The following is a 72,089-nucleotide window of genomic DNA, read 5'->3' as shown; positions in this document are numbered from 1 at the left end:
TCTTAGAATTAGCATCACAGTAGAATCAATGAATAGAACAAAACGAATGAGCTAAAATAAAAATAAAATCAGAAACCTGGAAACACAGTTCATTGCATTATCTGAAGTTTGAAAATAAAGCTACATGTCTAAACATATGATCTCATAATCAATTAAAATATTTACACATAACAAAATATACAGAATAGAAACAAATAGAAGTTTGGTGCTAAAGACAATCTCAGAATTAATCAATATGCAGTTGTTTTGCATAGTAGTATGGGACTCTAAAAATGACTGTGAAAGCTAAAATTATGGAAAATGATCTAATTAATAAGTGTGAAAAATTATAATTGTTCCATAATCCATTAAAATTTTCAAAATAATAATAAGTGTAAAAGAAAATGAAAAATAGAATTAATATTTATTTGATACACTGTTATCTAAAACATTAAAGTTACTTATTTAAAAATATATACATCAAGAATTATTTGAACAATGCTTGCCTTCTTTTTATCATGTAACTTTTAACATGGAGTGACCATCTTTTCAATGACTCAGCAGATTGTCTTACTCCTTTCTAAATGTGGATTGGCTACCCATATTATAATCCTTTGTACTTTCAATGTCGTGAAGTATCATCTCTGACACTTTGATGTAAAATAGTTTGCTGGCGTCACTTTCTCTAGGGCATCTTCATCTTTTTTGTTGCAATCACTTTCCTCATTTTTGTTGGTAAGTCTACTTTCACTATGTTCCTCTAGGGTCTCTAGAAAGGCAACCCTATCAACATTTCCAAGGTCAGGTATTCTCTCTATAACTCCATTTATGTTTTAATTATAATTTCTCATTCATGTTATCACTTTTCTTTTCTTGACCACAGTTTCAATTTTGTCAATTACCACTTGAATTATCTATTTTGTAATGTATTTACATTGTCAAGTAAGAAACCAGCAAAACTACACACTTCTTGTCTGTGCATGAACTGAATAATGGCTGAATAAGGAGCAATCTTTGACAGACTTGAAAGGAGTGACATGATTTGTTACTGACCATAGTGTACATCTATTATTTATGTAGTTAGTGATTCATTTGTAGACTGACATAGCAAAGTTTATACTTTATATAATTACTGACCAATAATACACCATGGTAAGTGAAATATGAACCATGTTACTGGGGACTGGTGTTACTTAACTAAACTATGGTAGCTAAAACCTGTGAATATAGCACTGTAGCAATGTGAGGATGATACTGGACTTCACGTGAGAATTCATTAAAAATTCAGAATATTAGATCCCAGACAGGACTTACTAAATCAGAACAATTTAAAAAAGATAACTAGGTTATAAATATGTATGTTGAATAAACTTTGAGAATCAGTAATCTAGATTAACAACTATTACTCACTAATTGACTTTCATTTATAGAATTTTTTATTAGAAATTATCCACCTACAAAAGAACTTAATAGAAAATTAGTAATATTTATAAAATTACAAGAACTCTTATGATCCCATGCTCCTCTCTCACCTCAAATGTAACCACTATTTTGAAATTTTTATTTAGCCTTTTCATGTTTTTATTTATGTATTTTAACAAATATATGTCCTTAAAGTATTTTTCAGTAGTCTATTTTCAATTTTATATGAATGAAATCACACTGTTGGTATTTTCATTCACTCGCTTTTTTATTCACCAGTATGTTCCTGAGATTCATGCATATTAATTGTATTGCTTTACCTCAGCTCATTTATTTTCACTGTGGGATAAAATTCAATGATATGAATATACCAAAATTTATTTATTAATTCTCTAGCTAATGCATACTTAAACTCGGTTCAGTTTGGAGCTAGAACAACATTACTGCTGTGAAACTTCTTGTATGCATCTCTGGAATGTATGTCTAGAAATTGAAATTGCTATGTCATAAATTATATACATTATATGGCTATAAAAGTTTCTAAATATTTACTCTTACCTTATGTATTAACTTCATAATGAACTGGTAACAGTTCACAGAGTAGTACAAATCTCCACCTATAATTTAAATAGTACTGAATTATAGTGAATTGATTACATTGAATTCACTGGGGAAAAATAAATACAAAATATAGTCAATTACAGATTTTTTTTTCATGCTAGCATTTTATGATTCTTTTCAGCCCAGCCAGCCAATTAGATGGATAATGCATTCACAGGCTAGGTTATTTCTATTTATTAATTTATTATTTTGCAATTTCAACATTTTTTAGTTGTATGACTATTGCATATCACAAACTGATAAATGCTGAATGTGTGTGTATATGTATATGGCATGGTTTTCATCTCCTCCTAAAATACCAAAGAACAACTAGAGCCATTTACTTAGAAGTTGCCAGCCTGTCTTAAATTAACAACAAGGAAAAAGCCTAACAGACTGAAAAATCAACAACTCCTTGGATCCACAAGAAAGGTAAGAACACAAGGCAAACTGTTGCCTCCAATGTTAGAGAGACAAGCATTTTCTAATTAATTAGATAATTAATTAGGTAGTAGCAAAATTTCTGAAGTTAAATCTTGAAATTGAATTGAATAATGTCTCACTTAGTCCATAAAGACAGTGAACAGAGAAAATCTGTTATTTTACCATATGCTATATATATAGTTAACCACAAGCATCTAACTCTCATTGGCCAACAAAAGAATGAGCAAGACTAGGCAGAGTCCACTTCCATTCATCTTCAATGTGTAAAGCAAAGGCTTATTCAGGCCAGGGTACTACCCATGCAGTGAACAGATAGGTGCATATCTTTATCTCCCTGGCAGAGAAGACTCAGAGTAGCACGGTGTAGTAGCTTTGTTTAGGACCACGCTGTTTATTTTGGGATACAAAAAGTACCCTGCTTACTTCTCGCTTCTCACTGAGCAAAGCACAGCATGGCTTCCCACAGGGTCTTACTTTTATGCTGCAAAAGCAAATTCAAAGATGCCTTCTACAAAGCCCACAAGCACTGAGTCAGGGAACTTGGAAAGAGGCTCAGAGAGAATGGCAGCTGCTCAGGAGGGAGAGCACATCACTGGTTACATGTGAGCTGTCCAGATGTGGAGTTGATATTGCCAATCTGAAAGAGACTAGATGACTGGAGTACCTGGGAAAAAAGTCCCAAGTTACCTTTACTTCTGGGACAGTCTTCTGAACTCACAGTGACAGCAGAATTCAGCTTTGCGTGTCACTTGTTATCAGTCCCTCGCACATAGTTAGATGACAGCAATCACCCCACAGTAACCCCTGCAACCCTATGCATAGTTACTTAAATCAGCATACTCAGTGATACCATGACAAGCACCGAAACTCTCTTTACTGCGATGCAATGCTGTTCTCTGATTTTATGGTGTAATACTATGCACAGAGGGGTCCTGTGGTATTTGGATAACATCATTCCCTTCAATTTGTTGCCAGAGTCACTTCAAATACTGAACACCTTAAAAGTCACAATACTGGTTACATAGTGAGCAGTTCCTCACTGGCTAAGCCCTGTACTAAATATTTTTCAAATATTATTCATGAAATCTTCACAACTTCTCTATGAGGTAGTATTATCATTACCTTTTACAAAGAAGGAAACCAATTGTTTAGAGTTTGGAGGGAATAAAATCCAAGCCTATTAGTGATATAGCCTGAGGTTTAATCAAATTTCTTAAACTTTAAGGTTTATTCTCAATAATCAACATGTAATATTGCTTCCTTATATCAACACTGTTACTTTAACTTTAAATGAATGCCTACTTTATTGAAAATTACGTAAAGAGTCTGCCCAGACTACTAATACTGGATAGACAACCATGGACAACCTCAGTGAATATACTAATAATGAGATATGATGAAGAAATTAGTAAGATTAGAAAAAGCACCCAGGCAATCAAGCAATAATGATATATAAAATATTTGTAATGAAATATTCTAAGGGCTCAAAAATAAACACTAGTAAATATAGTAAGTTCTACACATAGGTATCACTAATCATTAGCTATATGCAATCAATTTCTTCTTTGCAGATGGGAAAAGAAAAACCAGAAATCACAATTTCAATGGAACATTAAAACAGAAGGGAAGTTCAGATCATTATCTCTCATACATAAAATTATAAATTTGGAATTTTTAGTAAATATACTCGGTGCACAGGTATATAAATGCACATTTAACCATTTATTTTTTTCTGGAACCTAATAACTTCATCATTATTTTAAACATATCTTGCACTCATAAGTAGACTATGATGTTTTCTTGATTCCTTTTTGTTTCTTATGCCATTTCTTGAAAAATTCTAGATTTTCTTGCTTCCTATTTCTCTTCTTATTAGTAGCAGGGAAGGAGCAAGTAAAATACACATTAATAACCAAGATGAAGTTATAAGCATACTGGGATTTATCAACAGAGACCATATTTCCAACAAGTTGCAAAGCACCTTTTCTGGTATATTTCCTCTAAAACTACTCCTCCCCTAACTCCATCTCTTCTTTCTTCTCTGTCAAATTTCTTAAAGCCTTTAAAATTCTTATTTTTTCTCTAAGTACCATTCCAAATACCAGCCTCTTCCTACTTAAAAAATAAAATCTCTCATTATGTATTATTTACCAGCATGTATTTTTCTGTTGTGGCATTGATCGATCTTACGCCACTTTGTCATATATACGTATACACACACACACACACACACACACACACACACACACACACACACATTTTAGTCTTGCTCTTGCCATCACCTTTAATAAATTGCAAATGGTAAAATATTTTTCTAGGTATCTTATATTCTTAGCAGCATTGAGTAGAAAAAGAGTATGGGTATATGACAAAGAATAAATTTATAATTTAATTAGGCATTAAAAATTAAAAATGGAAAACACTAACTTTTGGCTATGATATATAGTAATATAAAAATAAATTATTTCTCAAATTTAATTTGAACGAACTCCCTTTTTGAGGGTTTTAGCAATTCAATAAACTTTCTTATATTAAAATTTAAAAGTTCTCAAAGCTGATAATGTACTACTATTAATAGATTGGTCATATAGACTGACTGTAACTCATTATTAATAGCAATGACCACTGTTAAAATGTAACTTTCTGTTCCAAGTATGCTGATCTACATGATACAATAATAGTTTAAGGTTGTCCAATTGTAAGTATAGATTATTTTTATAGGAAACTATGAATAGTGTTTATTCATCATCAATATTTCCGATTTTTATACCTTTCAAGATGGTGAACCTCTTGACATTCTACATGTCTTCTGAAAAATAGTAAGAAACCTCCGTAACACACTGAAAATTCAGGAAGAAAAGAAAAAAACAAGTCTCTTTTGATAATGGACAACCAAGAGTGAAGCTGCTATAACATAGATGCAGAGTGCAAATTTATAAAATTTGTAAAATGTGACTTGTAAACTAAGAAATCAAAGTGGCACTAGGTTGATAGCTCTACCTTAAATTTAATAGAACCAAGTTCAAAACTTCTCTAATGAAAAGCACATCCCACCATTTATGACAACACGGGCGAAACTTCAGGGCAATATGCTAGGTGAAATAAGTCAAAGACAAATGCTATATAATCTCATATGTGGACTCTGAAGACAAACAAAAAACAAAAACCAGACTCGTGGAAAAAAGAAATCAGATTTGTGTTGAGAGGTGGGAAGTAGCTGGGGAAGTTGAAGGTGTCAAAAGGTGCAAACTTTCAGTTATAAGATGAGTAGGCACTGGGGGTGTAATCTACCACATGGTGAATGTAGTTAACACTGCTGTATGGTTCATGTTAAAGTCAGCAAGAGAGTAGACCTCAAAGTTCTCATTCCAAGGAAAAAAAAAAAGGTGTTGTTTTTTTTTTTTTGCTCTTTTTATACCTATATGAGATGATGGATGCTAACTAAACTTATTTTGGTAATCATTTTACAATACATGTAAATCAAGTCATTATGATATATACCTTAAACTTATACAGTGCTATATGTCAATTATATCTCAAAAAATTTGAAAGAGAAAAAAAGCATTATCTAGTTGTATCTTCAGAATCCCACAGATAATATTGAATAAAAATTATTCTTTAAAAAATTAAACAAATGAGGAAAGACACCATCATAAGTAGAAGTCAATAAAGACACAGAAAAGAGTCCAGTAAAATCAATTCTTAGGTTTAACTGTTACAGATATAAAATATCTCCACATATTAGTTTTTAAAATAAAAAACATAAAAATAAGCAGGAAATAAAATATCAAAAGGAAGAAAGTAGATTTTAAAAGTTCCAGTAAGTACTTTTAGAAATAAAAAATGATGACTTATTAACAACTAAATAGATATGTTCATAGCATAATAGGCAAAACTGAAGAATTACTAAACCAGAAAACATAACTAAAGACATTACGCAGAATTTAGCTCAGAAATATGAGATAAAAAATAGGAAACAGAGATTAAGAGAAACAGAGAACAGAATTAGAAGTGTAACATAAGTTACCATGATTCCACAAGCACAAAAGAGAGCTATTGAGCCAGAGAAAGTATTTGTTATAATTTATAATGTTATCTCTTAAAACAATATTTAGATCCTCTCAGTAATGTGTATTAATAGTATCAAATATTATTCATGTTGCTTCTACACTTATCTCTCTGTGAATATCCCTGTCTCTATCTTTGTCTCTATTCATCCGTCATCTACAAAAGTGATTGACATGAATTATTTAATATTGCAAAACATGCATCTGTTGTGAATTCAACACTAATTCCTGTATACTACTGAATTGACTCAAAGAGGATTAAAAAAAAGAATGTTAAGCACTCTGGAAAATTACACTTTCTTCTAGAAGAATGTATGCTATTTATGCTATTTGATATATTAATTAAATTGTGTTTTCCCTTACCTAAGTGTTTCAGTCATTCAAGACATTCTCACCCTCAGAAGTAATCTCTGTGTTCTGTTTAAGTGGAGGCACATGACAATCTGATTAGGTACATTTTTTTGTGTTTTTTTTTTTCAAGGATTTAAGACAAGTGATGTGGAAAGTAGCTTAAACAGGGCTAGTTACAAGAGTGGCTGTTGAGAGTTATGGGTCATAGGTGCCATCAGTGAGTCTGGAGAGAAAAAGCTACTCATTCTTAAAGAATGTCTTGTTTGTATAATTGTGATACTGTAGCACTTTCTAAGTGTAGTGCCCAGGGCAAGGGCCTTTCCTGACTGGTCTAAGAGTGGTACCAAGCACGACTTGGAAGAATAATATACCGAAATGAAGATCAAGTTTATTTCTAGTAGGGAAAGAGTGTATGCTTCATCTATATTGGTGTCTTAGATCACTTAGACTGCTAAAACAGAATACTAGGTTGCTTATAAAAACAGAAATTTACTTCTGATAGTTCTGGAGGCTGGGACGTCCAAGATCAAGGAATCTTCTAACTCTGACCTCTGAGGGGCAAGGGAGCTCTCTGGGTCTATTTTATAAGGCACTATTCCCATTCAAGAAGGTTCCATCTTCATGACCTATATCTTTCCCAAAGGCCCTCCTCCCAATACTATCACATTGGGGATTAGATTTCAACATAAGAATTTTGGGGGTAAAAACATTCAATCTACAGCAATTGATAATGCTCTACTTCATAAACTGTGGTTTATTCACAGGTGTTTCTTTTGCCATTATGCTTTATAACTTTCAAAGATAATTATTTGTATAAATATTTCATTTCCCAATCCCCAAATCCTCTCATGGTCTTTATAATTGCTGTTTGAAATCATTTAAGATATTTTACTGATATACAGCTTGTATTTTGCATTATAATGAATATTAAATATTAAAATAGTAAACTTCCACATTGATCATAAAATCACAAAAGCACAAAATACTTTTAACGCATGAATCTCTTCTTTGTCATCACTGAACACACTGTCACTCAGTCTCTCAGTGTTCATATCTGTAAGTGGAATGTCATTATCACAAGAAGCCATCTGTTCAAAGTTGGACAGCATGAGTTGTTAGGCAAGTCCTGTGGCATATGTACCAGAACCTCCTTGTCTGTCAGATTATACATGCATTTTATTCAAAACTTATTCTAGTTTTGCTCTCTAAAGTCACACAGAACAAATATATTTTCAAAATAACAGAAATACAAATATTTCATTTTATCATCATATATGAACAATTAGAAAAATGTTAACAATTGGATTCCCCTCTCATCACAGAATGTTATGTGATTGGTGTTCATTCCTCAAATTTACTACCCCTAGACTCAACCTAATATTCCAGAGATGAAACAAATTATTCCAAAAAATTATGTTTCTTACAACATTTCAAAAGTTATCAACTTTTGATAGGAGGACATTTCCATTCATCTTTAACTAGATAAATGATAGAAAGATAGATAAAAAATAGATAGAACTGTAAAAACTCCAATTATCAACTATGCTGTACCAGAAACTGAGTAAAATAATGATTACAGAATTTTAAATGTGTTAAGTTTTATTTTGAGGGTTGTATTCAGAACTTTTAAACTATTAAAATGGTCTTGAATGTTAAAATTACAATTTAATATTACCTTCTCTTTAGCCTAATTCATGTATACATTTAGAAAATATGCTTTTTGCTCATCTTAGTGTCTTTAAAAATAATTTGAATATTTCATAGCAAAGGAAAGACTCACATTGTATTTAACTACAGTGTGATAGAAAAGCTAATGTTTTCAGTGTGGGCGCTCGGGAACGGCAGAGGTACATGACAGATGTAACTGGCATTCAGTACACGTTATTTTTCTTATTTCACCCAACCACTGATAAAAATCAGCCAGAGGGACACATTTTGGCAGATTGATATTTGGGGTCAAAATGACCAAATGACGTTTAGAATATGAAGATAGGAATTCCTACCTGTGTATTTAAATTTATATTCAGACTGTAACTTCTCTTTTTATGACCACAGCTTTTCTAAGGCCTGGTTTTACATTCATTTTAAAATAACTCTGAAATACGGAACAAGTTAAAATTGTATTTTAATTAAGATCATGAGTCACATGACTTTTTTCTTTCCACTATAAATATATTCTTATATTTGGTTGTTTTATGCAATGTGATTATAATTGAATAGTAAATTAAAATAAAAATTAATGTGGAATTGAACATGTTATATACAATTGTATATGAAATACATGACATGAATTATATGTTACATAGAAATAAGTATCTCTGGAATTGCTTCACCTATAATAAACCAGATATTTAAACATGTGAACAGACTAGTCTAGATCAATATTGAAGTTTGACTTTTTCTATCACAAAAGTAAATCTCTCCCATTCTAGGCCAAGGAAATGGCTATCATATATTAACATATGATTGTTAAGTTTATAGTGATAAAATTTCTTCCTAATAATAATTACCCTTTCAAGAATTTAATCATCTACATTAAGTCTGTTGGGTTAAATATAAGTAAGTTTCACAAAAACTTAGTAGTAAAATTCATCTTTGTGTAGGATACTGGCATTCAGAGTTACAGTCTTCAGATACTGATCTATCAGTAACCAGTAGGATTGTGGATTGCCAAATTGTTCTGTTCCTCAGTATACTCACCCGTTTAAAAAAACCGTGGTTAACTAAGCACCCTTTATGATTAATTGTGGCTCTAAATCTCTTCAACTTTATTTAAATACCTTGAGTGTCTCAATACTCAGAGTAAAACTTCATTTGTTTTACTATTTTTACATATGTCACTTTGGCTATAAATAAGACTGTCAACATTTGAGTTTACCAAGTTCTTAAAACACATAGCAAAGAATTAGAACTCCATTCTTTCCATAAACATAAGAGTAAATATAGTATGCAAAATTAATGAAAATACATATTTATAAATTGTTTGCAGTAATTTTATAGGTTAAGCTACATTGTGGATTTACGGGAAGATTATTTCAGGAAAACATTCATTTATATGAAGAATAAAATTCATAACAGTTAAATTAAGTGCATCCACTGAAAAATTTTTAAAGGTTTTTTTTTTTAATGTAGTAACTAGAATATTGCCTAATCTCTATAAAATATATTTGTAAATAAATCATGACTGTTTGCATATTCACTAATACTTTTAAAATGAATTTTAGGAGCTTTGTACTTTGTACTCACATGTCTTCTTAAGATGACTTTATTAAAATTAGGCTTATAAAATATAGCTAATTATCATCATTTCCATCATTGGACAGCGCACAATTGTTATCATTAGTTTTACATGTGAACAGTTTGTCCAAGATATCATCTCTTTGCTTTGTCATCCAATCCACTAGGTTTGGCAAAATGCATTTCGTGGGAAAACAAGAAGATAGCTCAGTGATTGCCTTGCAACAGCATTGTTACTTCACAGTTGAGTAACCTCAGACTCTGCTTTTTGTGTTTCAGGTGGGTATGAAGGGAGCTTAACTTGATCACATCTTTGAGTTAAGATTTTTATATTTTTCTAGAGCTAAGGTTTTCTTAGCAGGGCTCTAAGCTGTCATGGAGTAAGTATATTCTTATCTTGCTGTCCTTTGAAGCATGACATCATGACTAAAGATGAGAAGCATATACTGGATTGCAGACACCTGAGCTGAATTTTGATGGGCTTTCTGTACATTTTGTAATCCCTGGGGACAGAAAATCACGCCCCCTGATTCACCAAAGCACCAGTTGATGCTTTAAAGAGAACGAAGAATTTCCTAAAAGACAAATGCTAAAAGTATATAATGAGTTACTTAGATGAATGACTTTAGTCTTGATAAAAATTACCTAATTGCAATATTAGATGCATTCTTTGCTACAGTAAAGTTTATAAACTCCAAATGTTCATTTAGACTAAAAAAAGTCACCTTTTAGGTAATAATTATACAAGTAAGCATAAATATTTACATTGTGTCTTGCAGTTTAAAAATGTCACTCATCACATGAGTTTCTTTTTAATTAATTGTGTTATAAAAAGTTAATAAAAAGTGATTTTCTAGTTAAATAATTTATATCCTGGTTCCTATTAGTCATATTTTTATTTCTGTGCAGCTGTACTATTTCAGAGAACATATAAATGGACTTAATGGTTGGCATTTTTAAGAAAAATTTTTGTCATTTTAAAAATGTTGATTTTTATTTAGAGTGTTTCAACCTATGTTAACAGTAATAAATTCTGAATTATATAATATGCCTTTTAAGCATGACGGGAGCTATCATGATAATTTATTGCTGACATAATAACCTAATACAATAATAAGCTCTCTGATTGTAAAATACCCTCAAATTGCTGGCATCAAACTTTTCCTGCTCTACATCCTGCAAAATCTTAGAATAAATTAGTTGATTTGAATACTTTTTGTCTTTGTCTTCCAAGTTCTTTTATTAGAATGTTGAGGGAAAGAAAATCAATTAATACAGGGTTGACAGCCTTTATTCAAACATTACTCATACAAAATGCTTTTTTTTGTTTGTTTGCTTTGAGTGCCTACTATTTACTAGACTCTACTATACGTTGGAAATAAAATATCAAGGAAATGAAAAGCAGAAACTGAACTCTTAACTTGCAATTCAGTATAGGAGGAAGGCATTAAACAATTAAATGCATAAATGAATCATCTCAACCTCGGCAAATGCTACAAAGTACATGCTGATGTGAGTACTTATAATGGGAAATGTAATTTAATTTAGGGGTTAGATAACAACTTCCTGAGGAAATAACAACCTGGCTGAGTTCTGAAGGATAAGCAGTAATTTTATAAGAGATGAGGCCGGGGAAAGAAGGGAAGGAGGAACTCTCTGTTGCCTGTGCAAAGTTCAAAAGAAGCATGGCATGTTTTAAAAGCATAATCAACTTAAACATGAAACCGAGGATGTTTTTTGAAAGCAGGTTGTCACACTATATAATAATTTATTCAGTTAAAATTGTTTATCCCTTATTTATATTTCCACTTTACAGATGAGTTAACTAAGACCCTAAATTATGTAAATTCACCAAAGCAAATACATAATGTACAGCAAAGCAGGGATTTGAAACCAGTTAGACTGACTCCAAAGTTTCTATGCTTCCCAATATTGTATCCAGCATCTTATATGAAAAAAAAAAAAAGACTCTATAAGAAATTGGGATAGAATAGATCAATTTCTTAGATAATTGAGGGATGCATGACTTTGGTAGTTAAGATCAGCAATGTTGCCTAGATGTGCCATACTGAAGCCTGAGACAAAAGGAAAAATACCAATCCTACTTTCCTTATGGTGGATTTTTTATACTAATTTAAAAAAATGCACTAAAATATTATCTCGATGATGAGTTTTTGGTGCCTCTTTACATGTTGTGCCCAAGGCTACTACCCCAATCACCTCCTCTTGTTCTACACGTGTAGGAGGGGAAAAGGAGCAGGGGTTAGAGCATATATGCAAAGGCATGGTGATGAACCAGTATCGAAATGGCTGAAGAGGAAAATAAGCACATAAAAGGAATGATGAAGAAGGAACGACAGACAGTCAAAGCTAGAGATCCTGGGGATGTGAAATACATTTCTGAAGACGAAGTGGAAAGAGCCCTAGAAGGTCAGGGAGTGTTGGTCAGAGTTTGAATTCCTTGGAATTGAGGTTTCGGAGAAGGCGAAGTTATTATTGGCCATAATAAAGAAAATGACTGAACAAAAATTAACACGATGCCAATTAAAATAGAGAATCTCTTACAGACGTTGCTACAATTGTACTTAAGGCTAATTAGCTCCCCAGTAAGTTTTATTGATATATATATATAAGTTTTAAAAGAGTTTATTTGTATGATATAAAATATTTTGAGATGACTTAAGTACTATATGATATAGGATCATATTGCTTGTCAACTGGCCAAAATATTTTTGATGCATTTGATGCCAAAACTGAATAAAGTGGATGAAATAAGAGCCAGAAAACAGAGCCTGCACTCAGCTTCTGTATTTATTTTGAACCAGAACTCATATTCACATAATGAATTTCTATAAATCATGATTTTTCAAACCTTAAAATATAATTACAAGTGATAATTTATAATTATTGTCTCTGGCTTTTCCTAGAGTCCTTAACAGCTTCTATGATAAATGATGGTTATGTGCAATATGGTATGTTAACAACTGAATTAGAACATCCTGACCATATGTCTATCACTGCAGGCAAAGTCCAGAAGGATGATGTGAAGATAAAAACATAGGATAAGTTCCCCTCCTAATTACGTGAAACTAGAAACTGATGGTTGACAGATAATAAATGAGATGTAAAATTATTGCTTCAAATGTTTGGATATTAATAAATGGGGACATTTATGAAAATATATGCAATGCCCAGGAGTTAGGGCAGAGTTTCCACTCAGAGAAATATATATACTTAACTAAATTCTTCTTAATATGAGATCAAAAGCAGAATTTATTAATTTAAACACAAGAACTTCAAACCATAAATCTCAGTGAGGTTACACCTTTTTAAAGCTGCAAATTGAAGTTAACAGGTCAAAATCAATTAGGTTTGCTAATCTGTTCACAAAGGTGTAAATTCTTAATCATAATTTATTACAAGGCTGACAATGTAATTTAACAGCAGTACTTAAATCCTGATCAGACAATTCAACTTTCCAACTCAGGTTCATTTTTTTCCTTGAAGGAAATAAAAAGACTATTTTAATGTTAGCATCATAAGCCAACTGTAATATTATACATATACAATACATACAAGGTGTTGCACATAAATATATCATTTATGGGTTAGAAATGATATTACTCAGTACTAGGATTTTGGACATATTTTATGAGGGTTGGCATTTGACATTTATATTATTGGCACATTCTTTTATGTTGGAATGGATCAGGTGGTAACTTTTCTTAAAATTCCTATGTTGAAGTCATCTCAAGAATGTTCTCAATTTTCTATTATAAGGACTACTTCAGAGCAGTGTAGTTCCTTTTGAAATGAAGTCAGTTCTACTCTCACCACTGCCACTGGTGACAAGAGATTCCATTTGTTTCAAATTGTTCAGCAAAATTGGTCCCCTTAGATATCTTGCAAATTTTGCCGTGCCCAGTGCCTTCAGAGAGTGACATGTGGAATATCTGTGGTAGTTGAGTCTGGAGATTAAACTTTTAATTTTTGCTTCAACTGAATGGATGTCTATTGGGAAGCCAAAACAAGTCATTTGGAGCGGATATTGATAGATACTACAGAGAGTTCAAATCTCCTTTTGCTCTGGAGACTCAGTTCTGTCTTGGCTTACATAAGAGCACATACCCCTCCATGATGAGAATAAGCTCATGGAAAGTTAACTGTATTACATTTCTGAGAGCTTAATTTTAAAAGAAATACCTCACACTAGAATTTGGTTTCATGTGCTTTGTGTGTTATTTGGAGTACAGGCCTACCTGAGAAATAGTGTGAGTTGGATTCCAGACCACTGCAATAAACAAAATATCACAGTAAAGCCAGTCACACAAATTTTTTGGTTTCCCAGTGCATATAAAACTTATGTTTACACTTTAGTCTATTAATTGTTCAATAGCATTATATCTATAAAATAATATACATACCTTAATTTTAAAATAATACTTTATTGCTAAAAAATGCTAAATGTCATCTGAACCTTCTTTGAGTCCTAATCTTTTTGCTGGTGGAGAGTTTTGGTTTAATGTTCTGGCTGCTGACTGATCAGGCGGTGGTTGCTGAAGGTCTGAGTGGCTACGGCAAGACAACAGTGAAGTCTGCTGCATCCACTGACTCTTCCTTTCATGAGCTATTTCTATGTGGCCTGTAATGCTCTTTAACAGCATTTCACCCACAAAAGAAATTCTTTCAAAACTGGAGTCAATTTTCTCAAACCCCGCTACTGCTTTATCAACTAAGTTTAGGTAATATTCTAAACTCTTTGCTATCATTTCAACAGTCTTCACAGTGTCTTCACCAGGAGTAAATTCCATCGCAAGAAACCACTTAGTTTGCTCATCCATAAGAAGCAAATTCTCATTTGTTAAAGTGTTATTATGAGACTGCAGCAATTCTGTCACATCTTCAGGCTCCACTTCCAAATCTAGTTCTCTTGTTGTTTTCACCTTGTCTGCAGTTCCTTCCGCCACTGGAGTCTTGAGCTCTTCAAAGTTTTTCACAAGGTTTGGAATCAGTTTCTTCCTAATTCCTGTTCATGTTGACCTCCTCTCATGAATCAAGAATGTTCTTAATGGCATGTTCTGGAATGGTGAATCCTTTCCAGAAGGTTTTCAATTTAATTTGCCTAGATCCATCAGAAGAATTACCAACTATGCCAGCTATAGCCTTAGGAAATGTAATTCTTAAATAGTAAGATTTGAAAGTCGAAATGACTCCTTGATCCCTGGGCTGCAGAATAGATGTTGTGTTAGCAGACATGAAAACATTAATCTCATTGTGTATCTGCTTTGGAGCTCTTGGGTGACAGATGCATTGTCAATGAAAAGTAATATTCTGAAAGAAAACTTCTCTTTTTCCTGAGAAGTAGGTCTCAATAGTGGACTTTAAATATTAAATAAATCATGTTGTCAATACCTGTCCTGTCACACAGGCTTTGTTGTTCCTTTGATAGGACATACGCAGAGTAGATTTAGCATGATTCCTAAGGGCCCTAGGGATTTCAGAATGGTAAATGAACATTGGCTTCAACTTAAAGTCACCAGCTACATTAACCCTTAACAAAAAAGTCAGCCTGTCCTTTGAAGCCAGGTATTGACTTCTCCTCTCTAGCTATGGAAATCCTAAAATGTCATGTTCTTCCAATATAAGACTGCTTTATCTATGTTGAAAGTCAGTTATTTACCGTGGCCACCTCCATTCATTATCTCAGCTAGATCATCTGGGTAACTTGCTGCAGCTTCTACATTGCTGCTTCATCTTGCACTTTCATATTATACAGACACATTCTTTCCTTAAATTCCGTGAACCAACCTGATAGCTAGCTTCCAATTTTTCATCTGCAGTGTCCTCACCTCTCTCATCCTTCATAGAACTGAAGTGAATTAGGGCTTTGCCCTGGACTAGGCTTTGGCTTAAGGGAATGTTGTGGCTGGTTTGATCTTCTATCCAGACCACTAAAACTTTCTCCATATCAGCAATAAGACTGTTTCACTCTCTTATCATTCATTTGTTCAAAAGAGTAGCACTTTTCCTTCAAGAACTTTTCTTTAGCAGTTTGCATTTACAACTTGGCTAACTGTCTGGCACAAGAGACCCAGCTTTTGGCCTATCTTGGATTTCAACACCCCTTCCTCACTAAGCTTAATCATTTCTAGCTCTTGATTTAAAGTGAGAGATGTGCAAGTCTTCTTTCAAATTGCACACTTAGCAGCCATTGCAGGGTTATTAATTGGCCTAATTTTAATATTGTTGTGTCTTAGGGAATAAGGGACACACAAGGAGATGAAGAGAGATGGGGAAAGACAGGTCGGTAGAGCAAGTCAGAAATCACAAAACATATACCAATAAATTTGCCATCTTACATTGGCATGATTCATGGAGTCCCAAAACAATCATAATAGTAACATCAAAGATCACTGATCACAAACCATCATAACAAATATAATAATAATGAAATAGTTTGAAGTATTGTGACAATTGCCAAATGTAACACAGACACACAAAATGAGCAAATATTGTTGGAAAAATGGGGCCGATTGGCTTGCTTTATGCAGGCCACCAACATTCAATTTGCAAAAAAACCCCAAATATTTGCAAAGTGCAATAAAACAAAGCTCAATAAAATGAAATATGCTTGTATATTGTTGTGTCTCTTGATTTTGAAAATTTGTACTCAGAACTACATCAAAATAATACAAGAAAATTGCATCATTTTTATATTAGTATTTATTGGACATCTACTTTTGATGATGGATTTCTAGATATTGGTTGATATAGCAATGAATGAGATAAACACAATACCTGCTTTATAAAAAGTCCACCTAATTGATTACACAAATAGTCACATATCTCAGAAATGTATTTTATAGAGTTATAAAGATAAAACAATCTAAATCATTTATTATTCAGTGAAGAAAACTGCAGTCCAGAGAGTTTGAATGGCTTGTCAATATTAATAAGCTAATTACTAACAGATTGATCTGAGACTCAAGTCTTCTAATTGTGTCCAACGTGGCATAATTGTATCCATGTTTTAAATTTCCAATTATTATTCACTCCTCCTACAACTGCTGAGGATAAAGGACTATTGTAAGATTTTTTTCTTTACTTTGAAGGTTTTTTGTCTAAAAATACTATGTGTTTTATATATATTTTATGTAATATATATAAATGAATCATTTTGCTGTGTACCCGAAACTAATATTGTAAATCAACTACATTTCAATAAAAAAAATAAGAATTAAAAATACTATGTGTTTGTGTGAGTGTGTATGTGTGTATATGCAGAGAGAGAGAGATCTTAAGAAGATGGCCTAGTAATTTTCAAAGAAAAAGTCACTGCTTATATTAACCTAACGCTAATTAGAAATAAGAATTTTCAGGAAAAAGCAGAGTTTGTGGAAAATCTGTCCTGAAGTATTAATTTTTAGTACTCATTTTGTAGAGCTGAGATGACAGAGGTTCACAATGTCAAAGACGCATTATTCAGACATCAGTTTTCTAATAGATGTCTGAGTAGAAAATGTTTTAGTTAATCTGATTGATTTTCAAGCTATTTTGAAATCATCAGTGGACCCTAGAAAGCCTTCTAAAGAGGATTTACTTTCAACAACCCCTCAGGTTAAAATGGTTAACAGCTAGATTAAGTGCTGTACCTTCAGTGACCTGAAAGGCAAAGGGAAAGAGCACAAATGAATAATTTGTAGCAATGTTGTACTTTATTCCCATTAAATACAGACAGAAAAAAAAAAATGAAGAGAAACTTGGTTACTAAATAGTAGAATTTTAGAACTGAAATGATCTTAGATAAAATTGGGACACTTCCTATGTGTCAAGCATTTTGCTAAATATTTCATAGTCACTATTTAATTGTAATGCTCACAATGCATGATAAGTAATAATATTTTCATTTGACTAATGTAGAAATGAGAGGAGTATCCTAATTTTGCTTTCTTTTTCAACTAAGATAGCCGAAATTCAGAAAGAGATTTGACATCCTTAGCAGGGCTTAGCAGTCCAGTGAATTAGAACCTCTGACTCTGGTGATCTCTTACTCCTAGCTCAGAATGTAATTATCTCTATTAATACTGTATGTATGTGTATGACAACAGATGGGTACGTAGATAGGTAGATAGATAGATAGATAGATAGATAGATAGATAGATAGATAGATAGATAGATGGATGTAGGTAAAATAGGTGTAAAATTATGTATCTTGAAAATATGAGTAGGAAATTTGTAGAATTCTAATAATAATAAAGCTAAGTCTAATATATTGCATAAACATACTTTGAAGATATGCAATAGAAATATTAACATTTAATTTTTATGTCAATGAAATCAGATTTATATAAATTTTCAATTAAGAAAGTCCAACTATGTATTCTCTTATTGCTTTTTTAAGTACAAATATGGTCACATCCTATTACATAATGAACATTTTAAAAGGCTTGTAATTAAGTAATGATTCTGTTTGACTTGGTTTTTGTTTTTCATGCACATTTGAATTTTACTTCAGTGAAATATTACAATAAATGCACACTTGTTTTAAAAGACAGGAAAGTATCCTATATGTATTTTCCATAAAAAAAAAGTCTGCAAGTACAAAGGGAAAAAACTATTTTTGAATAATATTTGTATCTTGCCTTAAAAATCCTTTCCACATAAATAAAGATGAAATTGAAACAAGATAATTTAACTTTTAATTTCTGGCCATTGTAGTAATTCATATTCAGCTTGAAAAAATATAGTATGAAGAGAAAAAATAATCTGCAATTATTCATTCCATGATAATTACTGACATTTTTATTTTGCCTGTAAAAGTACATATGATTGTACGTGTTTGTGTATAAATACATAGTATATTTACTTCTAGGACACTGGTTTCACATATCAATATATGATAAAAGTCTCATGTATGAATAATTTTTTTCAGAAAAGCACAGGTAATAATGACTTCATCTTATGAAATAAAATTATAACTAAGCTCAGCTGAAACTTGAGAAATTTTACTTATTGGTCTTATCCTACACATAAAAGACAAATGTAGAATGTTAATCTTTGCCATTATCTGTTTTTACTAATATTTTATGTGAAAGCATATTTTCCTGATTTCTTTGGTTTTGGAGCTTGTAATATGAAAAGTTAGCAGTTTATAATATCAAATTAAAATATTAATTATAATGTTAAATGTGAAATATGCCTGGGAAAATGCATGATTTTTAATTTCTGCCTCATACATTTTTCCATCTTCCAAATTCTTTGTGGTCAATACACAGTACTTTTATAATTAGAGAAACTAAACATAATATTTAAGAAAATGGTAAAACTTAGCAGTATCAAAAACATAGGATGAATTATTTGAATTAAGTTTTTTAGAGAATAAAAGTTATTTTAAAACAAAATGATTTAGATAGAGCATTTAGAAGTTGTTTAATCCAAAAGGGTTTCATTAAATAGCTTTTTAAATAAAAGAAATTAACAAGCAAGATTTAAAGTAATTCTCCAGTTTCAGATTCAGTGTGACATAAATCAGCGGAGGTTGATCACATTCACAAGAGCCAATAAATTGTATATTAACACTGAGATGTACAAAAAAAATGAAATTTACATGAAGACCCTCTACAAAGTGTCTTACAGAGTCAAAAAGAAACAAAGGATCTGTAATTCTGAATCTGCCATGCACTAGGCCAGGGATTCTCAAATTTTAATGTGCCGGTGACTCACTTAGGAAATTTGTTAATAGGTAGATTCTCAAGAATTCTGCATTTCTAACAACATTCAAGTGATGTCTGTATTGCTGGTCTGTGGACCACTCTCTGAATTGCAGAATTCTGGGTACTCTGTTAGTTCCTTCATGTGTATTGGCTATTAGCTTATGGTACTATGCCAAATTTGTAAATTATAAATTTGAGGAAGGAAGTAGGTAAGTAATTTATTAAAACTCTCAATGATTTGCTATTTTCCTATTGCTGCTAACACATTACCACAAATTCATTTGCTTAAGATAACATGAATTTATTATCTTTAAGTTCCACAGGTCAGAAGTCTGATGTGGCCTAAAATCAAGGTGTTGGAAGGGATGAATTCCTTCTGGAAACTCCAGGGGAGAACCTGTTTCCTTTCCGTTTCCTAGAGGCCACCCTCATTTGCTGGCTTTGGCCTCATTCCTCCATCATGGAAGCCGGCAAAATGACTGAGTCCCTCCCATGATGCTATCTTCCAGCTCCTCTGTTTCAATTGTCACATCTCCATCTCCAAGTCTGGCTCCTTTCTGCCTCACTCTTCTACTTTTAATTCCAAGTGATCACTTTGGACCCAACTGGATAATCCAGGATTATCTCCTTATTTTAAGGATGCTTAATTAGCAACCTTAATTTAACCAGCAACTTTAATTCCCCTTTGGCATGGGTTATGGATTAAATTTTGTTACCCCAAAGATATGTTGAAGTCCTAACCCCTGATATCTTTGAACGTGACTTTATTTGGAAGTGGGGTCTTTGCAGACGTAATTAAGTTGAGGTCATTAAGGTGTTCCCTAATCCAACATGACTGGTGTTCTTATATGAAGAAGGGAAATATGAAAAAAAAACATAGAAAGAACAACATGCAATAAAAAAAGACAGAAATTGGAGTGATGAAGCTGCAATCAAGAAATGCTAAGTATCACTGTCCACAGCCAGACCTAGGAAAAGACAATGAAGAATTCTACTCAAAGTCTCCAAGGTAACATGATCATGCTGTGTGGGAGCCCATGATTGGGTTAACAAATTGTAATAGACCCCAGCCGCTTATCTCCTTAAAAAAGAGCAAATGTGCTTAGTAATCACCTTGCTTGCATAGTTGAGGTTTTAGCAATGACCCAGGCCCTCCCCTATAAATGCTGGGCATGCCTGCTGTTACATAGTCTTCTCTCCCCAAAATAGCCTTGGGCTGGAATGGTAAACAAGTTATAAAAAGCTGCAGACTCAGAGATGCGAAGGCTGGTTAGCCAATGATGGGTATGATCCCCTGTTTCTCATTCGTTCCACCCTGATAAGCTGAAAGGCTCAACACGATTATGATTCACCAAAAAGGGTCTTCTGACCTTGAGCCAAACACCAACAATAAACAAAGCCTTTGTACTCATTGTGATCCCACTCTTACCTTCCCTGAATTCCTGCATTCCTCCTTTGGCTGTACACAATAAATATGTGAGCATTTGAGAGGCTCGAGGAGTTGGCTCCCGACTCCCTCTCACTCTGTTGACTTTTTCCACAGAGTCTTGAGTAATTCATTCTGTCTCTGTGGGACTTCTGCCGGCCAGAACCCACAATGCTGATATTGTGATTTTGTCTGTTAGCCTCCAACACTATAAGTAAATAAATTTCTGTTGTTTTAAACCATCAAGTTTGTGTTATTTTGTTACCAGAGCCAAAAAAATTAATACATATTCATAAATTTATGGGAATAGGACATGGACATCTTTGGAGAGTCATGAGTCCACTTACCACAGATAGAAAGTGATTTTGTAGTTGATTTAAAAGTGGTAGTGATTTGAATGATATTTTGAGCAAAATATGTTGCCCTTAAGCCATCATTGGTGGATCCCCAAAGGCACAGTAGTTCGTATTGAGAATATAGCCTTAAATTTCTATAGTTCAAACAGAAGTTGTCCTGAACAGGGTGCTAATATCTTACCAAAAAGGTTGCCCTCAACCTTGATTCACACGAAATTAATGATTACGGTCAGTTATTTAAGATACTGCAACTCTCTGGCATATTAGCTGGTGTGGTTTTTTTCACTCCTGATTATTGTTTCCACGAGGAAGAATCTCTAATGGTCCATTTTCCCATTACTGCCAGGGACTGTGTCATGGGCTACAAGTTTATGTCCCTCCAAAATTCAGATGTTGAAGCTCTAGCCTCCAGTGCTATGGTAATAGGAGGTAGAGGTTTTGGGAGGTAAAGAGATTTAAATTAGGTATTGAGTGTAGAACTCTCATGATGGAATTAGTGCCCTTCTAAGAAGAAGAACAAGAGAGAGAGAGACGAAAGGCCATGTGAGCACGCAGGGAGAAGGTGGCTGTCTACAAGCCAGAGGTGAGCTCTCCCCAGACACAGAATCTACTAGCATCTTGATCTTTGACTCCCTAGCCTCCAAAATTATGAGAAACAAATTTCTGCTGTTTAAACCAGCCAGTCTATGGCATTTTATTATAGAAGTCCTAGGAGACTAAGACAAGACCGGGAGAATCTATTTCACATTTCTGGTTTCCTGTAGAGGTAGGATAGATTCTACAATATTCTCTTTACCAGTAGTAAAGGTAATACTTAATTTATGTTAAACTCACTCTGGTTTCTTACCCTTCAATTGGTTCAAAGCTCAGGGAAGTATAAGAAGCAGTGGTTACTGGACCACCTCAACCCCTATCTACATTTACTAAAGGTTTTGGTACCTGATAGCCTTTCTTCATGATTTCATTTTTCTACCATTTCCCTGCCTGAATGCAATGCCCACATTATGCAAAATCAAAACAATTTCCCATTACAGCTCAATTCCAGTGACTTATTTTTAACTTTAGGCAACCTTTCCTGTGGTCCCATCTTGAATCTTGTTCTATGTCACTGCTAAGAGATCTTGTCATGAAGTTTCTAAAACATCACTATTAACAATAGATGAAAGGTAACATGTTACAACATGAAAATTCAACAACTCCTTTTCACCTAGAATGTCTATCTTCCCACCCACTTCATGTCCTCACTTTCACTTTACTTGCTTTTATGTTTCATGAACCCTTCTAATTAAGTCATTCTTAAACTCCAGTGTGCATACAACCCATCTGGGGAATTTGTTACAAAAAATATGAATTCCACACCTTTCTTAGGGATTTACTGTCATGCGGTCTGTATTGATAATTCAAAATGATATGAAACACCCAAAGAACAAATGGATATCTACATGCAAAAGAATGAAGTCATATTCTTTCCTTACAGCACAGAAAAATTAACTCAAAATGGATCATAAATCTAAATGTAAAAGTTAAATCTATAAGAACTTTTAGAAAAAACATAGGAGAAAATCTTTGATGTTTTCTCTGATATGATATCAAAAGCAGAAATGATGAAATAAAAAAATATGTAAGTTGGATTTCATCAAAATTTAAAAAAAATTGTCTTAAAAGTGTTATCATGAAGAAAGTAAAAACAATCCACAGTATTTGGGGAAATATTGCAATTTGTATGTTTGATAAAGAATTGTATCCATAATATATAAATAACACTTACAATTCAATAAAAAACATAAACCAAATAAAAAGTAAGCCAAGTTGCTCAGTAGATAGTTCCCCAAAGAAAATATGTTTGACATCATTAGCCATTAGGGAAATAAAATTCAAAACCACTATGAGATACTATTTTAAACAAGGAGGATGACTATAACAACAACACAACAAAAAAAATCAGTAATAAGAAGCGTTGGTGAGAATATGGTATAATTAGAATGCTTGTTGAATCCTTTCTGCTGTTGGGACTGTGAAATAGTATAGAGCCTTTGAAAAATAGTTTAGCAACTCCTCAAAATGTCAAACCGAGTTTCCGTGTGACCCAGAGTTTCTGCTTCTAGGGTATACCCAAGGGAAATGAAAATATGTCAAGCAAAAACTTGTACATAGTGTGAATAGAATTGCTGTTCACACTAGTTAAAAAGTGGAAACAACCTAAATGTCCACAACTGATGAATGGATAAGTGTGATATATCCATACAATCAAATATTAGCAATAAAGATGAAGCACTGTTATATGGCACAGCATGGAAGAATGTGGATAACAACATTCTAAGTAAAAGAAACAACTATGTGAATTATATTTTCATAAAGTTCTTTAAAAATAAAATCATAATCACACTCTATAAGACAGATGCAGGTGTTTGTGGAAAACACTGAGGAACATTGACCAAATTCTTCGATTGTCTCCGTCTTCCCTTAGCCTTAGATACATTTCTCCTGGACTTGGAAGAGATGCACTATACTGTCACCACTCAGGTCACACAGGTCTTTGTCCTCTATCAGCAGAGTTTTTCCAGAAAAATCTCAATAGTGGACCAATCTTCCAATTCTCAGGCTTTGCTTCCATTTTTTGACTACATAGTATTGCTGGCAAACAAACAAACAAAAAACCCACTATAGGTTACTGATACTAAAAAAAAAAAAAAAAAAATCCTCAGACATTCATAAACCTAAAGCCACTTAAAGCTTTAAACTTTTCCTTAAATATCCTTGTTTCATATTTTATTTAGTAATGATTGAAAAATTCTACTAGCTCCTCAAATTCAAATCTTTATCACTTTCAGCATAATGCCTCACCCCCTGCCTAATTTGATAATTGCAGTGATTAGGCACCCACTTCTCACCTCCACCTCTATCCCCTATCTACTGGCATAACTGAAAACAGTTATAACCTTTTTGTTCAGTCTCAGGGCATGGTCCTTCCCTTCTCTGGTTTTAATTTAACTCAATGCATTCTCTTACATATTCCCCTTTTTATATTAACCTCTCCAGACCCATTCTCTTGGCATACGGTCAAATGAATTTTAAAATGCCCCTTTATCCTTATATTAGTGATGGTTATGTTTGATACCAGTCATTGACATATCAACTGCCAGTAGCTTAAACACAGAAGTATAGGTTTTCTCACATGATCAGGAGACTAGAAATAGTCATTCCAATCTTGTTTCATGAAACATGAAATACCATGTCTCATTTATCTATCAGCTGTCCAGTTTTTAATATTTTTTAAAAATTCCATTATCTCTATTATGTTGGATTTTATTCTCAAGTTTGTTGCCTCATGGTTACAAGATGGCTTGCATACAACTGGTTTGTCCCTTTTTGTGTCAAGGATAAAAAAACAAGAAAAAAGTAATGAAGCAGAAACATTTCCAGAACTCTGAGGAAGATGTCTACTTACATATCAAAAAATAATCAGAATATTATAAATAAATAAATAAAACCACCTTTAAAAAAAAATTCAGGGAAGGATAAAAATTTTAGCTGGGAACATTACTGATACATTAGTTTACAATGCTGCATAACAGGTTACCATAACTGTAGTGACTTAAAACAATACCCATTTATTAGCTCATAGTTCTATGTGTCAGAATTCTGAGTTCTCTATTTAGAGGATCACAAGGCCACCTTAATGTATCACCCAGGTTGGGCTCATATCTAGAGATTCTATGGAAGAATGGCTGCCAGGCTCATTTAAGTTGTTGGCAGAATCCAGTTCCTTGCAATTGCAGGTCTGGGTCTCCAGTTCCTTTCTGGCTGTCCACTGGTAACATCTCTCAGTTCCATAGGGCAACACACATTTCTTCTCATAAGTCTCCCTCTATCTTAAAACCAGCAATGGACCAGCAAGTCCTCCACACACTTGGAATTCCTGACTTATTTTACTTCTATCAGCTGGAGATTATTCTCCACTATTATATGGCTCATGTGATTTCTTTAGGCCCATATGGATAATCTCTCTGTTTGAAGGGTGACTACTCCAAATAACATAATTAATCAAGGGAGGGATGGCTCATCATATTTACAGGTTCCATCCACATTGACAGGAAAAGAAATTATGCAAGTTTGAGCGTGTGAGGTCATTCTTAAAATTTTTTATATCACAGCAGCTTTAAACAAAATCAGGGCTTTGTTAGAAGAAGGTGAAAATAGATACTAGATAAGGTACAAACAATATCCACTATACTCTCTAGCTCTATACTTAAGTCACTCTTTCTCATTCAGTCAGTCTCTTGAAAACAACATGCACCCTTGCTCACTTGACATCCTCAGTAATCTTTACTATTATCTTCATGAACTACTCCCATCACATCACTTAATGGAAGAAGTCACTATGGATCTCCAGATTAAAAATCCAGGGTGTGGTTTCTAAGCCTCTATTTTTTGATGATTTCTCAAAAATGTTGGCAGTAGTAACCTTTCTCTTTTGTGAAACTCTAATCCTAATAACTTACATGACATTTTTTACTTCTACAAACGTTTGTACATTTCTGCTACATAGTGTATAATCACGTGGTAACTGCAGGGTTATCACATCAGGAGAAGCTTAGAGTGGCTGATTTATGCATATCCTTCTGCACGTTTCCCTTGAGATAGGCAGCAGAAATGGGATGGAAGAGGAGTTTTCTTCCAATCAGAACAGAAGATACGGCACTTTGGGTTAGAGCTTCAAAAATTGTTGAGCTACTGGCAATGTCCATACATAGGCAGAAGTATCCCATTCAGTTACATGTCATGACTCTCCCCCATTTAAATAGCAATCAGTTAGTGGTTATGTGGATCCTGCACTACCTCAGACTGACTATGCAGATTCAATAGAAACATTAACCAGGGAAACTCAATTACAAAGTAAGCATATAACTAAGAATTACCAGATATTGGAAGAAAGCCATCATCATAAAAGATTGAAAATAGAAAAGGGCTGGGATATAGAATTAACAGATAAATTGAAGAGGATGTTACAGCAAGTATAACTGATATCAACAGAGTGATTCAAAAGTATATTGGATACATTAAAATACAATAAAAATAAAAAATGATTATGGGGAAATAAGTCAATAGACAGGATGAATATATAATAGAGGCAGTTAAGGAACACATTAGTGAGCTTGAAGATAAAGCTAAGAAGTAGTCTAAAAGTATATCACAAAATCATATGGGTATGGAGTTTATGAAAAATAAGTTATACATCAGAAAATAATTCAGGAATTCAACTGCCTAATAGAAAAAGAGACAAGAAAGAAAGGTGTGAACTCAATACTCAAGATGCTATGAGAATGGTTCAGAAAAGGGAAAAACTAGACTCCTAGATACTTTCTTGATAGGTTTGTACATTTAGGAAAAGAGAAAATTCCATAAAACTTCAAAGGTGGAGAATTATAGTTAGTCTACAAAGAGACAATAGTAAAAGTTACATATACATGTTAGTATCTACCTATATATATTATTAACAACACTGGATGCAATATTAGAAGACAATACAACAGTAATCATGAGGAAAAATAATTTAAAGTGTACATTTTAATAGGCAGCCAAAAATATATAATTATTGTATAAAAATTAAATAAAGATATATTCATATATATGAAAGCACTGCCTGAAATAGTTTTGCAAGGTATACTCCAAACAATTAGAAAAGTTATGCTAGAAAAATTATATTTTTCCCTGAATTATTTTTTTAGAATTCAAAGATGAAAATTATTTTCCTGTGTTGAACAGAAACATTAATAGTAAAACATTTTAATTTACCTTTTTATATATCCCTTTGAATAAAGCAGATACCTCTGACCATTTTTCTAAGTATATATATAACATATACCAGAATGGAATATATAAAATGTTTAAACAATGTTAAAAATTCAAAAGTTAAAATATTCAGAATTTTTAATATCTTACTACTTTTACAGCATATGTTATTAAATATAGTGTTGTTTTCTACATATTTTCAGTATTAATTACCATTTTTTCTAAGCACACAGTAATATATATATACATATATATATATATATGTATATATACACACATACACACACATTTTGCTGGTAATTTTAGAGGTAAAATAATTTCACCATTAAAAAAATTACACCTGAAAGATGTTAAGAGATTCCAGAGAAAATGCAAAACGTATGACTATCATTTGCTGAACAGGCCCTATGAGCTATGAAAACAAAGATTAATCAAAGTAAAATCAATATTCAATTACCTGTGTGAGACTGTATGTGATAACTGGGATCCATCACCATCTACTCTGTGTAAAACTGGATCCTAAGTCGTATATACCCATGTGAAAAATTGTATCTGCTTCTTATTTTCTCTCACTGCCCTTCATATATCACAGCATTAATAAAGGACTGATCTTGTTTTTCAAGTGTGAATAACCTATGCAAACCAACAAGGAACGTGTTAGCTCAGCACCTGGAAATTCTAAAGGAAGAGAGTTTTTAGGCTCATCTAGTCAAACATCACCAGGAAGCTTCCAATATGGCTTTAAAGGCAGATTCTCTTCGCAGATGTGCCAGGTTGATATTCTCCCAGTTTAACATTCCCAGTGGTAACAGGGGGACTTTCCTCTGTTAGAACTAATAGAACTCTTGATATGAATCTCTTGACTAGTTTGGGTCAAATGCCCAACCTCAGACCAAGAATCTTAGCCAAAACAACAGAGTGCCTTCACTAGACACATTTTAGTCCTCTGAGGATCCAAGTCAGCATCATATAAAGCATAGGGGCCGGGAAGCAAATAAGACAAAGCTGAAAACATAAACTCACTAGCAATAGCCTAACCTTTGTCTCTATATGACTTTCCTTTGAAGATGAACATATGGTGCTAAATTAATGCATACAAATTATTCTGAAAATATACATACACTCTCTGCGAGGAAATCTTATTGCATTATCTGTAAGAGAAACAAATGGAAGGGCAACTATTTTATATGTATTTCAATTGAAGTATATCAAATTAAAGTGCTTATAAACTATGCTGAAAGTTATACATTATTAAATCTAAAACATTTGTAATAATTTCCCTTAATTTACATAGAAATCAGTCATCAGTGCTACAAAAAGCAGTAACCTGAAAATTTCCATTAATATTAGTTCACTGATGCATATTTGACTGTGCTTTGAAGAGTGACATTTAAACATAATAACCACATTTAGGTTTCTCAATATGTCTACCCACGTTGTAAGACATATACCTTGATGAAAATTTAATAGATTTTGTTTCACATGTCATGACTCATATTCTGCCTCTTTCAAAATATCTCAGTATTGTTAATATCAGTGGTAGTTTCCTAGTTTCTTCCCCGCTTCCACTATACTAGCCTTCAGGCAGATTATGAGGCTTTTCTATTTGATTATTTTCTCTCCTAAATGTCTTATTTTACTTCAAATATGTGAGAGGGAATGAGGTGGTATCTCAAAAATCAAAATCTAATAGAAAGACAGTATCACTTTTGTGATATTAGAGCTAGCTTAAGATGATTTTATAATTCCCTCACAAATAGCAGACACCATAATCCTACCTATGTGTTTGTCTTCAGCATATGCTGGGAGGTAAGAAATCAATGAAAATCAATGAGAAATAATGAAAATTACTCATAGTCACTTCAAGTCTATCTTCTTCAGTTTCCTTGACAATTTTTTGGGGGGAGCTTTTTGCTTTCACTCTTTACTATTATTAGAATTTGAGTGAAAGAGAACAAAGGCATCACATATAGAGAGATCAGAAAGAAGTGTAACCCACTTGTGTTCCCAAACTTTGACAATTCTTAATTTAGTTGGGCTATAGACTCTTCTGTCATGTTGAAATACCCTACCTCATTGGATTTGTCTTATATCTCAAGCTCCTACTAACCTGGATTTGAGCAACTGATTTTTTTTTCCTTTAATCTATAACAGTAATCTTCAGTGTTCTCTAAGGATAATGCTAGGATTCTCTCATTTGGCTTTCCCTACTCTTGGCTGATATGAGTAACCACCTCACTTTAGTGATGGGTCCACTGGCCTTTCTCATGGTCTTGGCAACCTACTTAGCTCTAGGACTGGGCATGCTCATATGATAGATGCCAGGGCACTTGACAGTAATGTTAAGGAACAACAACTGGGTTTAAATTTAGCAATTAAAAAATGTATAAACAGGCTGCAATCATCTTCAATACAATTCTTTAAAGCAGTTTGCACTTTAAACAAATGTCTAAAAAAAAAAAACTTGCAAAAGGTTGGCTCACGACCAAGATTTCACAATATTATATCATTTTTGTTACAAGTCAATCATGTTGAATAAATATTTTTTTAACATTTGCTCTTAATGAATGTGGTTGAATAAATTTAATGAGATAGATCGCAATCAGTAAACACTGAGGTGTTACTTTTACATCTTACTGATTTATCTTGGAGTGGATACTGTGGTGTGCCACCCAGAACTCTAGTGGGTACATTTTCAGTCATCCTGCTGCTGAGAGTACCACTTGTTGATGGCTCACTAATGAGTCCTCCTTCTAAGCAATGCCCTCAACTGAAGAGAGATAATTTACCAAGTATTATTCTCCTTCCTGAAAGTAGCCTACATTTAACAGTCCGCATGGAATATAAAGGCTTGTCTCTCTTGACTTCATTTGAGACATTTTGGAAGGGTCATTCCAGCTTCAGGGATTCTTAAAGAGCTGGATAAAAGATTTTGTTATAACTGCATGACAGTTAAACTTCTACTTCTGCCAAATCCTGCTTCCCTCACTCATGGACAAAAGTTATTCCTAAAATATTCTCAATAATCCACCTGGAGGCAAATCTTGATCTCCCAACCTGTTCCACAGGGAGGAAAAAAATAATATATTGCTTTTGGGTATTTATCACAAGAGGCAAGAAATTGGATTCATTTAATTCAGTTACATTTATCTTGATTTCAAACTCAGGTGATGTTGAAAGTTACTACACTTAATGCAATATAAAGTTTTATTGCTTGTTTCACAAAAAAATGATTCAGAATATTTTCTTTGCAATAGAAAAAAGGATGAAACATACATATTGGATAAATTTTCAAGATATAAGTGATCATACACTGATATGAAAAATAAAAATCTTTAAGCAGTAAGTTTTTCTTTACTCTTGTGGACTTCAATTGAATGCCTCTCAGGAATATACACTTTTATGAAATAAATTAAGATTTGTTTGGCTTTAATTGTGCTGTTTTAGTGCTGCCACAGAAGTGCCTAATGAGACTACCTCATATAATACGATCAGAGCACTTCAGAGAGTCATCTTTCTTCCTCTTTCTAGGCAGGCAATTTTCTTGTGAACCATGAGTTTATGTTTCTTTGTGGCTCTATTAACGTCAACCATATCATAAATAACAAAATCTCAAATCAGTCGAAGGCTTTTGGTAGGAAGGTAACAATTAGTAATTTTCTAAGGTACACAATTTTTTTCTGATTACTTTCAATTTCCTAGTTACGTATCTTTAATTATTTGAGATGTGTATAATTATGTATTATATTTATCATCAAAGTAAAATGCATATATTATAAAATGTGCACTTTCTTGGTGTGGAGGATTGAAAAGCATTTTAAAAATCATAAATATAAATTCAGAGGCAAAACCGTTGTTAAGACAAAACCTACCATAGCACATGTTTGTTGCTGCTTATTTTACTCCTTTCTAGAAGCACCATTCTTCCACTAGGGCCTAGCACAGTGCCAACCAATTACATGCAGTCCTAAACATTTGGTAAAGTATTGATTTAATGAATCAATTAAAAGATGAATAAATAATATATTTCCTTAAAGTGAAGAAATATTGGTGATTGAATTTGATAGATGAGTGCTTTGAGAGAGAGAGAAGGAAAAAGAGTGAATTCCACGATTCTGACTTGAAGTGGATAGATACCCTGGTGCCCTTTACAGAGAATGTAAGAGTATAGGGCTTTAATTTAATATTAGAGTGTTGGGGATAAAATTTGGGAATTGGGAATTGTTTGGTATATATTGAATATGAGATGCTGAAATCTTTATTCTTCAGCATCTTGATAATTCCCTTGCAAATATATACATAATAAGTTGTATTAAATAACATGCTCTGTATGAACTATTTAGGAATCCCAATAATCATGAACTTTATATGCTTTCAAACTAATTAATGGTGTTATATATTTTTAAATGTTAACTATTCATGTTGACAATAATAGTGTTAAATAATGATGTTAGAAATTACCAGATAGCATCAACCATAAAAGTCAGAGTTTTCTGAAAGCAGTATTTTCCTTCATATCAAAATACACAAGTATATTAAATAATTTGTTGTTTTTTTGTCTCTGGAGATCTCTCCTGCTATCTGTGAGTTTACACTTTGCTGCTCTGAACAAATTTTAGGTATTTGTTAGTGGGGAAAAAAAAAGTAGAAGAGAAAGGAAACAGGTAGATAATCATCTATGTCTTCCAAAACAAAGCAAAAAATGCTCTATCTAGACACAATGAGTCTTTTTTGGTAACCTATGTTGAAACTCATATTACTGTTACATTTTTATTATAAACACCTTAACTTGGAATTTCTTCTCTATTACCTACTTGACAAAACAGATGGGAGGAAGAAATTATGTAGCTCTGCTCCTCTCTGTTTCTCTTAACATTATATTATCTCCCCAGACACTGGCCTTGTCCATGTCTTGTTCTTTCTGCCATTAATATTTTGTCTTATACCTTAGCTCATGTTAAATGAGTTGTATTTTACATATTACAATATCTCACTTCTTATTTACTCTCTAGATCCAGCTCAAATTCCATCTTGAAAGTTTTCCAGCATCCTTCAGGTAGAGGCAGCCACTCACTCACTTATGTATTCTTCCATCCATTTGACAAATGTTTATTAACTGTGGACCAGTCACTCCATTAAGTGGCAAAAATACAACACAGAGACAGAGGCAATATGTTCATGGAATTTATATTCCAAAAGAATAAACTCACATTAAAAGAAAATTATAAATTGGAATTTGTTGTATGTATGAAATAAAGATTTTGTGGTAATAGTAATGAACAGAAGTGATTAATTTAGATATGTTTATGAAAATCTTTTTTCTTCTTTTTTTAATTGAGTGAAAGATTCTTTAAATTCTACAGTGCTTTACAATTTTCAAAGTTTCATGTACATGATTTCATATAATCCAATAATAACCCTTTTTCCCTTATCCCTATATTTCCCCTCCCTTTCTCTCCTCTCTATTGGTAACCACTAGTTTGTTCTCTGTATCTGTGAGTCTGCTTCTTTTTTGTTTTATTAATTACTAGTTTTTCATATTTTTCAGATTGCACAAATCAGTGATATCATACAGTATTCATGTTTCTCCATCTCACTTACTTCACTTAGCATAATTCCCTCCAAGTCCACTCATGTTGCTGCAAATGGGAAGATTTCATTCTTTTTTATGGATGAGTAGTATTCCATTGTGTGTGTGTGTGTGTGTGTGTGTGTGTGTGTGTGTGTGTGTGTGTGTATATACACTACAACTTCTTTATCCATTCATCTGTTGATGGACATGTAGCTTGTTTCCATATCTTGGCAACGATTAATAATGCTGCTATGAACATTGGGAGATGTATGCATTTTTTTCAAGTGTTTATGGAAATCTTTGTTTCCCTTTCCAGTGTGCATTTTTGACATTTTTGGTGTATGCTTTTTCTTTATTTCTTCTGTTAGTTTAGCAGCATCCTTCCAATTTCCCTCCCCTTCTGCCTGAATATAAGTCCTAAGAATCATTATAAATATACAGTGCAATTATATTAGTAACAGATGGCCTGTGATTAGATAAGGAAAACAATTTTCAATCAGTGCTGGAAATTACTTATTTCAAATTAATACTATTTCTACTTGAGATGCTTAGAGCTCAAGCATATGTTTACTGTCATACTCACAGATCTGTGGACTGTGAAAATAATCCCCAGTACCATATGTTAAAAGGAATATTTTAGCTGATATATAAAATCTACTAATTTTTATTTTCTTCTGTTTTCTTCCTTAAACAATATCATAAAAATTTTTATTGTTCAATACACTTTTTATTGTTAGTCAAAATCAAGAGGCCTTATTATAATTATTTTTTAAATATTTTGTTTATTTATTATGTCAGAATCCTCTGAAATACCTCACTGAATATATGAAATAAATTGAAATGCTTAATAAAAGGAGTAATTTATTTTTATTGTAAAACAAATCAAATAAAGAAGTGTTTAGAGATGGTTTAAGATGCTTACTTTAAAAAAATCTTCTGTATTAAAAATTCAGATGTGAGATTAAAATCTTTGATCATACACATAAAAGGTATCAATTATTATATTCTATTTTAGGATCAAATTTTGATGGCAAGAATAGCCTACTATTCATAGGATACAAATACAGAAACACAACAGCAAAATGTAAGCTATGGTCTTAAGGCAGAGATAAGGCTTCTTAATATAGTAACATATATAGTTTTACACATTTTTAAAAGCTCTTTTACATGCCTATCACTTAAAAAAACTTAATTTTTAAAATTTTCTTCATAAAAGATACAGAATGATGTATATGAAAGATAAATTATTATGAATAATAAATAACTTTTTCCTGTATCTGGTATTCTACTGCCATTAGTTGAAAAATATGCATACTAAAGTCAGTTTTGTTTGCATTAAATATTAGTGCCATCATGTCATCATCAAATTTGTTTTGCTGAAGTATTTTATGAACCAATTAAATATGAATGCAAACTATTATTTTTTCACTATGGGAACAAAGTTAAATACTTTGGAATTATTAGATAAAAATGATTCATTTTGAAAAATTGAGTCAGTGGTTCATGAGACACTTTCCAAAGGACTGGAAAAAATAGTGAAAACCTGGATTTTTTGTCAGACTGTTTAATGTTTCTAAGTTGTTCTTTCATAGAAATAAACTGAATCTCTAAATTATAGATGATGAATCATTGTTTTAGTTTTTAATAGGTAAGAATCTTGAATGTACAAGTGAAACTCTAAATCATGACCCTGAATTAAAGAATGATGCTAGAATTAATGGATTTGATTCATCCTTCTACATTTCTCCTCTTGGAAATCATCTTTCTTGAAAATCCAGGGACATGATAAAGAAAAAGTATTATCTGCACCAGATATGAGACAAAGTAAACAGTATTTAATTCTCCAAAATAAGAAGAGTAATATTACATACTCAAAAATTTGAAACCACAGAAATAGGATCAATGGTCTGCTAAGGATAATGGTTTGCCTATATATGGTTTGACACCAAAAGAAAACTGTGCATATGAAGTATAATGAGAACTATGGTGGGCCCTTGAACAACATGGCTTTGAACTGCGTAGGTCAACTTACACGTGGATTTTTTTCACTGAATAGGTACTACCATACTACATGACACGATACTTGGTTGGTTGAATCTGAGGATTCAGCACTGCATATATGGAGGGGAAGGGCCAACTATGAAGTTATACATGGATTTTCAACTGTATGGTAAGTGGGACACTAGTTCCCACAGTGTTCAAGGATCAACTATATATCAGCTAGAAAAGATGGGTGAGTGGTAGTAATAAATGAACACCAAATCTCATTAGTTTTCCACAACAAAAAGAGCAATTTTGTTCTCACTGTATATAGCCAAACTCATGACAGTAATCATTGCCAATCTTGCAGCAGAGAGAAAAGGGAACATGGGCAAGTCACGTGCTGCCTCTTAAAACTTCCACTTAAAAGTAAAATGTTTCTTTCACTCATATTCCATTGGCTGAAATGTGCAAGAATATTCAATATCAATGAGAAAGGAATTACAATCTTTCCACAGAAATGAACAGGAATATTTGATGTAATTTCTCTATTTACATATAATGTTTCACCATTTTTTTCTGTCTGATATATAATATACTCAATTTTGCCCCGAACTGAGACGAACAGCCTGTCCAATCAAAACATATTCAAAGACTAGGATCTCATGGTAATTCCAGGTTTAAATGTGTATCTTTTTGATACGAGTACCTATGAACTCCAACAAATTGTATTAGAGGAACAAGGATAGGGTAATGACAATAAATATCCCAACATGCGAAGAGAAAGAATGAGAGTTCCACAGCTAACGCTAGTCTAGGAAAAATCTAAAATTTTGCTAGGAAGACACTGAGCAGGTTCCCTATGTTAGAGCGAGAAATTATCATTGAATCTCCTCCCAAAGACTAGTTCCCTGATTCCTTTCTCCTTCATGGTTCCTAGTTTGTTCTCATGGAGTATTTCCTGTTCTATTACCCTATTTGAGTACATTTAAAGAGGTTATGATAGGGGAGAGAGAGGTATAGAGGACAAGACTGAGACATGAGAAAAGTAACACGAATAAGATATGCAATGATAGCATGACAGATAGTCAAAGAAGAGCCAACATATTCATTTTTGGTTTCCAAAGTAGGAAAAGGTACACCCCAATAGAGCAAAATCAAGGTATATTTTCAAACACAAATTTTAAACTTAAATATTTTGACTATCCATATAGAAATTACATAGCTATCCTTGGAAATGTGGAAACAAAATGAGCAATACTAAGATATATCCTAAAATTTTACTATATTTCGAAGATACATGTGGAATTCACTGACCTGACTGGCAAAAATGTCACATTAGGAAAGACGGCAGCTGCTTCCTGCTTTTACTTACAGTTATGTTAGCTTAGGATTACTGTTTTGGATTTTCAGTTCTTTGTATTTATTAAAACAACCTCCATAACAAATAATCTTTGCTAATTTAACTGCTGTGTGTTTTGTTTTCCTGACTGATATACTAGGCCAAGTTCTGATTATTTTTTTCTGAAAATAATATATGCTACCCATATTCTCTTTAACTGTATACTTTTTTTAGAGCTTGACATGTTGAAAATTTGATAGTTAAGTTAAAATACACTGCAAAAAAGATAAATATTTATCATCATTTACCATTATTTACTTATCCATGAGGGAAACTATTTTGTAAGTTGCTAATTGCTTTATTCCAGCTTCTAATCCATGATATGTAGTGCATGTTCCAAAATGTATTGATTGAATAAATTTTTCAGAGTCCATTGAAAACAATTTAGTGCAAATGAAAGTAAGTGAGAAAATATCCATGATTTTTAAATGTAGAAATCTTAATATTGTCTCATGCAATATATGTATTTTGTAGATGAAGAAACAGATTTTTATACAGTAGTATTTCTTCACCTGAATATTTATGTATAATCATGTATTTTTCCTGTGGAAAGTTTCGTCAAGCTCTCAAGTAGGTCCATCACCCATAAAGTTTGAAAGTTAATACCATGGAGTTTAAGTGCCTTTTTGCTGATGACCAGACTATTAATGCAGAACCAAGAATAGCTTTCCAAACCTGAGGCTTAAAGTCCAAATCTCTACCCCTTCACCTAACATGCTGTTATCATATAAAACTGACTCCTATATTTAGGGTTAATCTCTTTTCCCCTTTCCTCCAACAACATTTGCTTTTTTCTATTTTTTAAAGAACTTATTATTTTGTACTGTAATTTTTGTGAAAGTAGTTTGCTACACAAATGTATGTGTGTGTGTGTGTGTGTGTGCATATATATTCATATTTATCTAGTATTATAACACTACTTGATACAATTTCAAGATTTATATTGGGAAATTAAAATTTTCAGCTGAACAAATGAATAAAAAAATGGATGAGATAAACAACAAGGTCATACCATATAGCACAGGGGATTATATTCAATAGCTTATAATAATCTATATTGAAAAAATATAAAAGTGAATATATATATATAAACTGAATCACTATGCTGTATACCAGAAACTAACACATTGTAAGACTATACTTCAATTAAAAAACAAAACAAATAAACAAAAACGATTAGAAAAGATATGCCATGCTAACCTTAATCAAAAGAATAGAGAAAATCAACAAAACCAAAAGCTAATGTTTTGAAAAGATTAATAAAATTGATAAGCTTCTAGCCAAGTTAACTAAGGGAAAAATAAAGAGCACACAATTATTAAATCAGAAAAAAGGGAGGCCATGACTACAAATCCCATGGACATTAAAGCATAAATAAGGAATAACAATGGAATGAAATATATCAACAGACTAAAAAAGGAAAATTGCACAATTGTATCAGTAGTTGCAGAAAAAGTATTTGACAAATTCTGACACTTACTCATGATAAAAGCTCTCAGTAAACTAGCAATAAAGAGAAACATCCCCAACTTAATACAGAATATCTACAAAAAAACCTAAAGCTAATATCATTTCTAATGGTGAGACTCTTAAAGCCTTCCTACTGAGATCAGGTACAAGCAAGGATATCCCTTGTCACCATTGCTTTTCAACATCACACTGGAACACCAAGCTAATTCAATAACACACACAAAAAAATGGATACAGATTGCAAAGGAAGAGATAAAACTGTCTTTGTTCACAGATGATAAAACGGCTTCTGAATCTGAAACATTAAACAAAAACACTCCTGGAACTAATAAGCAATTATAGCAGGGTTTCAGGATACAAGGTTAACACACAAAAGTCAATCACTTTTCTATATACCAGCCACGAACAAACGGAATTTGAAATTAAAAGCACAATACCATTTACGTCATCTACCCCCAAAATGAAATACTTGGGAATAAATATAACAAAATATGTACAAGATATAAATTAGGAAGACTAAAAATCTCTGATGAATGGAACCAAAGAACTAAATAAATGGAAAAATATTTCATGTTTATGGATGGGAAGATCCAATATTGTCAAGATATAGTTTTTCCCAATTTGACCTACAAATTTAGTGTAATCTTAATCAAATCCCAGCACATCATTTTGTGGATACTGACAAACTGATTCTAGTGGAGAGGTTGAAGACGCAGAATAGCCAAAATAAGATTAAAGGAAAAGAACAAAATTGAAAGACTGACACTACCCAACTTCAAGACTTACTATAAAGCTTTAATAACTAAGACAGCATGATTTTAGTGAAAGAATAGATAGATGTATCAATGGAGCAGAATAGAGAGCCCAGAAATAGATCCTCATAAATGCAGTCAACTGATCTTTGACAAGGCAGTGGAGGTAATACAATAGAACACAGACAGTCTCCTCAACAAATGAGGCTGTAACAACTCAATATCCACATGAAAAAAAAAAAAAAAAAGAATCTAGACACAGACTTTAATCCTCAATAAAATTAACTCAAAGTGGATCACAGACCTAAACATAAAACACAAAAACTATGAAATTCCAAGAAGATAATTTAGGAGAAAACTTAGAGGATACTGGGTTTGGCTATGACTTTTTAATACTACACCTAATGAATGACCCTTGAAATAAAGAGTTGATAAACTGGACTTCATTAAAATAAAAAAGAAATTTCTGTTCTGTAAAAAACAATGTGAAGAAAATGAGGAAGACAAGTTGCAGACTGGGAGAAAATATCTGTAAAACACTCATCTGATTAAAAAACAAACAAACTACTGTCCAAAACACATAATGAAATCTTAAAACTCAACAATAAAAAAACAAACAACATGATTAAAAAATAGGCCACAGATCTTAACAGACATCTCACAAAGAAGATATGCATATGGTAATAAGCATATGAAAAGAGGCTCCACATTGTCTATCATCAGCAAAATGCAAATTAAACAATGAGACACCACTACACACCTACTAAGAATGGTCCAGATCTAGAATACTGACAATACAAACGTTGAAAAATAAATGGAGCAGCAGGAATTCTTATTCTTTGCTATTGGATATGCAAAATGGCACAGCCACTTTGGAAGATAGTTGCTTTCTTACAAAACACTTACTCTTCAAATTCAGTCCAGCAATCCCATTCATTGGTATTTACTCAAAGGAACTGAAAATTTATGTCCATACAAAAACCTGCACATGGATGTTTATAGCAGCTTTATTCATAATTACCAAAACTTGGAAGCAATTAAGATGTCCTTTAGTAGGTGAAAGGATAAATAAACTGTGGTATAACCAGTCCAATATTGTAGTAATATTCCAATTATAATGGAATATTATTCTACACTAAAAAGATATGAGATATCAAGCCATGAAAAGACATGGGGGATTTAAATGCATGTTATCAAGTTAAAAAAAGTTAATACAACGTTTTTTTGTCAGATGAGTGTTTTGCAAATATTTTCTCCCAGTCTGCAACCTGTCTTCCTCATTTTCTTGACATTGTTTTTCACAGAGCAGAACTTTTTTATTTTAATGAAGTCAAATATTATAATATTTCAATAATAATGGAATATTATTCTATGCTAAAAAGATATGAGATATCAAGGCATGAAAAGACATGGGGGATTTAAATGCATATTATTAAGTTTAAAAAAGTTGATCTGAAAAGGCTGTATATTGCATCTTTATGACATACTGGAAAAGACAAACCTATGGAGACAATTTAAAAAACAATGGCTTTCAGGAGTTAGGTGAAGGAAAGGCAAGAATAGGCAGACCACAGGGCTTTTTTCAGGCAGTAAAATTATTCTGAATGAGACTGTAATGAGGGCTACATGTCATTATATGTTTGTACAAACCCACAGATTGTACACCACCAATAGAGTGAATCCTACCACAAAAGCTTTGCTTTATTAAAGAGCTGCCTTTAAACTTAATATTTACCAAGTCACACTCTTCCAGAAACTGTAGGAAGAAAATCATCTTATTCTCACCTCAAGTAGTCCAGGGAGTCTTTTCAGTCACTCAGCAAATCTGTATTGAAACTCTCATATATACCAGTTATATAATGTGTTGGATATATATATATATATATTTTATATATAAAATATTGAACAAAATAAGCACAATTCATGCCCCCTTGGAGCTTAACGATTTATTGAGTGTGATGTGCCTTATTAAGATAATCACATTAACACACATGTGCAAAAAATGACAAATAGAAGTGTGACAGTGACAAAAAAAAAATAAGGCACACTGTGTTATGTGAAATTAAAATATTTGTTCATGTAATAAAATACTTATTGGGCATCTCTATGTGACACTTACTAGGTTAATCAGGAGTTAGCAGTTAACAAAAAATAAATTCTCTGCCCTCAGGAGTTTATATTCCAGTAATGGAGAGATAATAACCAAATAAGAAAATATATACTATGTGGAAGTTGGTGAATGATATAGAGTAAAACAGGCAGAGTAAGACAGGTAAGGAGTCAGGTTGTCAGATGATTTTTCTGAGAAAAGGACCCACATGCTCCACTAGCATCTCCAGCCTGGTTTTTTGTTTTTTGGTTTTGGGGTTTTTTTTTGGTAATTTGTACTTAATCCTGAATAAGAGTTCCATCCCAACTGAATCTATTGATACATTCTTTCGTTATCCTTTTAATATTGGGCTTGGGTCCAGTAACTTTTCTTTTTCTCATTAACATTATTTTGAAAAGTCCTTTTGGTATCAGTATGTTTGCATACTTCTGGTAAAACTTTTATTTATAATTTGAGATTTACTTTAAGTACTTATTTGAAGTCCTCTTACTCTTCAAGCACATTTATTACAAAAAAATAAAAGTAGAACCACTGAAACAATAAAACCCAGAAATACAACAGCTGAGGAACATAGTTCATTTCCTTTGCCTATTTATTACATTCCTTGGTGAGTCACTGGTCTCTAGTCAGCATAGTGGACAATTCTGATACAGGACATGGCTACCAAGGGTGATTGTTCTCATTCACAAGTGGCATGAAGAAAAGTTGAAGCGGGAAAATGCAGAAAAAGTATCTTTTAAACAAAACAGAGGTCACTATCATATTATACTAGTGAGAGTCCCACGACCATCTATTGCCTTAAACTTATAGTCCTGTGATAAGAGGGAAAATGGATTTGGTAGGACAAATTAATCTCCACTATAGTGAGGAATTTAGAATTCTTCCAGTGTTTCTGTAGAAAAGATGGAAATGGAATTTGAGAGTGCCAAAACCAAGTATCTGACCTAATCATTCTATGGGAATGGGAACAACAAAATTGTATAATTATGAAAAGAAGTTTAGCTTAGAATTAACAGGAATTATACAGTGCAGATAGAGGCTGAGAGAGCTCAAGAAGTAAGACAAAGTCTATATAAATTAACAGGTCAAAATTATCAGGGCAGTGCTCTAGTGGCAGAGTCCTAGTCTACTTGTTTTCAAACATTCTGGTCACAAGATCCCTATGCATTCTTAAGAATTATTGAGGATCCCTAAATAGCTTTTTATTAATTGGTTATATCAATTGATATTCACTGTATTGGACTATAAAAATAAAAATAAAAATATTAATTTATAAACAGCAATAATAAATACATTAATTTATAAATAGCAATAATAAAAATTAATAAATAGAAAAATAAATTTAAAATAAATTTATAAATTATGTAATAAGTAATACTAAATAGATAAATTTATAAATAGCAATAGATAATAAAATAGCGAATAATAATAACAAAGAAATAGCATTTCTTATTAGTATAATTTGGAAAAATAACTGCTCTTCACAAAACAAAAACTGAGGAGAGTGGTATTTTAAACTTAAACAGATCTCTTCTGTCTGACTCAATAAAGATAACTGCATTCTTGTGTCTGCCTCTGCATTCAGTCTCTTAGACGATCATGTGTTGTAGCCTCTGGTAAACTCTACTGCACACTTGTGAGATAATAAAAGTGAAAACAAAAAGTAAATCTTATCTTGCTATTATTTTGAAAAAAGTTTTGATCTAGCGTACTAACTGAAATGCCTCATTTATTCCCCAAAATCCCCTGAACAACACAACAAAAGAGGTCTATTCACCTCCTTCTAGTTTTACTCATTAGAAGTACATTGAAAGTAAACAATAGCAATTAACACTTTACAGACATTTTAAAAGTTTTAAACTTCTATTCTTTAAGTAAAACAGTATGAAAATAATTTAATTTTGTATTCCATTTTTTTTGAAGTAAGAAGCTTGCAGTTTATCATCTTAGGCCACAATAACTGCAGCTCAACTAATTAAACACTGCCATTTTTTAACAAATAAGACATAATTTGGTGATTTTATTATCAGTGGATTTAACCATATTATTTGAAAATACTCACTTTCTTTATTTCCAATTAATTATATTTTACTGTAGTAAACTTTGTATGTCATGATTTCTGAGAAGTAGGAAAATGCGGAATGGACACTAAATGTTGAGCCCTAATTAATCATTAAGGTACACCAGGGGTAACAAGACCATTTATTCTTACCTACCTGCCAGATCACCTTGTCCTGTCAGAAGAACCTTTGTCCCAATGATTTTATTTCAAACATATTGCTTTTGAATTAACAGCAGGGACTTCTGGGTTTCTCAGCATCTCTTGTTTACCATCTACTGTCATGCTTAATGATCAACATTAAAGTTACTGCTTCCAAATCACCTTAATTAGGGTGGCAAAAGCTTTAAAAAAGTTCCTTTCAAAAGCTCAGATCATCAAATTTGATGATTATATAATATATGATTATATTGTGATTATATAAGGTTCTTTTGTTGAAACATTATAATAACATTTCCAGTCAGACATCCTGCAGTTCCTTTTTAAGGTACATTTTTCTCCTCACAGTTCTTCCTGTAAGTGCACTGTGTCCTCTGTTTAGTTTATAGTTGGTTGAACCAGAACAGGGTAACTGAACCAAGCACCATGATTGATAGGTTAGCCTATGACTAGGTGACAGCCAGCTGCATAATGCTGTGCCCAAACTGAGACAATCTGGTTTAATTGAATTCTCCTTCAACTCTTTTAATGAGGGATTAGAGAGTGCTGTTTAATGCAAATAGTCTCACTTTTTTTTTTAAGTGAACTCCCTACTGAAGTGTAACATATACAGAAAATCACATGAGTCATATATTTGCAGCTTGATAAATTTACAGAGTAAACCAACTTAAGTTACCACCACCAAAATTATAAAATGGAATAGTCTCAATACCCAAGAAGCCCCTTTATGATCTTACCCAGCCACTTACAACTCACTAAGGAAACCACTACCTTTACCTCAAACACCAGAGGCTACTTTTCTGTTTCTAAAGGTTTTTTTTCTTAATAAATTAAATCATACATGATTGACCTAACATCTCTTTCTTAATATGCTGCTTGTGAGAGTCATCCATATTGTTGGGTGTATCGATGGTATGTATTTTTGTCTTTGATTTATAACATTTCATTTTATGGATATTCCTGAGGTAATGCTTGATTTTCTGATGGATTTATAATATATTTGTAGTTTTGATATTTACATACTACTGTTATAAAAATTCTAATACATATCATTGGTAAATAGTCTGGGCATACAAGTGTGACTAGAATTCCTAGTTCATATGTTATATATACCTATTCAGCCAGAGTAGTCACTGCTTGTATTGGTTTCGTATTGCTGTGGTAACAAATTACTTTAAACTTAGTGGTGTAAGATACCACAAAATTGTTCTGTCGGAGTTCTGGAGGTCAAAACGCTAAAATCAAGGCTATAAGGCTGCTTCTGAAGGTTTCAAGGAAGAATTATGTCCCGGCCTTTTCCAGCTTCTAGAGGCTGCCTGTGTTCCTTGACTCCCTTCTTCATATAACTCCAACATCTTACACCTATCACATCCTCTTCTACTAACTATGACCTCCCCCCACCCAGCCTTCCTCTTATAAAGGCCTTTATGGTGACATTAGGCCTACCAGATGAAGCCCTAAACTTAATCATATCTGGAAAGTCCCATGTCCCATGACATATCAAAGGTTCTGGGAATTAGGACTTGGGCATTATTCTGCCAGCCAGAATAATGAAGAAAAGATGAGTTGGAGTCCATAATTTTAGGTCCCAATGGTTTTGAAAACTGTTAAGATATGAGCATTATAAGCAATGCTTTGTTGTGGCCTGGGCTGCCACTGCTCCTGTTCTGGAACACAAAAAGGTGGGAGTCATTGGAAACCATCTTAGAATTTTTCTGCCACAATGTTTGCATATGTAATATGTGTGAGTGTTAGTTATACAGTGATCTAGCTGTCTTTAGTTGGTCTCACAAATTTCTTAGGATGACTGACTTATTTAATATCCCACGAACTAAAAAAATATAAATTAAGACCAAGTAGCATAGATAAAAACTATCAGATTAAGCCACTTTTCAGAAATAATGTATTAGTAGATGTAAAACTCCAAAGTGTAAAAATACCTCTTCATGGCTACATTTATTATAAAACTCTCTTTTATAAATATTTTATAGCCAAAATAAAATTATACTTCAAAGAAATTAATCAATATATATGGCCTTGGGAAACCCTGAGGGGAAAAAAAAGAAAATATATTTAAAATATAACAAAGCTTAAGCTGATTTTTTAAATGAAAGTTTGATCTTTATAATAAAGTGGTTTTTGCCCTATTAATATGTTTAACATACTTTAAAACCTACCTTAGAGTCAATAAATAATTCTATATGGGCTAACAAGTCATTTAATTTTACTTTGGCTCTTAATTTGATTTACTTTAGTTCTTTTTAGTGAATTGTACTCTAAGTTAAAGGTATTCTTTTCAGTTGTTAGTATATACAATCAGAAGAGACAAATGGAGGGCATTTTGAACGTATTTGTTATATTAAATCATATGTATTTCATTTTTAGTAACAAGTTAATACGTGTTTTAATATCACCTTGTAGAACATTACTTTATAACCAACTTAATTTTGACAAAACAAATTCTTTGTATATTTGAGAACTAGAGTACAATTGTGGTTATCCATTTCATTAGCTATATTTGACTGAATAAAATTCCTGTCTCTGAGAATTATTGTGTCTTTAGGAACTCATTCTTACTGTTTTATTCAAAGAAGGAGGAATGCTTGCTTTGAGCTTCTGGCTTACTACCAGAAAGAATATATTCATATTCTTTCAGTTCTAAATCTGTAGTAAAAGATGTCAAAATGAGCTCTCAAGCAATTATATAGTAAAGTTATCTCATATTTTAGTACATTAATTACCAAATTAAAATGTGGTATTGACTTAATATTTTAGATACTTTTACTTAGTGCATCCAATTAGCAAATTCAAGAAATTACTGTCAATTTTTAGATAAAAATTATTATGCTTTATTTAATCTTTACGGAGTACTGATATAACAAAGATTATTTAATACCTATTTCTGTGCACTTCCCCAAATGTTAGTTCTAACTGGGAAAAAACACTTTATCATCAATTTATCTTGAACAAGAACTTCTGCAATTCTTATACTAAAAGATTTTGGGATAAACTGAACCAAGTTTTGGAAGACAGTATCACCAACATACACCAATATTCATTTTATCTTCCCTTCTATGCACAAAGAAGTCTACACTGGTTTCCACTTTTAGTATGGCTGAGTAAGTTCCAAACAGGCCAACACTCTTGCACATAACAACTATAAACTTTATATTACATACAGCAAACTATCTAAAGACTTTGAAATGTGAACAAAAGTACGTAGATTCTGGGAGGAAGGAAAATCTTGGATGGACAGTATGTGATATACTCCACCACCACCACTCCCTTTTTTCTTTCTTCTGTTTTTAAGTAATTTTTTATTATTATTATTATTATTATTATTATTATTATTATTATTATTATTAATTATTTATTATTATTTGCAATGCCTGTGGGCATGCTGCAGTCATCTTTCGTTGGCTGGTTACAGCTTGATGACTCACAGTCTTCTGGGATTTAAAGGCAAGAGGACAGAGATTAGGACAACTACCACCAAAAGTATGTAGGATAAAAATAGTAGAAAATGGAGAGCCAAAGAGAGGAGCCAAACTTTTATATATAAATACTGTATAAACCTCTGTCTGACCCAGCACCATCATGCATGAAAAGACTATTAACAACACAGCTCAAGGGAAAAAAAAAAAAAAGACACTTAACTGAGATATGAGCTCCTGTACAAGACAGAATTTTCAGTTTGTATACAACCAAGTTAATAGCCAGTTAAAACCACAATATCAACACTCATGGGAGAAACTGAGTATGATCTAAACTTTACATAACATTTTGTGTACAATCCAAAATTACTCGACAAATAAGATCTAGGGGAATGTAGCCCATTCCTAAGAGAAAATAAAATCAATAAAAATCAATCTTGATATTTTGGAATTATCAGAGAAAAACTTTTAAAAACAGCTGTTATAATGATGCTAAATGGAATATTGCTAAATGGAATAAAGGAAAATATGCTTGTAATGAATAAGGAGATAGGGAATAGCACAGAAATCATACTTTAAAAATTAGCAGGAAAGGAATTCTAGAACTGGAAAACATAATACCAGACCTTTAAACATTACTAGATAGGCTTAATAGCAGAATGGAGATGTCAGTAAAAAGAATTAGCAAACTTGAAGATAGTTAAATATAAATTATACTATGTGAAAATAAAGATAATAAGATATTGAAAAAAATGAAGAGCCACGGTAATCTGTGGGACAATATCAGTAACTCCAACATGTATGTAATTAGATTTCCATAGAGAGAAAGAAGAAAAAAAGAGTATCAGAAATTACAACCCGAAATTATCACAGTTTTGTGAAAGATATCATCTATATATTGAAGAAGCTCAGCAGATTCCATGAAAGGTAAATATAAAGAAAACCATGCTTAGTCTCATTACAGACAAAATACTTGAAACCAAAGATAAATAAAATGTCTTGAAATTAATCAGAGGAAAATAAGCTTATATACAAGGGAACCACAATTCTAATGACTGTTAATTTCTCATTGATAACAATAGAGACCAGAAAATATACATCTTTAAAATATTCAAAAAAATAAAATTTTAAAGTCAAAAATTTTATATCCAGCAAAAAAAATCCTTCAGTAATGGAAATAGACATATTTTGAGGTAAACAAAAACAAGAAAATTTGTGGCCAGGAGACCTGCAATACAAGAAATACTAAAGATGGTTTTTTAGATCGAAAGGAAATGGTACCAAGGAGAAATTTTAATACTCATAAAGTAATAAATATATTAGCTCTGACAAATATCTAGTAAATTAAAAATTAAAATTTCATCTGCATTTCATTATACCTATATCCTATAAAACAAAAATATTTTTATTGAGCTTATTTACATTATATCTAAAGCATAAAGGATGAAATGAAATGGGGATGCTAAATTGGCCTATATGCTTTCAAATTTACTTACTGAATTCTAAGAAGACTGGGAAAATTTTAGAATATATATTTTAATTTCTAGATAAATTACTGAAAAATAACAAAGAGGTACAGCTATAAAGTCAATAAATGAAGTGTACTTTCAAAAATATTCAAATAATCCAAAAAAAGGAAGAAAAGAAGAAACAAACAAAAAACAGGAAACAAATGAACTGGAAGATATATAAATCAAGCAATTTCTATAATTAAATTAATGTTATTAGATTCCATATACTAACTGAAAAAATAGTTTTTCAGAACAGATGAAAAACCAAAACATCTATATTTTCAGCCCTAATTTAAGTTGTGCAAAATTATGGGAAATACTGGTCAATAAAATGTGAGCAGGAAGGATGTAGATCATTCTGAGCTCAGGCAGTAAAATGCTCAATTATCTATGCATTTGCTTTTCCTGCAAAGGTAATATGAAGGGTACCCAAGGAGGAAATGGAGTTGCTCAATTTGAAGTGCTGAGTCTTTAACGGGAGGAATTGCCCTAGAGAATTGCTGGGATCCAGAGAAGAATTTATAACACTCAACACCAATAAATAACCATTTGTTTTGTTAAACATTATTTATGTTTGTTAGCATAGCTAGCCTAGCTTATTCTAATCAAGAGAAACCCAAGTTGCCCCATTGCACAGAAATTAATGACAACATTGTTAAAATGATATATGATTATTTATCATGAATTTATCAATTAAAATTACTTGCATTATGAGATGACTAATTTTTGATACATACACAATTTTGATAGGAGTAAAATCTCAAGAACATATGACATCAAAAATACTAAAATATACTTATTGCACAGTTTTTAAAGGTTTGCTATATTACAAAGAAATAGAGACAATAATAACATAAAAAAATTAAGTTTTCATTTATGTGTATATGTTAGATTTTTATGTGCATTATTGGGTCAAATCCATCCATCTACAAATATTTAAAACCTCAATTTTTACAGTTGAAAATTAGACGCATCTTTCTGAAGGATTTTTCTTTAATGATAAACCCTTAAAGTGGTAATTTAAATACTGGATAAAAAAGTTAGATTGTTGAAGAAGTATGAAGTAGGAGCCATACTGCTTATGATTTATTTAAAACTATAAATATTAAATATAGTAATTAAAATAGATTAAATAAAATATAACAGAGATAGATGTAAGCTAAATATCAAACTAGATTTAAAAAAAGTACACCCTATATATTGATATTATAAAAATGTTTTTAAAAGAGTAATGGGAAAGATAAAAAGAAATAATAGAGAGAATATAGTATTGCTCCATAAAGAAATTAGAAGTTGAGACAAAGTAAAACTAAAAGAATGGAAACCTTAATCTATAGTGATTTATTTATTATATAAATTCAAATAATATCTTTGCACAAAATGAATACCAAATAATCTAATGAGATTTTAAAAATTTAAATTTAAATATGGAAATGGAGAAAGAAACTTCTTGTTTAATTTTTTTCTTTAATATTTCTGGATTTCTTATTTATTGGTTTATTAAATAAAAAGTATGCAAAATAAATAGCTAATTAAATTTCAGTAAAGTATTTTTAAACAAACGTCTTAAAATTGTTAATCCCTAAAAGAATTAAAACTTTATAAGTATAGGTCTAAAATTGGAATAATATGGAATATTTATAATGTGAAAATTATGCCTTAAAGGGACTAATATAATAGGAAGCAATGCCCTCCCTTTTTCTATTAATTCTTTGCAAAAATTGTCTTATTTTACTATATCTGATGCTTATATTTATTAATATAATTTGTGTTCTTTCCCTTAAATTTCTATTTGCATTTCCCCCTCTTCAATGAATTAGATTATCCTCAATAGCCTGAGACTTCATTGTCCAATGAACAAATAATGTGTACAGCAGGTGACTTTGTGCACGTTTTAGGAGTCTAACCAGGGAAAATGTTACTTATTAATATCAAACACTAACCACTTCGAAAAGTGACTAATGCATAGTGTATTTGTGATTAATTCACTTCTCCCACATGTCTGCTTGGCCAAAAGGGTGAAGAATGTGATGTTCAAAATACGCTAGTCTAGCATTTTAAAATTATTCTTCTTGGTTGTTGATGTTTCACGGTATTCTTGTTCTCAGTAATTCAATTTTTCCTGCTTGATAAAATGTTCGAAGTTTCCAATAGTCCATGTCATTACATTGTTTGGTGTTCACAGTGAATGGTGACCTTGATCACTGCTTTTCTTTGTGTATTTCCAATAAAAGAGCTCATGAGCCACAAGATACTTTAGCAACAGTGATATCTCCTAAAATAGATCTGACATTGTCATTAGTCATTCGAAGAAGCCTGAGCTGTTAACCTACTTTGTCTTTTCACTGGACATCAAATGCTGAAGTTTACAAGGAAAAATTTCTTTTCCTCTCAATCAGATGTCTGCCTGCCATTTTAAGGAGCATTCAATACAGCACTGAAAATGTAATTCTGGAATAATTAGTCACTTTCTTTTCTCTTTATTTCTTTACACTATTTAGTCTCTCAATTTGAAACAAATCCAAAATTTTCTTAGAATTTTGATTGCTTTTCTTTCATAAGATTACGTACCATTCAAAATATTCAAAGAGTTAAAAGAAACAAAAATATTAAAGGCAACCATAGTGTCTTTTCCTCCTGTTGTTCTTACCCAAAGCCAAAATATGATTTCTGTTTCCTGTGCTGTCATTTCATCACATTTCAATGTCAGAAACACTGTTAAATGAAATCAAACATGCTTCCTGCTTTTGAACCTGATTCTGATAAAGCTGCTGAATTTGTAATAAAGTAGCACAAAGACCTCAAAACTTAAAATCCATAAATCCTAGCAGCTTAATAAAGAATGTCTGGTCAGTGGGTTTGTATTCTCTGACAGTAAGGATGACTCTGATGGTCCCAGTGGCAATATACTCTGGTATGATGTCTTCTGTTAACATGGAAACAGAGACAAAAGCCCAAAAAACAGGAGGGAGTATATTTTAAGACTCAAACTCAGATTTACACTTATTTATAGTTTGGGATATTGCATGTATAGTACTACATAACTGACCTGCTCTGGTATATATGCTTTAGGAGATGAAAAATTTTCCTCTACTCTTCTAGTTTCTTTTTGGCTGGTCTAAAAATTAAATTGATATAAAACAGATCAACAGTAGAAAACTAATTTAATTTTGTACATTCGGGAATGTCAAAGACATAAGGTTCAAAGAAGTGACTAAAGCAGACAGCTTTTTATGCCTTTCAGAAAAAGAAAGAATTATTTGTACATAGTTGACCAAATAAAGAGGGTTTTGCTTGGAGTAGCAAAGTAATGAAGAAATAACAAAGTTTGTTTATACAGCTTTCTTGGCCTTGAATTCCTTATCTCTGGTGATAAGAAAAAATGTTCATTCTAACTCTTTGTTGTCTGTATTTCTTTAAGCCATTTTCAAAGAACTGGATAGTCTTTATCATTGTGATATTTAGAGATTGATTAGCCCACCTAAGCACATTATTTTGAATCTGCTTTTTTTGTATCAGGGAGGAAATTTTCTACTAAGGCAGAAATTAAAAGAGTCCTATGTTCTAGAGCTGGATTTAATGCAGTGTGCCTTTGAAATGCCTGTATAAAATGTTTAACAAATATTTTTGGATGTTTTCTTTCTGGGTGTATGCATAATTCAAATTTAGACCAATTAACTTTATGGGGATAGCCCATAATATCATTCCTATCAAACCTTGATTATTAGCCTCTAACTTAGCCATTTCCTGGTCATTTGAAGAGGATCCTGGGACAAGTTCTAGCCATTTATTTTCTCTGTGAAAGGGGAGAGGGTCAAGGAACTGGCTTGTCTGATAACTACAACATAATCTTGGCTGGGAAGAATCTCCATTAGCAATCGAAGTCCCTATGAGTGTATTTATGCATGGCAATTAATATTTTTAATTTCTCTTTAAATTTGGTAAGATATTTTAAAAATGGACATAAAAGAGCTTTATAACGTAAAAGATTTGCTGTTGTCCAAGGGACTTGAATTCTTTGTGGTAGGGATCCTATCCAAATGACATTGCTTAGGAATGTCTGAAATTGGCAGGGCAAGTTTATCAAGCCCTAAAATGTAGAAGGAGTTAAAAGGGACTGGAAAGAAAGCATATCAACTGTCCCAGGTGCCTCTGCTAAATTCATTTTCTGATATTCAGAAATTATGCAGGTAACCTGTATACCCCTGCCTTAGAAGTCAGGCTGGAGTGTCCCCTGTAAGCCTTGGGATTTTCTAGGGAAGTTGGAGGAGCTTTAGGATTTAGGAGAACTGGCAAGAAGATGGTGTTGGGTTTTGAGGAGGGGATTAGATCATTGGCCTATAGATCCAAAAGATCTTCTGGTGAGTCAGGTTAAGGAAGTTTGGAATAAGGGGTGTATAAGAGGAAGCATGAGGGAGATTTATAGGAGATTTGGTTTTTACTTTTTTTTCTATGTTTTAATTCCTTTCCATTCTTTCTTCTTATTTAGAAAGTCCGTAAAAGCAGCTGCTATGTTTCTTCGTGTTCTCTTTTCAATTTTCTCTTTTCCATAGATACCAATAAATCAACTATTTAAAATAAAAGCTCTCTAAAAATTTCTCCATTTTTAAGTTTTTCCAACTCAAAGACTCCATTGCATGTCCATTGATGAATAAGAGCTTCTTACTAGTGACTCAAAACAGAAAGTGTTCTTTGTGGCTTACCCATGGATGTAAGAGGCATTCCCAAACGGAATACAAAAGATGTGGCCCTCATAAGAGCCAGAAAGTTTATTCCCAAAGGTATTCTAAAACATCAAAGACCTTCATTGCATATGTGGTAAGAATGATGCAATGAAAATGTTGTCTCTGGTTTCCTACAAGAACATGAGGTCCCTTAAGGTACAGATGCATTAATCTGTGAAACTGGGCAGGCGTCACTGGAATGGAACTGTTCAATCACTAACAAGGTGGAGATGACAAGGCCCCTTATGATCTGGGATCCATTATGACAATTTCCCTTCAGAGCTGGCTTGGCCAAACAGAGAAAGTGCTACTTGTGACTTTGTGTCTTGGAACCTCAGTCTATTTGGCCACCAAGATGCACAAAATTAAGTATATTTTCTAGACAGCAGATACCAGGGAGAGTATTCTCACTGGTCACAAAACTCTCAGGACATACGAAAAGAAAAGAAAAGAAAAGAAAAGCCCTCATTCTGTTTATGCCAGGGAACATAGCAAGTTTCATCTCAATAGACAGGTCTGGTGAGAACCATGACTCACCAGTTTATGAAGCCCGCTGGAACAGCAGGGTATGGGGCTTATGCCTGTATTGTACCCTATGTTTTGTTGTGGGTTTTTTTTTTTTTTCTCCTTATGACAAATGACAACATAAATAGTGACAAAGAAACAAAGTGATCATTTCTGGGAGGAAAAATACCAATAAAAACCAAGTGAACTCATGCCAATTTTTTACTAGAAGCTATACCCAAGAAACTAATCCCATAAATATTTTCTCTTCCTAATCTAAATTTAGAAAAGGAAGGAACAAGAAAATTGTACCTTCCCATTTTGACCACGCATACAGAGAGATCTAGGAGAGTTAACTTTGGCAAGAATTCTAACCTTCTGTTGGAGCTTGTCAGGAGTCCCAGAATCTCTCAACTGCAGCAGCCCTGGAGGAAGCAGTGTCCAGCCAGTGAGGTTTATCCTGCTGACTACGCCAGCTGTAGGGTAGGAAAAATTTTCCTGTATCTTTATATTTTTAGCTGGTCTAATAATTAAATTGACATAAGACGGATCAACAGGAGAAAACAAATTTAATTTTGTACATACAGGAACCCCAAAGATAAGAAAGCTCAAAGAAGTGACAAAAGCAGGCAGCGTTTAAACCTTTAAGACAAAGAAATAATTACTTGTGAACACTTGAAAAAACAAAGGGGTTTTTGCCTGGGGAAGCAAAGTAATGAAGAAATAACAAAGTTTGTTTGTACAGCATTCTTAGCCTTGAATTCCCTACCTCTGGTGATAAGGACGCCTCCTAACCTCCAGCATATGCAGGATGCCTTCAAATGGGAGATTTAATTCCTGCTTCTGGGGGACAGAGGACAGTCAGAGTGTTGTTCTTGCACCAGTTATTTCTTAAGTAACATTAACTCAAAATAATCTATATCACAAAGTGACATAAATTGGGGAAGCCTGTCCTAAACCCCATCAATGTTCAACTGAATGAAACAAAACTATGCAAAAAGAATTAAAACAAACCAATTTCAGAAGTGAGATGAGTCTGAACATGTTGCTTTGTTCAAAAAAAAAAACAAAAGAAAATTATTTTTGCTTAATTTGCATAATGGCTATAGCCTGTGTTAGATCTGATTGAATACTTATAGCAAGATTATGGTCCCTAAACAGACTAATTCTGTGAAATAAGTCAATACAATGAGATATTTGCCATCATATAAATTTATATTGAAGTTGACTATATTGTTTAATAGTTGATTGTTTTCAACTGTTCAATGGTTTATATTGACATTACATAAAAATAGACCTCTAAGACCATATAAGAGGATTCAAGAAAAATTTGGAGAACACACAAATATTACAACAATTCAATTAATATGTTATAGTTAACAGTATTCTCATTAGTTATATATAATTTACTGGCATTCAGCAAACACTGCTCCAATATCAAAAGCCACTTTTTGGTAGTTTCATGTTCTTACATCCTTAACTAAAAATTAAAATACATATTTGGTATAATTCAACCCTTCCTTCTTATCTTTTAATACATTTCAATCAGAATGATTACAGACATTAGCACATGAAAAAGAACAGCATTAATACATGCACTGGAATCAACTGAAGACCATACATCTTGGGTTATTTATAAAAATGTCATGTAAGAATATTTTGCCCATTAGTGCTGTCAAACTGTCTCAAAAATTACAAACACTGATTTCTTCTAGACTAGCTCTTCCACTTGAAAGTCACCTAAAATATGTAAGTACTTTATGCGTTCTAATTTTGTTGACAAGTAAAAATTATTAAAGAGACATTTAAACATGTAATTATATTTTGCTTCCCCAATTTATGCAAATATATCTATACTTTTTCTTTTTTAATTTCCATAATTACAGAATAAACTTATTCTGTATTAAAGCTGGAGTCAATCAGTCTATGAATGGTTACTGATTCTATTAAGACAATCAGTGGAAACAGGTGAAGAGAGAAGTAGAGGGAACTTTGATCTATATAAAATTATACACTTCATTAGGAAAGGTACACATCCCCTAGAATACAACTTCAAATAATCAGAAGCACTCAATGAAATCATACAATAGAAATAAATAGAATGATTCACTTTACTAAAATATTTATGTGAAATAAATATCATGTAAGTATATTGCAAACAAGAGAAAATGAATCTAGTTTAACTTTTAAAAAGTCTCTTTGGTTTACTATTTAGTTGTGAAATTCTGGAAGCTACCCAAATGTAAATGTTTAAAGAAGGAAGCAGTCTGATAGTATGTCATTAATGTCATAATGTCAAAAAAAAAAATTGATCGGTAGTCTCTCTACTGTGGGTCTGCATTTCTACATGAGAAAATTGGGAGCTGAGTGCTGGTTGCCTCATGTCACACTGGATAAGTTCTCTTCCATTTTTCACAGTCTCCACCAGGTCTGATTCACTTACTTACATGCCCTCTTGTGCACAGAGGCTCAGAGTTTGCTACTACTGGAATAAACCATGGGATGTCAAAGAAATTTTGATTCTCAAAGATCTAGGAAGAAAACTCAGCAAGGATATTCTTTTTGTTTTTTCTGAAGAAAATGCCAAAACCACAATGAAAGTGGATGAGGCAAACCTCACCCGGTATCAGGCACTGGAAGTAGCAGTGTAGTCAGTAAGTTCATTAACAATTATTTATTAAACCACCATCGCTATCAGACACTATAATAAGAAGAGCCTACTGCTATCTGAATTATCTCTAAATTGAAATCCCATTAAGCTTTTCAGAACTACCCATACTTGTAGACATGGTTCAAACTTACAAATTTGTTTAAAGTTTGAAATCAATTAAAAAAGAAAGTAAAATCACATGTTTCATCTATAAGGCAGCAGAAATCTGATTGGAAAATACAACTTTAATTAAAAATTTGCAAGCAACTTATTTGCTTCCATTGTTGAACAACCAGTTCTCTTTTCTGAGATTCTTCTTAGGTTTCATTGGGAATTAGTCGTTGAAACCAGGGTTGATTTGCTCAAGAAGGAAAAAAAAAAGAACATAGTGGACAAATATTGGGCATATCTCTCTCTGGGAGTTAAATAGTTAAACAACCAAAACTGCTGAAAGAAGAAATTAGGTCTATGCTAATTTTAACATTGGGATGTTTAGCCACAAGAAAATTTGCTTTAATGTAACTTGACTCTGACCACTTTAATGTCCCTCTGCCTCTATATTTTAAAATTCTTGGAAGAGAGAATTTTATCTGTCTACTTTGGATCAGGTGTCCATGTCAGAATCGTTTCTGTTATGAGACTTGCTGGGACATATAGTATAGAAATGGCCACTGAGGGCTCGCTTCTTTAATTTAGGGCCTTTTACGGAGAAGAGGCCCCATTGTAAGACAGGCACCTAATTCAGGACATATTTAGTGAAGATAATTTTCCTGCCTGAACCCACACATATTTTGGAGAGTTTGGGGGAGAGGGGACAAAACAAAAGGTAATTTCTAATATTATTTTCAATAAATGTTCTACAGGTTAAAAATGCCCAGGTTTTATGCAATGACTATATTCTGAATATCAGAATTATGTCATACACAAAATAAAAATGGTTTATCTGAAAAAAATAGAATCAATTTTCCCCCAAAATCAGGTCATTAGGTAATGACAGATGTTAATTTCTGAGGAGATATATGTTGAAAATATAGCCCCATAATACTACTAAACATAAACTGATTAACTTATAAGTATTATCCAATAGTTTTATTTTAGAAAAAAAATTATATACCAATTTAATTAGTAATTAAAACTATACTACATTAAAAGTGTAATTCAAAGTGACTCAAAAAGTACATGCTTTTTCTAATTAATCATTATATTCAACAATCTGATGAAATGTATTCCTTTTAATAGTCCAAATGGATCATTACGTATTAAAATCAATAGAAAATTAAGTTGTATCCTTCACCATGTTGAATTCTTCTTATACCAGCATGGAAAAAAAAATCTAAGGTGAGTGTTTGTGCGTGTGCACAAGTGCATGTGTGGTTGTGTGTATTTGTAGCTATTTAATGTGGTGGACCAGTGACTCCAAGTTCTGATTTGCCATCTCAGTTTCCTATTGAGACTGAGTGCCTTGAGCATCCAAACTTAATAGTTTCTATGGAGCACATTTTGTTTCCAAACATTCCTGTTCTGAAAGAAACCAACCCTCTTCTGAAAAAAAAAAATTTCCCTCTCATTTTTATTCATTCATTGAAGATGGTACATAGCTTACTCTTTCCACCTTAAATTATGGAATTATTTCATAAACTAAGTTTATTTAATGTTGTTTAACAGAATATTCTGTGATGATGAGAATGTTTTTTGTCCACACTTTCCAGTACAGCAGCCATGAGCCACATGTGGCTACTAAATATTTATGATGTGGTTGGTGTGACAAAGGGTCTGAATTTTAAATTTAACTAATTTTACTTATTTTAAACTAAGTAATCAATGACCACTGCCATGCTGGTCTCTTTCCAATATAGAGCACAAAATGACAGAGTGGCAGCTGGGGTCCCTTCTTCAACAGGCTATAAAGAACCCCAGGCAACCATGGGTTTGAGCAGAGTTGCAACAGGATTGGTGACATCAGAGGTTGGGATGATTTATCATGCAGCTTATTTGTACCTTTTGGACTGTCCATGCCTAAATCTGTACTACTTCTATCTTTTGATAAATTACCGCCGGTACTTTTAGTTTTTGTCACATAGTCGCTTTTTGTCAAAAGGGCAAGTGTTCTATCTCTACCAGAGCCCAGCATCATGACAGGAATATGTCTTTTAAATTTCTGTGATTCTGTGGCATATACAAACAATGAAATATTATTCAGCCTTAAAAGGGATTTAGTTTTGACACATGATACAACATGGATGAACCTTGGAGACATTATGTTAAATACAGTAAGCCAGACACAAAAGGACAAATGTTGCATGATTCCACTTATGTGAAGCACCAAGTGTAGTCCAAGTCATAAAGAGAGCACGTAGGATGGTGGTTTTCAGGGGATGGGAAGAAGTGATAATGGGGAATTATTATTTAATGGGTGCAGAGTTTCAGTTGGAGAAGGTAAAAAAGTTCTAGAGATGGATTGTGGTAATGGTTTCACAACAAGGTGAATGTACCTATTGCCAATAAACTGTATGCCTAAAAATGGTGAAAATGGTAAATTTTATGTTAGGTATATTTTACCACAATAAGAATATTTTAAATGCAAAATAAAAATATCTAGGTGTTTCTCTCTCCGTACCATATGGTTAACTAATTAAATGGCTGTATGAGCATTTGAGGGATATCTGGGAGAACGAGTGATGAATAATTCTACCATGACATTGCTGGGAATTTCTTCTAGGGGATCTGTTCTCGCTTTTAGTCAGTTGATTTTGAAAACACATCCTCAATTAGACTTTATTGTATACATGGAGTAATACCATTTTCCGCTGATCCTAAGGATGTCATTTTGTATTAACAATCTTCAAGCCTCTCAATGACCAAAATTCCTGGCTGCCACTCCAACTTATATACTCATTATGATAATTGTAACCACTTGCCTTTGTTGGCTAAGAACTGCCACCTGATGACTAACCTTCTAGGATTCTTATTTCACTGTTACGAAGGAGTCCACCATTCTAGTTCTTTTGCATGAGTTACTCACATAATCCTTGTGACACATCAGTGAGGTAATGACTCTGCTCCCCAGTTTTACAGATGAAGACATTGAGGCACAGAGAGTTTGTGTGCCTTTTGTATAATAAAGTAAGTTATTATTGGTCAAGAATACGTCCCTGACAAAAATAACCTAATAAATACTCATCAAGATAATTCTAAAGGAAAATTGAGAAATGTATGATATTTCAAGTGGAAGTTTCATTCTTATTTAAAAAGATGTAACTGATAGGGATCTATTTACATGATTTGTTACTTGACAGTCAAGATGAAATTTTCAAGTAAATACTAAGACTTAAAAGTTAAAAGTGATTTATTTCCATGAAACAAGCAAAAAATGCCAGAAGGTTATTTTGCTAGTTTAGTCTTTTAAAAGTTTTGTTTTACCAAGTAAAACCTTTTTACTTTCAAGTGACAACAGAATGCTAAAAGGCTTTAAAGTAATTGTGAAGAGCAAGAAAGCAACTCGCCCAATTTGACTCACAGGACTTTACTCAGTTATAATCTCATTTGTGGTTCACCTTGCTGTTCATCACTATACTTTTTACGGTCTGAAATCCCATAAAAAAGAACCTCAGACAATGAATAGAAGATTCGCTTAAGTACAAATGAATAAATGGTTATGATATAACCAGATATGAGACATGCTTATAGAAATGTCTTAGGAGTCAAACATAAAATAGGTCAAAGCAGCAGCTCCTTCCACGTAGCAAATCAGTTGTGTGTGTGTGTGTGTGTGTGTACTTCAATAATTATTTTTACAAACACTCTAAAAAAGTGTAACAGATTTTTGCTGTCATATCATAGAAACATTACAAATATAAAAAGTGAAAACATCTATCTTGTGTGCATAGAAATGTTATGGTCAAAGAGCAAAATATAATGCAATTTTATTTAATGAGACTTATAAGGAAAATTAATTTGGGATGTATCACAATCTAGTTACCTATACTCAGTTAAATTTTTGAGTAAGTGCTGTCAAATCTCTTAAAATGTATAGTATTTTGTATCTTGTTTATGGAATAGTCTTGTTTGTAAAGTTGAAAAAGAGAACAGAGTGCACCATCTTTAAATGCAAGTGAATTGTTTCATTTACATTTTTATATTGGGTATGTTTAAAAAAATCTATTTCCAGTAAACATTGACTTAGGGTATTGATTTAGAATCAAAAATTAAGTTCCTCTGACTGAGCTGATGCATGCACAAAATAAAATGCTCTTTCACAGTTATAAAGTTCAGCTTGTGGATAAAGACTTTTTTCTTTATAAACCACAAATTTTTTATGCAGACTAGGTAAAGACAAAATATTGAATTGAATGGTCATTGATTTGGGATTTCTAAATATGTCCTAGATTACCATAAAAATTAAGATACTATATACAAATGCTTTGTCTATTGGAGATTGAGTAGGTATTTTAGGAAGACATAGACAGTAAATGGTAATTTAATCGACTCTCTGGAAATGTGCATGATCATGTAATAACTTTAAAATTTACAAAGTGGAAGACATATAATGATAAAAAATCAGAGATGGATATACTTTACGATCTACAAAAACGCTATTATATGTCTTACTTATCCTTATCCTTCTGACAGCTCCTGAGAATCAATACCCCAGGTTGTCTTAGGAGTAAGGGTCAAGCAGCTGAAGATATCTTCCAGGCAGAGTGCAACATGTCCCAGGCACAAAGGGAAAATGAACAGAGTGGGTTTAGCAACTAGCTTGCAATGGCTAACTTGGAGGGTGCATGTTGTAAGAGGTAGTATTTAAGTCTGAAGAGATGCTCAGAAGATAAATTGTGAATGGCCTGATGATTCACATAAACAGATTTTTCATTTCCCTGAAGTCAATTAAATTCCTGAGATAATTATAAACTGGCACATGATGTGATCCACACTGCTTTTCTAAATGAATATTTTGGCATGAAGTAAGGGCGGGAGGCGGTATACCAAAAATTGATACAGCATTATAAACTGACAATACTTCAATAAAAAGAACAAATATAAAAAAAAAACTGGAGTTATTAAAATAATTCAGAAGATGATTAAGATGATGATGATAGAAATGAAAAAAATAGTAAATATTGTATGGTCTTATATATGCAAGACCAAATTTTTAAGTATTTTATTTTTTTCTTCCAGTTTTTCTTCCAGTTTTATTGAGATAGAATTGGCATAGAGCACCACATAAGTTTAAGATGTACAGTATAAAGATTTGACATACATACAGCATGAAATGATTACCACAGCAAGTTTAGCGATCATTCATAATCTCATATAGATATAAAATAAAAAATTGAAAAAATATTTTCCTTGCAATGAGAACTCAGGATTTACTCCCTTAACTTTCATATGTAACATACAGCACTGTTAATTATATTTATCATATTTTACATTGCATAGCTAGTACTTATTTATCTTATAACTTGAAGTTTGTATCTTTTGACTACCTTCATCCAATTTCCCCTCCTCCAAACCCCCACAGCTGGTATCCACAAATTCGGTCTTTTTTTCCTATGTTTTCTTTTTATATGTTTCTTTTTGAAATATAATTGACTTTTAATACTATATTAGTTCCTGGTGTACATATAGTGATTGTATATTTCTATACGTTACAAACTAATCACCATGATAACTCTAGTTACCATCTGTCACCATATAATTATTATTATCCAAGTACATTATTATTTTTTGACTATATTCCCCACACTGTACATTTCATACCAATGACTCATTTATTTTGTAACTAGAAGTGTCTACCTTTTAATCTCCCTCACCTAATTCTCTCACTGCCCCACCACTCTCCACCCCTCTGGCATCCATCCACCTGTTTGCTCTCTGTATCTATGACTCTCTGTTTTGCTGTGTTTGTTACTTGTCTTAGTGTTTTAGATTCTGCTTATTAGTTAAATCATACAGTATTTGTCTTTCTCTGCCTGACTTATTTCACTTAGTATAATACCCTCTAGGTCCATCCATGTTGTCACAAATGTCAAGGTTTCATTCTTTTTTATGACTAATATTCCATTGACTTTATAGCATACCAGCTTAGCCATCCTCATGATTTGAGTTTCTGGTTCTTTCTGTCACACGTGTACTTTAATCTCTCAACAATTCATTTCCCCAGACACATGAAGAGAGAGATGTATCCAGTGATGTGCCTTGAAGGCTTATCTCATTCCAAAACAGAGACCATGTGGCATCCTGCTCTCCACCCCCTGCTGTTTTCTTCCTCTCCTTCGGGAGACGGAGCCCTTTCTTCTTTAATGAGCAACATATTCCTCCTTCCCTCTCTGTATCCATGATTAGCTAATACCATGTTCTTACCTGAAGAAAAAGAAAGAGGAAATCATCTTCAATGAACGGTGTTAGAAAAACTGGACAGCCACATGCAAAACAATGAAACTGGACCTCTATCTTACACCATACTCAAAAATGCACTCAAAATGGACTAAAGACTTGAACATAAGGCCTTAATTTCTAAATTTCCTGGAAAAAAGTAGGTAGTAGGCTCCTTGACACTGGTCTTGGCAATGATTTTGCAGAATTGATACCTAACAGCAGACAAAACAAAGCAAAAATCAATAAATGAGACTGCATCAAATTAAAAAGATTCTGCTTAGCAGGATAAATCATCAACAAAGTTAAAAGGCAACCTATGAAATGGGAGAAAAATTTTGCATGGTATACATCTGACATGGGGTTAATATCCAAAATATATCAAAAATTCATTCAAGTCAATAGCAAAACAACAACAACAACAACAACAACAACCTGATTTTAAAAATGGGCAGAGGATCTGAATATACAAAGTAGATGCCCAACAGGTACATGAAAACATCCTCAACATTATTAATTATTATGGAAATGCAAATCACAGCCACAAGAGATATTACCTCACACCTGTTAGAATGGCTATTATCGAAAGATAAGAAATGACAAGTGTTGGTGAGAATATAGAGAAAAGGGTACCATTGTGCACTCTTGGTGGGAATATAAATTAATGCAGCCACTGTGGAAAACAGTATGGAGGTTCCCCCCAAAACTAAAACTATCATATAACCTAGCAATTCCACTCCTGGGCATTTATCTGAAGGAAACAAAAATACTAACAGGAAAAAATGCACTCCCATGTTCATTGCAGCCTTATTTACAATAGCCAAGACATAGAAAGAACCTAAACGTCCAACAATGGATAAATGGATAAAGAAGATGTGGTATACAGATTCAAAGGAATTTTATTTATCTGTAAAAAAGAATGAAATCTTGCCATTCCCAACAACCTGGATGGATCTTGAGGGCACTATGCTAAATGAAAGAAGTCAGACAGAGAAAGACAAATATTGTATGATCTCTAAAGCCAAAACAAAAAAACATAAATCAGGAGCTTTATAGATACAGAGAACAGATTGGTGATTGCCAGAGGTATGGGGTAGGGAGTAGGTGAAGTGGGTAAAGGGGTCAAAAGGTACAAATTTCCAATTATACAACAGAATTAGTCATGGGGGTTTAAAGTACAGCATGGTGACTATAATGAATAATACTGTATTGCCTATTTGAAAGTTGCTAAGAATGTAAATCTTTAAGTTCTTATTATAAGAAAAATATTCATAAAAATGACGTTATTCTATAGATGGGTTTATAACAAAGCAGGGGTGGGGCATGCTTGTTATTATACTACTAATTGCTCCTATATATCCTCCTTGTGTACTCAACAGATTATAAAATGATGCAGATTCATCATTTGGAATTAAACATTGTTTGTGTTACCATCCCCAAAAGAGAGAAAAAGGAAAAAGATAGAAAGAGGAAGCATTGCTTGTAGGGCTTCTTGTTTTTCCAAAGAATAATCACCTTGTTGATTTGGGGTGGGGGGGGGGCTGTCTTTTATACTGGCCTCATCTAGGAAGATTTGGATAGGATAATATGAGGAGCCAGAATAGAAGCCATAAGGAAATCTTTCCTGGATACCCAGTGTTTGGAGGTTGAACGTTTCTTAGAGTGATGCTGAAGGCTAGAGTCAGTTCTTGTACCAGGCCTGTGCTGGTATATTCCTTGATCCTTTTAATACTGTATCATAATATGTCCTTTCTTTCTGCTAGGCATCTGCTTTATGTGTTGTAATTTCAGAGAAAATGGAAGGAAAACAAATACTGGGGGATCAACATATTTGCTTTATTTATTTGAATGATACCATTTCCTCCTTGTCCAAGGCCAATTATGAATAAGCAGTATCTAATTCAGTCTCTAGAGGAGTTCTAATTCAGTCTTACACTGAGGGTATTGAAAAGAAATATCATATGGACCAACAATCTAAGCCACATATATAACTTAAAATTTTACTGTATTTGCGTTTTTAAAAAAAGATGAAGAGTTTAATGATTTGTTTTAACCTAGCATTTCTAAAATACGATCATGTCAATACATAACCAGTAAAAAGGAACAAGATATTTTACACTGTTTTTTTTTGCTGAGTTTTCAAAACCACAGGTATCATACACATTAAGCACACCTCAATTCGGACAAAACACATTTCAAGCGCTCAACAGCCAGATGTGGTTTGTGGCTACCATCACAGGCATCACAGGAATGGTCCATTCATTTCCCAGCTTTATGTACATGGAGATGGGGGCTCCTAACTGTCCCGTGTGGTAGTGGGTCCTAGGCTATATCCCCTGCATTATTGCCTCAAATGAATTAAAAAATTGAAATTAATTTCATGCAAATGTTATCTGGGCAGAAGCCATCTTAAGTATTCAGTTTTCATCCATGAGTTGTCATATTCACTTGTTTTTTCTTTCCAATTTTTAATTTTTATTGTAATGTGTGAACTTTCCCTAAAAGAAAATATACGTACAGAAAAGTGAACTAACCCAAAGTGCACAAACCAAAGAATGGTCGCAAAGGAAACACACCTGTGTACCCAGTCCATAGCTCAAAAAAATCACCCAGTATCAGCATACAAGAAATCACTCTTGGGTCACTTCCCAGATCACAGTTTTTCTCCAAAATTAATCACTAGCCTGGCTTTTAACACCAAGTATTTGCCTGCTTGTCAACTTTACGTATATGGAGTTATACAGTAGGCACTCCTTTGTTTCTGCTTTTTTTTCCATTCACCATTTATGTTGGTTTTATTTGGTTCTTGATTTCTATGAATACTTTTCTAAGTTGCCAGGCATTGATACATTTTGAAAATGAGCAGAGCAGCTTCTGACAGCCAAGACTGGCCCAGCACAGTCAGGGGTTGCTAGGAGCTAACTGGTCACTCACAGCCAGGGCAGGGTGTTCTGCTGTGGAACATGAGCAGTTTCACAGAACACCTTTAGACAGGCGCTCTCCATGATCAAAATGGATCCCCAGGAAAACATGTCCATTCTGTAATAATTTATGAACTCAAAAAAACCCCAAAAAAACAAAAACATAATATATACCAAACCACAAAAATGATCAAAATCAAATTTCTCTCTGTTCTGGCTAACATAAGAAACTTGCTGCTTCTTTCCAAATTATAGCTCTAGACTTGCCTCATTCCTCCCACCTACTAGATAAGATCTATTAAGATGCCAAATCATAAAATTATCTTCATATTCTGACAGCATACAGTTTAGAGCAAAGCCTACTTCCTTGATTCCTCCCCTAAACCACATTCAAAAGTCAAATCCTGTAAGTACTTCTGTCGCCCCATTACTGAGATGCTTTAGCTTTCCATGATGTGCTTTCTCTTCTGCTACAAGTAGAAAGCAAAACAACACAATTTTGTTCAACTACAGACCATATGAGTAAACTGACAATTGAAAAATTTTGAAATAGAAAAATGTTAAAATATTAAAAATATAATAAATAAATGAATGTGTGAAATGCAGTCATTTGATTGTTACCAAATACTTAGGATGCTATGGCCTTCTACCTTATTCTAAAGCTCTTTATGAATGTCTCATCTTCTTGAATAAAATTTAGTCTTTCAGAAAATTTTAAAAGTGTACATCACTTTTTGCATCTTCCATTTATATGCTTGTAGATTGTTTTCATTTAGTCATCAAAATCATTACATGCTTTTATGTTTAGGGCTATCATACAATCAATATTTGATGAAAAAATGAAAGAAGTCATGAGAAAACTACTGCTTAGATTATTAGTGAGAGATGAGCTCCATGATTCGTCTTCTTTTGCTTAATTTCTCCAGACACCAATGACACGTACAATAGGTGATAGGATAGTGACCTGGAAAGAATATTTTTCTTTGCGCAAAAACCACTGTCATACGTCATATTCAAACCCTTAAACTTTGACATAATTAAAGCCTTTTTAACCAATTTTACCAAAACGATCTGATTTAGATGATCTATTTTTAAAAGGATGTCACCCATGTATTTATATTTGGGAAGCCATGGGCTCTAAATCTCTCTCCTTCTTCACTTGGAAGATGTGCATAGTGACTGTCATCTACTCCACAATTACAGCTCCTGTATGATTTGCTAGTCAGTAGTGTGAGAAGATCTGTACCCAGACTTGGAACAAATGGATTGTGTGATGAGAGTCCTGGGGAACATTTATGATGCTTGTGCTATTCCAACTGCTGTTCTGGGTTTTCTTTTTCCTGTTTCGAAGACTGGCTGTGACAGTGGCAGAGACAGTCAGTGATTTAAGAGCGAAGGAGAGTGCTGCTGTTATAGCTGTGGTGTCTGTGATGAATGGAGGCAGAGCAAGCAAGAAGGAAAGAAGATGTGAAATAAGGGAAGTGGGATAGAAAATGACAGATTTAAAGCCATTCTCTAAAACATCTGCCAGTTTATCCTGTGAGGTAAAATACACAATTTTAATTTTGAGAGATTTTATGGAATGTCATGCTAAATTTGTTTGAATCGTGGTTTTAAAGGTAAATCATTATCTATTTAACAATTACACTAGCCTGAGAGGAGATTCTATTTATTCTTTGTTCTTGGACTTCTTAAAATTTTGATTTTTGCTGAAATAATGCACAAAATACTGTTTTTAACAAAACATAGTTGAGATATTTAAAAACATTGTAAATATTTGCTTTATTGCTCAGGTCAATAATATTTTTGAACCACATTTTGCTTTCATTTGGAAAAACTTAATAAAATGTTGATATGACCACTGTGACTTTTCTAAAATTTGATTATGTAAACAATGTACAAAGCATATTCTATATAATCTCTGCAATGGTGGCTGCTGTAAGAAACAAACAAAAAGGTGGATACAATAAACTTTTACTTCATTAAAACTTTTAAATATTGGATCAAATCTAACATTTGAATACACACAAAACAATTGATGAACAAAGTCAGTATACAACTTAGGCCAATAGGAAACATCCTTTGGGGATTTTGGTACAATCAGGAAAAGAAAGAGCAGAGTTAAGCAGCTTTATCATGAATGGTAAAACACATGGATCATCCAGTGGGCCAAGAGGGTAATTAATTAGAAGGATTCCACTTTTTACTCTAAGCTGTGTTTACCTAGAATTTCGTCATCTCACAGCATCTCTGTAGAGTTGGTGGAACGAATTTCAGAGGATGCAGTTTGCATAAGACATGAAGAACTCCCTAAGAAGAAACTCATTCTAGGAAGAAGACCACAAGACACCTATGCCTGTTCTCAAAGCACTACTGCAGAATGGGGGAAGAGAGACAATTATGAATATGGCTAACCTCTTGCCAAGACATCATGGGTTTATACTTGTTAGTTGAAAGGAGAAGATATCTCCCTGGAAAAAATAAAGTCTATCATCACAAAAAAATCTCTGGGGTGCCACAGCATGAATCACTCCAAAAGCTATGTGTAGGCGACCCTCTCTTGCTCCATCACAGAATATAGAGCATTAACAAACTACGCAAACTTAGGCAAAATAGTTGAGCTTTAAGAACCTCAGTTCCCACATGTAAAAAAATAAAAGTAACAAATGATAATAATAACAGTGATAGCAATAATAGCATCAATTTCATGTTGTTGCTGGGAGATTAAATGTTTAATATTTATAAAGAACTTGGAAGAGTGTTTCACATTTATTAACTATTCACTAAATGCTAACTCCATTGATGTGCACTTGGAGCTGTTTGATATATATTTCCTGCTTTATTTAATTTGATGACAGAGAAATTTTCAATGTAGCCCTATAACTTAAAATCATTTAAAACTAAAATTTACCCACAAGCAATATCTATATTTTAGTTTACTTAATGAATATATCTTAAAAACAAATCTAATTAAAAAATAAAATATTTATACATAATTTTGAAGTTCAGTAATAGTACTAATGAATCTCGACTCTGAAATTACAAAATGTCAAAACTTTTCATATATTATTTATTTAACATATCAACATAAAATACATAAAATACAGTAGAAATAACAAAACTTCAATAAACCTCTACATGAGTTTTAAAATCCAAAGCTATGTGGTTTGGTTTGGAAAATAAAATCTCCATTATTCCAGGATTTTAGCCTAGAAAAAAAATCTTGTGGATTTCAATGATCTACAAAAAAGATTATTCAGATATTCATGGATTCATTCAGGACATGCCAGAAAATCAAGAAGATAATTCTGTATTTGATCATTTTTGCTATACATACGTATATATTGAAGTAATGCATAACCGCTGGATAATATTTGTATTAAAGCAAAAAGTAAAGCAAGTAAGATTTCCTTTTTAAAATAACTCATTTAAATAAAGACTATATAAGGTTAATGTTATCAATGTAGAGATCCATATTAGATTTTATTTTTAAAACATTGGTATTTAAGTACTTATTATTTCAATCAATTATATACTTTGACTCCTGTAGGCAAGCCACGCTGGAAGGTGAACTGGGAGTATATAAAGATTATTAATAGCTTTAAAATTTAGAATAGACTAGGAGAAAGTTACTATAGGCTGAATTATATCCCTTTAAAATTAATATGTTGAAGCTCTAGTCCCTAGTATCTCAGAATATGTATTTGGAGATAAGGTCTTTTAAAGAGGTAGTTAAGTTAAAAAATGAAGCCATTAGAATGGACCTCAATACAATCTGACCAGTGTCCTTATAAGAATAGGAACTTTGGATACACAAAAAAGATACCAGAAATAGGTTTGCACATACAAAAGACCAGGTAAAGACACAGGGTAAGGAGGCCTTCTGCAAGCCAAGAAGAGATGCTGCAAAAGAACCCAAACCTGCCAACACCTTGATCTTGGACTTCCAGCCTTCAGAATTTGGGGAAAATAAATTTCTGTTGTTTAAGTAAGCTAATCCTTGATATTTTGTTACAGAAGCCCTCACAAACTAATACAAAACCATGCACTCTCTAAAATAATTGGGGGACTAGAATCAATAGACTTTTTTCACCTCTGAGTTCTCATCAGAAACTATAGTTCATGTTTGTAAAACATCTTATAATATGTTGCATCTTCAGTGTTATAATTGTTTAATTGATCTATCTTTCCAAGTAGACTATAGACCACTCAAGACAAAAAAAATATGTATTACTCATTTATGTACTTGTTATGTATAGCATAGATTTATGCCCTTTTGTAGGAGATGAACAACTGCCTGTTAACTGAATGTTTGATTTGGCTACCAGGGGAAACTCTAAAAGAGGGAATTATATAGATGCATTTAGGTCATAATGTGTCATCATTAAGATGTTAATGAAAGCAAAGAGAACACCAAAAGAGGACTGATTTGGCGTGAATTCAGTGAACTGGGTTTGGGCATAGTGTATGAGTTGCTGGTGTGCAACTTTGTTAGAAATTACTTAATGCAAGAAATGTGGAATGAGTCAAGAGAATAGGATCTGTAAAAATGAGAGTCACCAAGATATACAGAAATAATGAAACCATGTAAATAGATGATATTTTACATGAAAAAACCTTGATAATCCTGTGTATTAAAAAGTTAGGTATAAGAGAAAGCACCAGTGAAGAAGTTGAAAAGGAACACAAAGGAAAGAGCTAGACAGAAAAATCAGTCCCATAAAGGAAAAACATTTAAGGAACAGATAACCAAACTTGTCAAATACTAAATAGAAAGTAAAGGAGACAAGGACTGAAATAATAGTAATTATGAAGTGAAACAGTACTACCAATACTAAACTTAGTAGTGAGAGAGATAAAAAGTCAACAAACAAAAGGAGAAAGAGTACACGTGCCAGATGCTTCTATTGTTCATTGATAGACAGTTCTCTTTTTAAAGGCACACAGAAGTCAACTCTTCCCTATGACTTATAGACAGTTAAGATCAGGTGACAAATGTTGACTAAAAACATGTGACAAAAAATAAAATATTACACCTTGACTAACATATTTAATTACCACAGAAAGCCACTTTGTATCTTCTCCTACAAAACAGACAGCCACATAATCCAAAGAGTGCAGCTATACCAGGAAGGTCTGTGAGTGACTTTGTGGAGTGGGATTCTACTAGCCTTACTGATACAATGAGCCATGAAGAAATTTAAACAGATTAAACTAGGCTAATCCTTAGGTGTTTTCTGAAGGAAGGCTAATAAAAAGACGAATGGCAGTTTGAGAGGTAAACAAAATGAAGGCAATGGTTTGAGTTGAGTGACATAATATTTTTGCAGCTAAGGAAAATGGATAAGTGAATCAAGGGACTGAAAACATAGAAGAAGTATAATAAACGGAAGGCATATAAAGAGAACATAAGTCAAAATCCTCTGCTTCTTGGGAAATTCTACAGACAAAACTCATGGCTGGGTTTACCACAGGCTTATGGATATGGAGTAAGTACCAAAGGTTAGCCGAGAGGCGAAACCACGCAGAGAAAGAGTGAGGAATGGAGATACAGCTGAAATTGTATCTGTTGCACCCAGGATGGGTAGCAAGATGAATGCATGCTGACATGGATGATCGAGGGGCAATTATTGAAACATTGAGAATGTCTAAACAGAATTAACCATTCTTACTGTTAAACTTGAACAAAGTTTACAGGTATACCAGAGGAGAACTGGCTAATTTCATCTGAAGAATATCAGGGAAGGATGAAGACAGGAGATAATATACTTACAAAATGAGTGCTTTTGGAAGATAAACAGAGTTTGGTTGGGAGATGAATTAGGGGAAGCCATTTCAAGTAGAGAGAACTAATTTGGAAGTAATATATAATCAGATGCTTCAGAAATACAAGCAATGTAGAATAATAGAGCAATGAGATACTAAGAAAAATTAGGCACTTTCTAAATCTCTTGTTATTTTCCTTGCTTAGGATTTGGGTTTCATGTTAGAGGGAAAATAATACTGTTAAATCTATTAAACAATACAGGGACATAATACATCTTTCATTCTAGAAAAACTGTATCACCAAATGGCTAATACAATTTAAATTCCATAAAAAGGTATCAAAGTTTACATATCTTACAAACTTTGGTATGATTCAATTTATTTATTTGTTTTATGGGGTTGTAATAATAATTTATGAAGTGCTATTTCACCCTCAAAAGAGATGGGCTAACATCACAGTTTCAAAATTACCAAGTATTTTGTTTTACCACACCTGTCAAAGGCTTACGTAAGTTTTGTCATTGAGGTTTTTGGTCCATTTTGCAAAACAGACATAAAAACAATTGTACTCAGTTTTTTTGTAAAGGAAAAAGGGATGTCAACAATTCATAAAACGGAAGAAACTATTTAATAAGGCTATAACCCTTATAACCAAATAATGTGGAGAAGCAATATATATATAATAACTCTTCCAATATGTATCAAGCTTCAAAGTATTTTTGATGTTTTCTACTAATTAAAAGGACTCACTCGAGCTACATTCACAAAATATTTCAAATGGTCATATTTAAACTTTTGATGTTTTACCTTAGTGTTTATCTTTAAAATTGTAATCATCTCTATGATGCTACTTTGAATCTGCTCTAAATTTACTATACTAACTTTTGTGATGCCTCAACTATTGGCACAGCGTTCTAAACAATTCTGAGGGATGACTGAGGTAATCACTTTGAATAATTCCTCAAGTGGCAAAATTCTGCCATTTGCTTAAGAAAACTTTCAAAATAAGCTCAATTACCACTACGAGAAAAAGTTTCTACTTAGTCAACTCTTATTATAGTTGTTTCTTTATTTTTAATTTCACACTATCTTGGCATTAACTTAACCATCAATCATGTTGCATCTGTATTCCTGTAGTGTTTTCTCCATCCTTTCATATAGCAATTGTTGCCAAGAAGCTCCACAAGGAGAAAGATTATTTTTAATCTCAGTAACTATGTTTAATAAGGTTTTAATACATTTTATTTGAATAAAATTTTCATCAAGGACAATAGAAGGCAAATTAATTTTCTAAAAAGATAAGTTGCCTACATTG

Source organism: Camelus bactrianus, chromosome 2 (assembly GCF_048773025.1).
Source record: "Camelus bactrianus isolate YW-2024 breed Bactrian camel chromosome 2, ASM4877302v1, whole genome shotgun sequence".
Taxonomy (NCBI): Eukaryota; Metazoa; Chordata; class Mammalia; order Artiodactyla; family Camelidae; genus Camelus; species Camelus bactrianus.
This window is presented reverse-complemented; position numbering follows the sequence as displayed.